Below are 68,462 nucleotides of genomic sequence, written 5' to 3'. Positions count from 1 at the left end.
GCCTCCGCGAGCCTTCCCGGCACGGATCCTCCAGGCTGGCCGCGGCCCCCGGGGCTTGGACGCGCACCTGGGCCATGATGTGCTGCGGCAGGCCTGCGCCCCTCTCCATGCTCCGGCCTGGGGCTCCCAGCGCGCACTGGCCGGGAGGGGGACAGCGACACCAGGGGAGGAGCCTAGGGAGAGGCAGCTAGGGAGGGACGCAGGGAGAAAGCCAGCGATCCAGTTTGCACCTTTCCGAGGAGGAGGAGCGAGCTGGGGAGAGGGGGATCCCTGATTGGGCTCTGCCAGAGGCAAAGAGCAAATCACAAGCAGCAACACCAGGACGGGGGGAGGAGGCGAGACAGGAGAGGGTGTGAATGTGATTGAGACAGGGAGGATGAGGGGGAATAGGGTGAGGAAAGAAAAGGTAGGAAAAAGAGACAGAAGAGGGGCAGGAGGGATGGAATGAGAAGAGGGGGAGAGAAAGGGTCATGGAAGTGAAGGCAAGATTCATGGATCTTAAGGCAGAAGGAATCTGATCATCTTCTCCAGGGGTGGCCAACCTGTGGCTCCGGAGCCTCATGCGGCTCTTCAGAAGTTAATATGCAGCTCCTTAGATACATGGGGGCGCCGGCGGAGCAAAAAAAAAAAAAAGGAAGCTGCGAAATATCGGGACGCGGGACAGACGCCTAAATATTGGGACAGTCCCAATTTTATCGGGACCGACTCTGGGGCTGGAGCTACAGGCGACAACTTTCCAGTGTGCCGGGGGCGCTCACTGCTCAACCCCTGGCTCTGCCACAGGCCCTGTCCCCCTCCCCTGAGCCTGCCATGCGCTCGCTCCTCCCCTTTCCCCTCAGAGCCTCCTGCACGCCACAAAACAGCTGATTGAGAGGTGTGGGGAAGGAGGGGGAGGCGCTGATTGGCCGGTGTGATGGTGGGTGGGAGGCACTGGGAGAGGGGTGGGGGGGAAGCTAATGGGGGGCTGCTGACGTATTATTGTGGCTCTTTGACAATGTCCATTGGTAAATTCTGGCTCCTTCTCAGGCTCAGGTTGGCCACCCCTGATCTACTTTGACATCCTGCATAGCATGGGCCAGAGAATCTCACCCAGGTACCTCTGTATTGATCCCAATCACTTGTGTTTGCCTACAGCCAGGGCCGGCTCCAGGGTTTTTGCCGCCCCAAGCAGCCAAACAAAAACAACAACCAAAAAAGCCGCGATTGCGATCTGCGACGGCAATTCGTGCCGTCTGCTGAATTGCTCCCGAACAGCTGGACGTGCCGCCCCCTCTCCGAAGTGGCCGCCCCAAGCACCTGCTTGGAAAGCTGGTGCCTGGAGCCGGCCCTGCCTACAGTAGTGGTTCTCAGCCCGGGCTATGCAGAGGTCTTCCAGGGGGTGCATCAACTCATCTAGATATTTGCCCAGTTTTACAACAGGCTACAAAAAAAGCACTAGTGAAGTCAGTACAAACTAAAAGGTCATACAGACAATGACGTGTTTATTCTGCTCTATATACTAGACAATGAAATGTAAGTACAATAGTTATATTCCATTTGATTTATTTTAGAATTATATGGTAAAAATGAGGAAGTCAGCAATTGTTCAGTAATAGTGTATTTTTATGTCTGATTTTGTAAGCAAGCTAGTGAGGTGTAACTTGGGGGAACACAAGCCAAATCAGACTCCTGAAAGGTGTCCAGGCGTCTGGAAAGGTTGAGAGCCACTGGCCTAAAGCATCTCTTCCAGAAAGGCCTCCGTTCTGGATTGGAAGCCGTCCAGTAGACCAGGCCCAGTGTAGTGTGCAGGAACAGGCTCCTATCCCTGTACATAGTGTGGGAGCGCTCGCTCACTGTGCTGTGTTTCAGAAGCAGTCAGAGCAGCAGGATGTATTTCCCTGGCAGGAGCCGGACAGAGCCTCTGGCCTGGTGGGGAGAATGGAATCCTGCTATGGGGGAAGAGGAAATGTGTGGGACAGAGCCCTGGCACGGTGGGGAGAATAGAGGATCCTGGTATGGGGAAATGGAGGGCAGACAGAACCCCTCACAGGGGGCACCCTAGTATATGCAGAATGGGGGATGCACAACTCCTTGTGAGGAGAGGGAAATTGGGGGGATATAGGGGAAGGGGTCATACAGAGGCCCTGGCATTGGGGGGGGTTGGGGGGTTGCAGGAAGACCTTGAAATAGAGAGGATGGGAGGAGGGCATTCAGGGAGCTTATGGGGGGATGGAGGGATACCAGGAGTCCCAGAGCTCAGCCTACACAAGCTGTTAAATGCATGCCCCTCTACCGTATATTTAGAAAACACAATTATTTGGAACCCAGCTGTGATTCCTTCAGATTATTGTTGTGTAAAGAGCAAAAGACACAACACAGAAGAGAGAAGACATATTTGAGATCAGGAAGGATTTTTCCCCTGGGTCAGATAGGCAGAGACCCTGGGGGCATTTTTTGCCTTCCTCTGCAGCTTGGGGCCCTGGTCGCTTGCAGGCTTAAACTTGTATAAATGGTGAATTCTCTGTAACTTGTAAGTCTTTAACTCATGATTCGAGGACTTCAGTAGCTCAGCCAGAAGTTAGGGGTCTATTATGGGAGGGGGTGGGGGAGGGTCTGTGGCCTGTGATGTGCAGGTCAGGCTAGATGATCCCTTCTGGCCTTAAAGTCTATGAGGTGTATTATGGTAGTTCCTAGGGGCCCCATTCATGGCCCAGGGTCCCACTGTTCTAGGCACTGTACAAACACAAAACAAAAAGACATCCCCTGCCCCAAAGGGCGTACAATATGAGTTTAAAGCAAAAGACAGCAGAGGCAGACAGGGCAGTACAAGGAACCAATGAGATAATACTGGTCAGCAGGATCAGTAGTGGTTTCAGCACACCAGCAGCCTAACTGTTGTCAAGTTTTTTATAGGCATCGCAGCAATGGAGTGTTTGGAGGAGGCATTTGAAGGAGAAGGAGGAAGACGACTCCAGACTGCTACTGGTCAGTCGCAAATGAGTTTGGAGTCAGGAAGTTGACCATTCTGGCAGCAGCTAATCCTGCTATGAAGGACTGTGACTCTTGGCAATGTGCATGAAATAGTGGAGGGCTTTGTGGCAATGGGATTCCCTAACTGCGGTAGGGCAATAGATGGCAAGCATATTCCAATTTTGGCCCCAGACCATCTTGTGACAGAGTACATCAACTGAAAGGGGTACTTGTCTATAGTATTGCAGGCACTTGTGGATCACCGTGGGTGTTTCACTACCATCAACGTGGGTGGTTCAGGAAGATGCACGACACATGCATCTTCAGGAACACTGGCCTGTACAGAAAGCTGGGAGCAGGGACTTTCTTTCCAGACCAGAAAAGTCCAGCGGGGGATGTTGAAATGCCCATAGTGATCCTGGGAGACCCAGTATACTCCTTGCTCCCATGGCTCATGAAGCCTTACATGGGAAACCTGGACAGTAGCAGGGAGCGTTTTAACAATAGGTTGAACAAGTGCAGACTGACTGTAGAATGTGCCTTTGGCAGATTAAAAGCACGCTGGCGCTGCCTTTATAATAGGTTAGACCTAAATGAAGAAAATATTCCCGTGGTCATAGCAGCCTGCTGCGCACTCCATAATATTTGTAAGGCTAAGGGTGAAAAGTTTCCCCCAGGTTGGAGCACGGAGGCAGGATTGCCTGTATGCTGAATTTGAGCGGCCAGATACCAGGTTTATTAGAGGGGCACAACGGGAGGCTATTCGAATCAGGGAGGCTTTGAGGCAACATTTTGTCAATGAGCAGCAATGATGTGTTTTTCTATACAGCACTCTGCCATGCTTTGTTAACTTGCCACCTTGCGTGAAAATTGTAATGATTCCTGACTGGGATTTGCAGTCAGCAAATGATCAAACTAACACTATGTATTACTACCAGCAGCAAACACCATGTGTAGAGACAAATAAAGAGTTTGTTTTTATTAAATACCAATTAACAACACACAAAAAGCTTGGTGAGAAGGAAGATAAGAGTGCAGGGCAGTGTAGGGTCTTATAACTGTGTGTAAGTCCAGCTACCATTTTGGAAGCTGTCTGAAGGGGTGGAGTGAATGGGGTATGGAGACGTTCCGGGAGGTTGCAAGGAATATGTGGGAGGGGTTTGGGGAGGGAATGGAAAGCAGTTCTGTATTGGCTGCAGGGCTGTGATGGACACTGGGAGTTGCCTAATAACTCAGTTCTTTCCTTTACCACAGAAGCCTTGCTCCAGCTCTCTAACCCAGCTGAGCTCTTCCTGGCCTTCATAAAGACTAGCCGCTCTTCAGCTAAACAAAAAACTTTGATAAGGCAGAATTTAGGTAGCCCACTGGGTGTCTTAGGCCTTTCCAGAATGTTGAGAGTGGCTAAACTTAACCCACTGAAAACCTGGAAATAGAGTTAAGGAATATATACATCACACACACCCCCAATGCAACCTTAACTCTGTCCCCCTCAACTCTAGCTATAGCCACTGGGAATGAGTGATGCAAAGGTTAATAAACTCCCAATAGGACTGGCACATTCTCCATCTCTTCAAATCCAGATGGGACGCCTTTCTGGAAGATGCTTCAATCAAACACATTGGGCTTGTTACAGGGACAACTGGGTGGCATTAATGGCCTGTGCTATACAGGTCAGACTAGAATCTATACATTTTAAGCTGTTAGGCAACTAGTAGAAAAAGTGTCCTCCCTCCTTCACGCCCCAGCGCAAAATATCTACTTCATTATATGGTATTGACATATAGCTCTAGTGACAGCTCCAGATAGCATATAAGTAATTATTAAAGAGCATGCTCAGATTTATCACAGAGAGCTATACTTTTATTTTTTCCTGCTCAGTGAGGCTCAGAGGAACCTAGGAGAGGAAAGAACCTCCTGGGTCATTAAGTCCAGTCCTCTGCTAGCACAGACAACCCTGTCAAGTAATTCCATTCATAAATTTATCAAGCTGCATCTTCAAGATAGGTTGTTTGCCCCCACCACTCCTACTGGGAGGCTCTCCCAGAACCTGGACAAATTTCAAGGTAGTTGGATACAAAATCAAGAGAATCTGGAACAATTTGAGGACAAAAATACAAGCTAAACAACCCAGGAAGCTGATTTTTCTTTTTAAATTGACATCTTGTTTATTGAATTTCCTAGAATAAAAGTTATGCACAAATCAAAAAAACTTGCTGATGTGCTCTGTACACACAGGATTCCTCTTAAATTAGTGGTGAGACTAAAATTAGAATGCACAAAACCGTACCAACTGGAGTGTCAAGAAATTACACCTAACCAGTTAGGAGGGTCTTAGACAGTATGTATGGGGATGGGTCTAATATAAATTGGTTGGATAGATGGGTGGGAACGGATGGATGGATGGATCAGATGGATAACTTTATGAGAAGGGGGCATCCATGGGAAATATGAAACCACCGGAACCAAAGCAAACTAAGAAAAGACAGAATGGATCTTGGTCTGATTTCTAGTGGAGATCTCCAAATTTATTACTGAGTGTATTGCAGTAAAGCTTACTGGTCCTAACTGAAATTAGGGCCCCATTGTGCCAGATGCTTCACAGACCCCAACTGAGATCTGAGCCCCCATTGTTCCAGGCACTGCACAGACTCCCAATCGAGCTTGGGGTCCCCACTGTGCTGTGGGATATTTTGCAGATATCTCATGGGATATCTTGCAGAGAGTAGATGACATCATGGAACTCAGAAGTGTGCTGAAGAACGAGAATGCCTAGGTCAGTGGTTTTCAACCTTTTTTTCATTTGCAGACCCCTAAAAAAATCTCAAATGGAGATGGGGGCCCCTTTGAAAATTCAACCTGTAGTCCACGGACCCCTTTCATAGAAGTCTTAGACTGAAAATGAACTGAATGGAATTCAATTATAAATGTTGCACGGGCTCAACACGGCAATTGACATGGCATAAGAAAGGGGGCTAAACTGTGCGCTTCTATGGTAACAACAACAATTCCGGGTTTCGATCTGTAGTATTCACATACTTTTGATTGATCATAAAAATGGAATGCCTTTTCTGGGATCTGAAACTTTTTTTTTTTTTTCATAGTCACCTTTCGCAGACCCCTTAGCCATAGTCTACCAACCCCAATGGGTCCACGGACCATAGATTGAAAATCACTGTCCTAAGTGATCTTCTCTGAGATCCTTCCTGTCCCTAGAGCAAAGGAAGACAAAAGATTCTGGAAGTGACCCCCTGGCTAGGTAGGTGGTGTAGGATGTAGGGTTTTGGATTCGTAGAACATTGGCCCATCTTCTGTGGGGCAAGGGGAGCTGTATAGTTTGGATGGCCTCCACCTCAGGATACTTACTGGATGGGGGACTCTCTCCTAGGAAGCAATGACTGAAAAAGATTTGGGGGCTGTCGTGCATAATCAGCTGAGCATGAGCTCCCAGTGTGATGTTGTGACCAAAAGGGCTAATGCGATCCTGGGATGCATAAACGGGAATCTCAAAAAGGAGTAGAGAGATTATTTTACCTCTGTATTTGGCACTGGTGCAGCCGTTGCTGAAATCCTATGTCCAGTTCTGCTGTCCACAATTCAAGAAGGGTATGGATAAATTGGAAAGGAGTCAGAGAAGAGCCACAAGAATGATTAAAGGATTAGAAAACCTGCCTTACAGTGACAAATGCAAGGAGCTCAATCTATTTAGTTTAACAAAGAGGAGGTTAAGGGAAGGCATGATTACACTCCATAAGAACCTACCTGGGAAACAGAAATTTGGGGCTCTTCAGTCTAGCAGACAAAGGTATAACAAGATCCAATGGCTGGAAGTTGAAGCTAGACAAATTCAGACTGGAAATAAGGCATACATTTTTAAGAGTGAGAGGAATTAACCACTGGAACAATTTATCAAGGGTTGCAGTGGATTCTCCATTACTGGCCACTTTAAAATCAAGATTGGATGTTTTTTCTAAAAGCTCTGCTCCAAGAATGATTTCAAAGAAGTTCTCTGGCCTGTGTTATATGGGAGGTCAGACTAGATGATCACAGTGGTCCTTTCTGGCACTGGAATCAATGAATCTATAAATAAATGAATTGCGCCAGGCGCTGCACAGACACACAGGGAGAGACAGTCACGGCCCCAAAGAGCTCATAATCTGAATTTTGATTATCCTCATTTTACACTTTGAGAACAGAGACTCAGAGAAATTAATGAGCTGACCTAAAGCCCATGGGAGTCTTCCCACTGACTTCAACGGGCTTTGGATCAGTCTGCGAACCCTCGACCTTGGCCCCGGGAGAGGGGAAGGAGCAGAGAAGGATGACTAGATCTGGGGAGATCCAGGAGAGTGAAGGGACGGGGCCCCCATGGGATGGGCACAGACCTTAGGGGACAGGCTGAGCCTGTGGGGGTTAATAATCCTTGCTGGGAAAGGGGTATGGGAAGGGGACATGCCCCAGCAAGGATGGGATTCCCGGTAGAAATGACTTAAAACGCCACCTCCTTTTCCCCATGATGCCCAAATCCAGCCTCCAGCCCTTCACCCTGCCCACCTGCGTCAATAAAATTCAATAAAGATGAGAGCTAACCAATAAAGATAACCAAAAATGGTTAGTATCATTCTGGGGTGGATTAGCGGGAGTGACTTACATAAGACACAGGAGATAACTGTCCTGTTCCATTCGGCACTAGTGAGGCCTTAGCTGGAGAACTGTGTCAAATCCTGGGCACCACAGAAAGATGTGAATAAATGATAGAGAGTCCAGAGAACAGCAACAAAAATGATATAAGGTTTAGGAAACCTGACCTAGAAGAACAGGCTTGAGAAACTGGGCATGTTTAGTCTAGAGAAAAGAAGACTGAGAGGGGACCTGATAACAACCTTTAAATATGTTAAGGGTTGTTATAAAGAGGATGAAGATCAATTGTTCTCCCTGTCCACTGAAGGAAGGACAAAAAGGCATGGGCTCGATCTGCAGCAAGGGAGATTTAGGTTGGATATTAGGAAAAACTTTCTAATTTTCAGGGTAGTTAAGTTCTGCTATAGGCTCCCGAGAGAGGTTGTGGAATCCCCGTCACTGGAGGTTTTTAAGAACAGGCGGGACAAACACCTGCCAGGGAGAGGGTTACTTGGCCCTGTCTCAGCGCAGGAGCCTGGAATTGATGACCTCTTGAGGTCTCTTCGAGTCCTACATTTCTATGATTCTATCACTGCAGCTTCTCTTTCAGCCTGGCTGAGTGCACCGTGTCCCCAGGGGCAGCCCTGCTGCCCCTCCTCCACATCCCGTGGCCGGATGAAGGGATCCCTGTACAGGCGGCTGGCAGTGGGCACGTCCGACAGGCTCTTCTCCTTGGCATGAGTCCTCTGGTGCTGGGCCAGAGCCGAGCCCTGAGAGAATCCCCTCCCGCAGTGGGGGCAGACGTAGGGCCGCTCCCCGGTATGGATGCGAACATGTTGTGTCAGCGCCGAGCTCTGCTTGAAGCTCTTGCTGCACTGGGTGCAGCGGTAGGGCCGCTCGCCCGTGTGGGTGCGCCGGTGCCGCTTGAGGGCCGAGCGGTCCCCGAAGCCCTTCCCACAGTCCCCACAGCGGTGCGGGGTCTCACCGGTGTGGGTCCGCTGATGCTGGATCAGCGCCGAGCTCTGGCTGAAGCTCTTCCCGCACTGGGCGCAGTGGAAGGGCCGCTCCCCGGTGTGCAGCCGCCGGTGGGTGGTCAGCGCTGAGCGCTGGCTGAAGCTCTTCCCACATTGGGGACATGGGTAGGGTCTTTCACCCCGGTGGGTGCGCTGGTGTTGCAGCAGGGATGACCGCTGGGTAAACCCTTTGCCGCACTCCCCGCAGGCGTTGGGCCGCTCGCCGGTGTGGGTGCGCCGGTGCCCATTGAGGATGGAGCGTCGCATGAACCCCTTCCCACACTGGGGGCAGACGTGGGGCTTCTCCCCGGTGTGCACCCGCCGGTGCTCCGTCAGCGACGAGCCGCGCCGGAAGCTCTTCCCGCACTCGGGGCACTTGTGGGCCCGCTCCCCGGAGTGCGCCACCAGATGTGCCACCAGGGCGGTGATCTCCCCGAAGCGCCGGCCGCACTCCGTGCACTTGTAGGGCAGCTCCCCCGTGTGGCTGCTCTGGTGCCGCAGCAGGTTGGTGCGGGTGCTGTAGGCCGCCCCGCAGTGAGCGCAGACGTAGGGTTTTAACCCAGCGTGGACGTGGCTGTGGCGGGTCAGGTGCTCCTTGTGGCGGAAGCTCTTCCCGCACTCGGCACATGGGTAAGGCCTGGCGCCGGTGTGGATGCGCTGGTGGCGGAGGAGGTTGGAGCGGATGGCAAAGCTCCTCCCACAGTCAGGGCACTGGTAGGGCCTCTCGCCCGTGTGGGTGCGCTGGTGTTTGACGAACTCCGAGCTCTTCCCGAAGCTTTTCCCACAATCCCCGCAGATGATGGGCCCCTCTCTTGCCCGCGGGTGACCACCGGTCTTGGGTCTTTCCTGCTGAGATGGCTTCCCCTGCTGCCATCCCACGCCACCGGATGCCACTCCCAGCTCTGGGCTCTGGGACGTCCTGTGCAGCTCCACTCCTGCAGGCCCTTCCTGCTGGGGGTTTTCCCTCCTGGCACCTGCTGGGAGAGAGAAAGAATCCAGCTAGGGTCTGACCATGTGCTTCGATATCTCCGCTGGGATCAGAAACAGGTTTATCTCACAGGAACCCCTCATTCAAGAAGCTGGACATTACCACAGCTCGGCAGAACCATGACAGTGACTTGGATCTAATGGCTCACATGGCACGTAGAGAGAGAGAGCACCCAATAGTTCACCTCAGCATTGATCAGTAGGGGGCGCTGTGCTGCAGGGAGTGGGGGAGGGAAAGGGGCTCAGTAAGGGGCCATCTCTTCATGCAGTGGGTGCTGACCCCAATGCAGGGAAGAGAATGGGTCAAATCCCCAGCCAGTATATATTGGCCATAATTCCACTGGAGTCAACAGGTCCAGACTCTCAGCTGGTACGAATTAGCATCACTCCAAACACGCCAATGGAGTAAAACCCATTTACACCAGCTGGGGATCTGGCCCTGCACTGTTAGGGCCTAACATGTCTAGAGATATCAACCAGAGCCCGTTCACCCATCCCCTTGGCCCGTCCTTTGTCGCTCAAGAGGGTAATCTCCTTGGGGCAGGCACCTGTCTGTCTTTGTGTTTGTCTGTCTTTGTGCTCAGTGGGACCCAGATCCTGAACAGGGCCTGTGGGCGTTGCCATAGTAACTGAGACAGAACTGGGTGAGCGTTCCCAGCTTTTCCCTTCTCTCCCGGACGGTCTCCGAGCCGGTGTCGCTCATTCTTCACCTGCGCCGGCGCCTCTCGTGATCTCCCTTTCTTCGGAGCCCTGGAGATCCGGGACCCTCAGCTCTTCCCCTCGCTCCATCCAGGAGATCGCGGCCGGGTCAGGGACGGGGACTCCTGCTGGCGGGGAAGGAAACAGGCGAGACGGTGCTTGGTGAAATCTCAACCAAGGGCTCACAAAGAACGTGCCTGATTTTAACCTCAGCCCTGCTCTCTGTTGGGTGGAGTGCAGGATCCAAGCATGGGGGATATGTTCACAGGGACCCTTTGGGACAATGAGACGTCTGGGGGCAGATGGGCTGCACCCTGTAGGGGAGTCAGGGATTCCCATGCACAAGTGAGCTGGATGCAGGCAGACGACAAAAATAAAACCTAGGTCTAACCCCGCATAGATAACTTATCTGATGGGCCAAAACCACCTTGGGCACTTCTGAACCGCCCACCCACCCACCAGCTCCTGATCCCCGAGGGGCAGCAGCGCCTCACCCAGCGAGATCAGAGTCTGGTAATTCTCCTGCATGACGTCCCTGTAGAGCTGCCTCTGCCCTTCGTCCAGGAGCCCCCACTCCTCCCGGGAGAAATACACGGCCACCTCCTCGAACGCCACCGGCGCCTGGAACCAGAAGAGACCCCACAGTCCCATCTGACAGCAGGGGGAAGCAGGGATGAGGAAGGCGTGTCAGGGAGGGAGAGAGGAAGAGGGGGAGTGGGGCAGAGAAAGGGGATAGAGGGATGGGAGCAAGGACTGGAGGGAAGGAGTTTAAAGAGTGAGGGTGATGGGATGATATTCACAAGGGAACAAATTCTCCCTGCTCCCAAATTAGGACTGAATCCCTCCCTCGCTGTAGCCAATGGGCTTGTGCAACAGATTTCAGTGCCTCAGGATCCGGCACCCTACTGCTGTTCAAACTAAAGTCACGGACAGAGCAGGATCAGTGCCCAGGGGGCTTTTGAATGATCCCTCCAAGCCTCAGAGAGGAACCAGTTAACGTCCCCGCCCCCTCCCCTCGGAGAGACGCTGGGCTCCATCCTTCTACAGCGAGGATGGAGTGACCACGCAGCTCACCTGGAAGCCGACCATGGGTGTCGATGACACGGACTCCTGCTCGTCATCGCTCTCCTCCTCGGATATCTGGGGTGGAAGCTGATCTGGGAAGGGGGCGGGAGGGAATGTGAAGAATGTATTATGTGGGGGGTCCCAATGCGGGTATCTGCCTCCTTCTAGACAAACCCTTCTGCTTCCACGTGCTGGGGTCATGCTTAGCCCCTGGCACCCACTCGCCCCTTGTAGGGCTGCCCCCTTGGCACTGGTCTTAGCCCTACGGTGCCCCCTCAGCTGCTCTCCCACCCCATCCCGACCACCCTGCTCAGTACCCCTTTCCCGTCGCTCTCGGGGCTCCTGGGACGGCGCGCTCCAGGATCCTGGAAGTTCCTCCTGAGACACACACTTCAGTCGCACCAGCTGGAGGCTAAGGGAATCCATCTTGTCTGAGACCACTTCCTGCCCAGCTTGACCGAACTGCAAGCAGGACTCGAGCAGAGCCTGGGAGAACGAACGAGAGAACAGGGGAACATTATGTGGAGGGGCGCATGCATCCTAGCCACAAAGGGCAAGCACAGCTGAGCGCTCAGGCCCCACCGTGGTGCAACCCTCGAGACTTCTGGGGTTTCCAGGCTAAGAGCTCTGGCTTGGAGCTGCCATGGGCCCCGCAAACTCCCCCACCTCTGCTCCTTAATCCTGGCTGCTTCTTTCCAGCCTCCAGACAGCGATTTCCTGCCTCTGCTGCTGTTTCTCTCCCTCCCCTGGAGCCGCCTCTGGTTGCCGCTCTCTGTGTCTCCCCAGCACCTGGTGCCCCCCCCCCCCTCCCCACCCGGCCAGCTGGGGTGATTCCCCTGGGCCCTGGCCTGGGGATGCTGCAGGGATGCAGAAGAGTGACTCTGAGTCCTGGATGCAGGGGGCTGGACAGGAAGGTCCCAGCGCTATTACAGTCCCCACTTCTGGCACAGGCAGGTTTGGGAGATTGGTGGTTTTAACCCATTAACTTCCCAGATCGGGAAACACTGTGAAACGTTTCTGAGGAGTGAGCCCATCCCTGCTGGCTCTGTGCACCACAGCCCAGGCCTTCCAAGGTATTTAGGCTCCTAACTTCCAGTGATTTGGGGCCCTGGGGTCAGCACTGGTTGTAAGGGGGAGATTTCAACGGCCGTTAGGAGGCTAAATATCTTTGAGGATCTGGGCCCGAGTCAGAATAACTGGGGCTCTGGGATATAGACTCCACCAGGGGAGCCAGCAACTCCACTGGGAATTGCCCCTCACCAGCCTAGGGTGACCAGACAGCAAGTGTGAAAAATCAGGATGGAGGTGGGGGGTAATAGGAGCCTATTTAAGAAAAAGACCCAATCGGGACTGTCCCTATAAAATCGGGGCATCTGGTCACCCTACACCAGCCCTCCCTGCACAGTGGTGCTGGAACAGTTTTTGGAGTGGGGGTGCTGAGCTGCACCCCTCTAACCCCTGTCCGGGCCCCTCACCGCCCCCTAGATCTGGGGCTGGGAGCAGGGCCTTGGCTCTGGGAGGGGGGACGTGGACAGGAGTAAGACAGCGGCGGCTGGGGCCACAGCTAGGGGCAAGTGGGGAGCCCCAGCCATGGGGCTGGCCGCCGGGACCCAGCATGTGGGGCCAGCAGTGGAACTGTCGTGCACAGGACCGCCACCCCACATGCAGGGCTGGCAGCGAAGGGCCGGCGGCCTTGTAGGACCTGGGGCCAGCAGCCGAGCGGGACCCGGGGCTGGCAGTGGAGCCGGCAGCTAGAACCCCGGCCAGCAGAGGGGCGCAGGGCCAGCGGCCAGGACCCTGGGCGGCAGGGATGCAAAACCTAGGGGTGCTGCAGCACCCCTCACTCCTATGTCCCTCCATGGTTCACACCGATGGATGCATGGGCTTCTTTGGGGGAATGCGGTTCTGCTTCCCATTGTTGGCCCACAAATGACCCGTCAGGTTACACCCACAGTAGGGCGCGCTCTCCCCTCTCAGCCAGTGCTGACCCCAATGTTGTACTGTGAGTTCTGGGCTGAGATGGTGCCCAGTTGCACATATGCCTTAAAAGAAAGGTCCTGGGCAGTCATGTTCAGTACCAATCACACATCTCTTCCCACGGGCTGGGGCTTGAACCCTGGCGTCCTGGCTCAATACACTCCCGGATATTCCTAGTCACTTCCTCACCCCCTCCCCATCCCACACAGCGTCAAGGGGTACAGGAGTCTCTTCCCTTTCCCGCCTCACGCTTTGGGCAATATTTTGAGGTGAATGATCAGCTATGGAGCCCACCCATTGCGAAGCCCACCCCCACTCCCCTCAGCAGACTCTGGGGAGGGCCACAGGCCTGATGGGTCTGTGGCAGTTGCAAATGGCGGGAGGTTCAAACGCTGGGGCCCGTGTTGTGGGAAATGGCGGGAAATTGGCCTGGTGAGTGGGGAGGTGTCTGTGGCTGTTGGAAATGGCGGGAAATGGGCCTGGTGGGGCCACGACGGCTCCATGGTGGTTGAAGGAAGCTCTATGCCAAGATCAGTAACCGGAAAGCTGCAGTGACATATTCACAAGCGCGTCCTGTGGAGAAAGAGTCTCAGGCATCACGGTGAGGAGAGTCTATTTACTTTATACGCTGGCGTACTGTGCCAGCCACAGATTTATTACAAAGACAATCCTTGTAGTCTCCCCAAGGCCTTTTATGACTCGCGGTACCGTGGAGAACGGCACTTTTATTTTCTTCCCCCTCAACACCCTGTCTCCCCTGCCAGCACGTTGGCTAGGGTTACCATATTTCAACACTGAAAAAGGAGAACACTCCACGGGGGCCCCTTCCCCACCCCCATTCCAACCCCTTCCCCAAAGTCCCCGCCCCAACTCCGCCACCTCCCCTGAGCACCCCGCATTCCCCCTCCTCCCTCCTGCCCCCCAGCTGCTGCTGCACTGGGGAAGTTGCTTCGGCCCCCGCCGCGGTGGAGAGCGGTGGGAGCTGGAAAGTTGGAGCCCAGGGAGGAGGCGGCTGCGTGCTCGGATGCCGCCCGCCGCCTCTGTGCCCCGGCAGATCACGGGAGTTGTAAGTTTTGCTGCAGCCACTCACACTCGGGGTCCCCTTACCATGCCTCCCTATTTTCCCGGACATGTTCGGCTTTTTGGAAATTCCTCCCGGACGGGGATTTGAGGACCGAAAAGCCGGACATGTCCGGGAAAATCCAGACGTCTGGTAACCCTAACGCTGGCAATCGCCCCCCTCCATCTCCACAGTAAAATCTGTGCTCCGGGAACTGCTTTTTTGGTGTGTGTTTGTACAGCGCCAGGCACAGTGAGGTCCTGGTCCATGAGTGGGGTTCCTAGGGGCTACCACACTACAGAGAAGAGTTCATCTTCACCAAGATCCTGTTTATTGACCGGGAAGAAATAAGAAAGAGAAAACCAACAGCGAAAACCCCTGATGAAAAGCATTTTCACTCTCATCTCATGGGCAGCACAGAGCCAGGGGTCTCCGTTACCAAGGCTAAAAATGCTACAGCTCTACATTAGAAGCCAAGCTGGGCCTAGGAGGGGTTAATGATCCCTGCCAAGTGGGGAAGGGAGAAAACTACCCCAACCTGGGGCACTTTGTTAGCCAACTCCAGTGAGGAGGGGATGCCCGGGACCCCTGAGAAGCAGAATGTAACTGCCCTTTACGTTTTCCCTTCATAAAGTTTGTGTTTCATTTTTTATTCCGACATCCCGGGCTCTGACCCCTCCATCTTGTCCCCGGCTGTCTGGGTAGGCAGGTGGCTCAGTGTCCCTGGAAAAAACCCCTCCATGTTGAATTCCTAGTCCACCACCCGCTGCCCAAACCCTCGATCTAGCCCCTCCCAAAAATCTTCCCTTCACTCAGGCTCCTCTTTAATCTGCAGTGGGGGCGCTGGTTCCTCTTTAATTTCCTGTGGCCGCTCCGGCTGCTCCTGTTTAACCCGATAGGGCCCATCTTGAACATGCTGAGGCAGCTCCGGTTCCTCCTTCACCTGCAGGGGTGTCCCCGGCTCCTCCTTCACGCGGGGGGGCATCTCACAATCCCACGTCCCCGGCGGGAGCACCACCACCACCTCCTCGGGCTCAGTGCCGCCCTCCCCCGGCTGAACGAAGGGGTCCTTGTAGAACCGCGTCCCCACGGCCTCGTGAGAGCCGCCGCTCTCCTTGGCATGAGTCCGCTGGTGCTTGGCGAGAGCCGACCGCTGGCTGAAGCTCTTGCCGCAATGGGTGCAGGAGAAGGGCCTCTCCTGCGTGTGGATCCTGGTGTGCTGGACCAGTGTGGAGCTCTGCTTGAAGCCCTTCCCACACTGGCCGCAGCGGAAGGGCCGTTCGCCGGTGTGGGTTCGGTGGTGCCGCTTGAGGGCCGACATGCCGCTGAAGTTCCGCCCGCATTGGGCGCAGCCATAGGGCGACTCCCCCGTGTGGGTGCGGCGGTGTTGGGTCAGCGCCGAGCTCTGGCTGAAGCCCTTCCCGCACTGGCCGCACTTGTAGGGCCGCTCACCGGTGTGCAGCCGCCGGTGGGTGGTCAGCACCGAGCGCTGGCTGAAGCTGCGCCCGCACTCCTCGCAGCGGTAGGGTGTCTCGCCGGTGTGGATCCGGCGGTGCTGCACCAGAGCGGAGCTGGCGATGAAGCTCTTGGGACAGTCGGGGCACTGGTGAGGCTTCTCTCCGGTGTGGGACCGCTGGTGCTGCAGCAGGGAATGCCGCTTGGTGAAGCTCTTCCCGCAGACGTCGCAGACATTGGGCCGCTCCCCGGAGTGGCCGCGCACGTGGTCGTTGAAGGTGGCGCGGCGCATGAAGCTCTCCCCGCACTGGGGGCAGACGTGGGGCTTCTCCCCGGTGTGCACCCGCCGGTGCTCCGTCAGCGACGAGCCGCGCCGGAAGCTCTTCCCGCACTCAGGGCACTTGTGGGCCCGCTCCCCGGAATGTGCCACCAGATGTGCCACCAGGGCTGCGATCTCCCCGAAACGCCGGCCGCATTCCGTGCACTTGTAGGGCAGCTCCCCGGTGTGGCCGCTCTGGTGCCGCAGCAGGTTGGTGCGGGTGCTGTAGGCCGCCCCGCAGTGAGCACAGACGTAGGGCTTTAACCCGGCGTGGACGCGGCTGTGGCGGGTCAGGTGACCTTTCTGCCGGAAGCTCTTCCCGCACTCGGCGCACTGGAAGGGCCTGGCGCCGGTGTGGATGTGCTGGTGTTTGCTGAGGGTGGAGTGGAAGGCGAAGCTCCTCCCGCAGTCAGGGCAGCTGTAAGGTTTCTCTCCTGTGTGGACCCGCTGGTGCTTGAAGAGGTCATAGTTCTTCACAAAGCTCTTCCCGCAGTCGCCACAGATGACACGGCCCACCCGCCTGTGCCGTGCCTGGGGTGCGGATTTAGTCTGGGCCTTCCCCTGTCCCAGCCCTGCCCCACCCTGGCTCTCGACGGTCTCTCCCTGCTCGAGGCTCTGGGACGTCCCATGTGGCTTCGCTCCCACAGGCCCTTCCCGCTGGTGATTTTCCTCTTCATTCTCACTCACCGTCCCGGCACCTGCTGGGAGAGGGAGAGAGAGAGAGAGAGAGAGAGAATCCAGCTGGGGCTTGTTCCCTGCACCAGGTAGAGAGGGGGCAGCAAAGGGGTTTGTTACTGAGCAGAAAACCTGATGGGCAGGAAGTGAATCCCCCAAACCCTTCCCTGAGGGCAGAGGAGAGGAGGTTCTGCCTCAACAGCCCAGCTGAGTCCTCACAGAAAGGCTGGGGGAGGTGAGGGCTCCTGCCAGAGTCAGGCAGAGCAGATGGGATCCAGACGTGACACCTGCTATGAGGACAGGGCACCTGCTGGGACGATACTGAGTGAGAGGAGACAGAACTGGAGGGCTTCCTGGGGCTTTGCTGGGATCCCAGCTTTTTCCTTCACTCCTGGATGATCTCTGAGCCAGTGTCGCTCATTCCTCACCTGTGCGGGCACCTCTTAGGATCTCCTTTTCCTCGGCGCCCTGGAGATCCGGGACCCTCGGCTCTTCCCCTCGTTCCATCCGGGAGGTCATGGCCAGGTCAGGGACGGGGAATCCTGCTGACAGGGAAGGAAACAGGCAAGACGGCGCTTGGTGAAATCTCCCATGGAGACTTGATACAGGGAACGCTCCCAGAGTTTAACCTTGACCATGTTCTCTGCTGGGAGAAACAGTATCCAAGAGGGGGAAAGTTCATGGGGACCCATTGGAGCAGTGAGATGCCAGTGGGGAAGAGATGGGCCGCTCCCCTATAGGGGAGTCAAGGATGCACACACAAAGAGGCTGGGAGGACTCAAGCAAATGGAAACTATTAAGCCATCTTAAAACTTGCTAACTGACTCGAGTGATGACCCCAGAGGAGTTGCCCTGGGCAGTTCAGTGCGCACATGCACCCCCAGCTCCTAATCCTCGAGGAGAAGTAACTCCTCACCCAGCAAAGTCAGAGTCTCATAATGCTCGTGGAAGTTGCCCCATAGAGCTGCCTCTGCCCTTCGTCCAGGTCACCCCACTCTTTCTTGCGGAAGCACACGGCCACCTCCTTGAACGTCACCGGCACCTGGAACCACAAGGGACCCCCATCAGAACCTACTGCACCAATTCCCTTCCCTCCAGAAAATCAGTGCATGAGCCACAAAGGGCAACACAGAAAGTTTGTGGCAAAACCCCAAGGGGGCAAGGAAGCAGCGAGAGGTTTCCTTGGTGTGGGTTTTGGAAGAGAGATTACAAAGGCGTGGGCTGGGGCAGGAAAGGAAGAGAAGGGATATGCTTCTACAACAGAGTCAAAAAGAGCCGTATATTGAAGCCAGAAGGGACTGTTCTGATCATATCATCCAACCTCCTGTATAACTCAGGTGAGAGGATTTCACTCAGCAATTCCCGTATCCTGCCCAATAAAACTTGTGGTTGAACTAGACTAGAGCATACATTTTAGGAGGTGGCCCATCTGGATTTCAAGACTCCGTCCTTTGAGAAGCAGGTTAATCACGCTCCCTGTTTAAAATGGCCGCCTTACTTCCAGGCTGAAGTAATCTAACTTCCACTTCAAGCCTTTGAATCTTGCTCCTACTTTGTCTACTAGGTTAACAGAGTCCTCTGCCCTCAAGAATCTCCTCCTCACAAAGGTGGTTATAGACTGTGATCGAGTTACCTTTTCCCCTTCTCTTCAGTGAGCTAAATCAGTCTTCTTAGAGAGCCAGGGCTGCTCTGTGGGAACATGGTGGACTACCGAGACCTTTCCGAGATGTGGAAGTGGGAGTGAAACCTGAGAGGAAGTGGTGAGAGACTCCGGTGCGCCCTGTATCTCTCTAAATCCTATGGCCCTTGCTAACCGGCTCCTGGTACCAAACCTGCCCTCTAAGCGAGGTGGATAAAGAAATACACAACTCCAGCTACACCTTCTGGACCCTTCCCAGTCATGGAGATCCTGCTGGCCTGGCAAATGGAGAGATTTTGAAGAGCTGACCCCAACCAAAGTACCTCCCCTCTACAGCCTTCTGGGCTTCGCACTCAGATTGGCTACAGCTTCCAAACAGTCTCCTGTCTGTGAGTGGCCAAGACAGGGGTTGCACCTCTGTAGACCCGGCCGGGACGATATATGCTGTAGCCATCTCCAGAGGCTGAGATTGCTGCAACTCGACACTTGTAGCCTCGAGCTGTGATCTCACAAGCGCTTCGGCTGGCCCAGAACAGAGAAGCTGATAGCCACCTGACTACAGCTCTGCTCCTCAATGCCTCGCTGCTTCTCAGCTTCCATTTTGGTCCGCATGCCGTAAAATGGCTAAACTCTCCCCCCGCCCCGCGATCCTCTGAGGGCACAAAGGATTGTGGGATTGGACAAAACAGGTGTGTGTACTTCGGTCTGTCTGCCCATCCCTGAACTCGGTCTCCTCCAGGGTACCCCTCTCTCCAAGAGATGGTCTCTCTCACCCTTTCACTGTGCTACCTTTGCTCCCCTGAACCAACTGCACCACCCCACATCCTCCCCACAACTTCATACCCAGGCCGGTGGAGAAGCCAGCACATTCCCCGGCAGGTGGAGGGAGCTGGGATTCCTGCCTTCGGCTCGTGCTGTGCTGCTGAGCAGAGAGGCCTCATCTCCAAGCAACATGCTGTGATGGCCGCCATCTCAGCCAACACACCAGGGACCTGCGGAACTAAGAGCGCACGCTGCTACAGCCTGAGCTGAAGAACCAAGGCTCCGCAAAACGGGCTGGAACCGACTCCTGTCCTCTGTGAGATCTGTGGCGTACAATCACCAATGGGCAACAACTGCTTCTCAGTGGGGTGGGAGGGGGAAATCAGTGGCCCCACAGGGGAGAGTGCCCTTGCATGACCTCCTGCTACCCCTGCGCTCATGAGAAGGGTCTGCCAAGTCGCCACCATCCCCTGGGGGTTGGAAACCCTGCGGAAAGGGCATAAAGGGGATAGATGGGGTAGAAATGGAGGAGAAGAGAGAGGAGGGCTTGGCAGACCAGCAAACCCAGGAGGATGGCTCGGCAGCAGCTCACCTGGAAGCCGGGCATAAGGAGCCAGGGCAGGAGATCCTGCCCTCCATCACTCCCCTCTTCATGCGGACCGGACAGCCGGTGCAAATCTGGAAGGGAAACAGGGTCAGTGACCAGACCCAGTCAGGCCAGGGTACCTTAGGGATCAAACCCCTCAGCTACAGCCCACGGCCGCTCCCACGAGGAGTGGGCCCTGCTGGAGCACAATCAGCCCCATTAGCAGCCCCCAGGCTCCAGCCACTTGGGGAGCAGTTCCCTCTCCTCCTTCTGGAGCTCCTCTGTCGAGGAGGCGCCCCCTACCCTGGGACCACCTGAACTGGGTCTGGGAAATACTCTAGTCACTGTACAGCTGGCAGCTACCGGCAGCTCCCCCACAGCTCTGCTGGTGCCCCTCGATCCTGACCCACAGCCCCCTGCCATCCCAGTCCTGGGCTCCGTGCTGCCCCACAACCCTGCCAGTGCCCCTCAATCCCGACCCACAGCCCCCTGCCATCCCAGTCCTGGGCTCCGTGCTGCCCCACAACCCTGCCAGTGCCCCTCAATCCCGACCCACAGCCCCCTGCCATCCCAGTCCTGGGCTCCGTGCTGCCCCACAACCCTGCCAGTGCCCCTCAATCCCGACCCACAGTCCCCTGCCATCCCAGTCCTGGGCTCCGTGCTGCCCCACAACCCTGCCAGTGCCCCTCAATCCCGACCCACAGTCCCCTGCCATCCCAGTCCTGGGCTCCATGCTGCCCCACAACCCTGCCAGTGCCCCTCAATCCCGACCCACAGCCCCCTGCCATCCCAGTCCTGGGCTCCGTGCTGCCCCACAACCCTGCCAGTGCCCCTCAATCCCGACCCACAGCCCCCTGCCATCCCAGTCCTGGGCTCCGTGCTGCCCCACAACCCTGCCAGTGCCCCTCAATCCCGACCCACAGTCCCCTGCCATCCCAGTCCTGGGCTCCGTGCTGCCCCACAACCCTGCCAGTGCCCCTCAATCCCGACCCACAGTCCCCTGCCATCCCAGTCCTGGGCTCCATGCTGCCCCACAACCCTGCCAGTGCCCCTCAATCCCGACCCACAGCCCCCTGCCATCCCAGTCCTGGGCTCCGTGCTGCCCCACGACCCTGCCAGTGCCCCTCAATCCCGACCCACAGTCCCCTGCCATCCCAGTCCTGGGCTCCGTGCTGCCCCACGACCCTGCCAGTGCCCCTCAATCCCGACCCACAGCCCCCTGCCATCCCAGTCCTGGGCTCCGTGCTGCCCCACAACCCTGCCAGTGCCCCTCAATCCCGACCCACAGCCCTTTTCTCATTTGTTCTTCTTGCCTGCCCCTCTGGCTGGGACTCCCCGCCCCACTCACCGCTCCGGCCAGGGCGATTCCCTCCGGGGCCCTGGGGCTGCAGACGGGGATTCAGCCCCTTGCCACACAGGCTGCAGGGAGTGACTCCGAGGCGAGCCCAGGGGGGGCTGGCACAGGAAGGTCCCTAGGTTATTGCGTCCCCATTTCAGATCACTTCCTGCTTCTCTCTCCCCGGCTTGGGAACTCAGTGGCATTAACCCTGAATTTCCCCCCCGCGTTGTCACCCGCGAAAATGAATCGCCCCCAACATTCACACTCACGAGAGGAGCTTAAAAAACATGGGACCCGGGTGAAAAATCAGGAGTGGCTTAGAAATCATGTGATGAGTGATGAGCATTTCTGGGGGAGCCCCCGCCCCTCACCCCCCCGTCTGGGAAGAAACCTTCAGGATCACAAATCCGACGTTCAATGCACACGCTACAATGTGGGGTTTCCTGCTGGCTGCTTGCAGAGGAATCCACTCAGCCAGTGCTAACCCCAGGGGGGCTCAGTAGGGGGCACTCTCCCCTCCCACTCAGTGCTGGCCCCAATGCCGCACTTTCTACTCCCACAAAACACAACACCCTTGCCCCGCCCCTTCTCTGAGGCCCCGCCCCCACTCAGTCCATCCCCTCTGTGGGTGCTCTCCCCACCCTCACTAGCTCATTTTCACCCGGCTGGCTCAGGGGGCTGGGGTGGGGGTTTGGGGTGCAGGAGGGGGCTCCAGGCTGGGGCAGGGGTGCAGGAGGGGGTGCGGGCCCTGGTTGGGGGTGCAGACTTGGGGGGGGGCTGGGGATGAGGGATTTGGGGTGTAGGAGGGTGGTCCAGGCTCGGACCGAGGGGTTCAGAGGGCAGGAGGGGGATCAGGGCTGGGGCAGGGGGTGCAGGCTCCGGGTGGCGCTTACCTCAAGCAGCTTCCGGAAGCAGCAGCCTGTCCCCCCTCTGGCTCCTATGCGGAGGCATGGACAGGCGGCTCTGGGCGCTGACCCATCTGCAGGCACCGCCCCTGCAGCTCCCTATGGCTGCAGTTCTGGGCAATGGGAGCTGCAGAACTGGCATTTGGGGCGGGGGCAGTGCATGGAGCCCCCTGACTGCCAGAGTAGGAGCCGGAGGGGGGACATGCCGCTGCTTCCAGGAGCCGCATGGAGCCACAGCAGGCAAGGAGCCTACCTTAGCCCCACTGCGCTGCCGACCGGTCTTTTAACGGCCCGGTCAGCGGTGCTGACCAGAGCCGCCAGGGTCCGTTTTTGACTGGGCAATCCGGTCAAAAACTGGACACATGGCATCCCTACTTAGGGGTGCTGTGCTACAGGGATTTGGGGAGTTCAGTAGGGGGCACTCTCCCCTCACAGTTAGTGTGGGCCCCAAAGCAGTGGTAGGGGGCGCTGAGGTGCAAGGACCTGAGGCCAGTGCTACTTTGTCATGTTGATGAAGGTTCCAGCTTTCATGCTGGGCTTAAACCATAGGTCTAAAAACTGGTTGTTATTGATGTCACGTCATTGCCCCCCAAGGCCAGCACAATGATAACAGTGTCCTGGCCCATTCATCGCATGGACCACTCCATTCTGCATCCCTAAACCCTCTGCAGTGCCTGTAGGATACAGGAATTTCTTCCCATCTCCAAAACACTGGGATCTTGGGGTTAGGCCATAAGAATGGCCGTACTGGATCAGACCAAAGGTCCATCTAGCCCAGTATCCTGTCTTCCGACAGTGGCCAATGCCAGGTGCTTCAGAGGGAATGAACAGAACAGGGAATCATCAAGTGATCCATCCCATCACCCATTCCCAGCTTCTGGCAAACAGAGTCTAGGGACACTTCAGAGCATGGTTTTACATCCATGCCCATCCTGGCTAATAGCCATTGATGGACCTATCCTCCATGAACTTATCTAGTTCTTTTTTGAACCCAGTTATACTTTTAGACTTCACAGCATCCCCTGGCACTAAGTTCCATAGGTTGACTGTGCATTGTGTGAAGAAATACTTCCTTTTATTTTAAACCTGCTGCCTATTAATTTCATTGGGTGACCCCTAGTTCTTTTGTTATGTGAAAGCGTGAATAATATTTTTTTATTCACTTTCTCCACACCACTCCTGGTTTTATAGACCTGTATCATATCCCCTTTAGTCATCTTTTTTCCCAGCTGAAAAGTCCCAATTTTTTTAATCTCTCCTCATCTAGAAGTTGTTCAATACCCTTCATCATTTTTATTGCCCTTTTCTGTACCTTTCCTAATTCCAATATATGTTTTTGAGTTGGGGCAACCAGATCTGCACGCAGTATTCAAGATGTGCGTGTACCATGGATTAATCTAGAGGCAGTATGTCTTGTTCTCTATCCCTTTGCTAACAGTTCCTAACATTCTGTTCACTTTTTTGACTGCAGCTGCACATGGAGTGGATGTTTTCACAGAACTATCCACAATGACTCCAAGATCTCTTTCTTGAGTAGTAACAGCTAATTTAAACCCCATCCTTTTATATGTATAATTAGGATTATGTTTTCCAATATCCACTACTTTGCATTTGTCAACATTGCATTTCATCTGCTGCTTTGTTGCCCAATCAATCACCCAGTTTTATGAGATCCCTTTGTAACTCTTCGCAGTCTGCTTTGACTTAAATATCTAAACTTTGGTCTTAACAAAAAGACCAAAGTTAAAGCTAAAAAACATTCCTACAGCAGCTGACAGACCTTGTCCAAGAGGAGGGGACAATACAGGATACCCATATGGAGTGGCCTTCCATGGCAGTTGGAAATGGCGGGAGGACAGAATGTTGGGGCCTGAAGGTTCCATGGCAGTTGAAGGAGACATTTGCTGTGCCAGTGTAACCCCCTTTCCTTGATGGGCTGTTGTGGAAGAGATCCTTAGTTACTGCTAAATTAGAACCAGTTAGACTTGTTATAGGAACCCAGTGTTACTAGACAGGTACCAGATCAGCCCACAGTAGGGCAAGCAGGCTCCAGATTAGGCCAGATGCCACAACTGTCTTGGGAAGGTCAGATGAGCTTCTCCTGGGCATGCTCAGAGTCAGCAGGGAAAGAGCCATACCAGGCATCCATGTTGACAGTACTTCACGTGCCTCCTTTATGGTGGTAGCAGCTGCCCCTAGAAATACAAGTGGGGGGTGACAGAAAGGCCAGACACACTAGAGAGAGCAGCTCTAGCTATGGGGCCACCTCGCCTTGCACTTTGTAGACCCTGAGCAAGGACTTGAACTGAGATGCTCAGGAACTGACAGGGGGAATATGTTCACTGGCAAAGCATGCGCCATCTGTCCCTCCAGTGCCTGAGCTGCATGGAGAATAACCTACTACTGCTACCTGCTAAATGAATCCATCTTTTAGCTCATAGGGATATAGGCCTGTGCCGTATTTAGTGGCCAAAGATCCCAGCTTCGGCCTGCCTACCCATGCTATGGGGTGGGCACACAAGAGTAGTGATCAGAAAGGAGGAGGAGAAATCCAAAAGGACCCCCATACATAGAGCTGGACAGAAAATTGTTTTCCATCCCATGAAAATTTTCAAATTTTTTGAATTTTTTCCCATCCTGAATTGGGATGCAAAGTCAAAATTTTGAAATCTTTAGTGAACTGAAAATCTGGAGGGGGGAAAAAAAACAAAACAAAACAGGTTCAGGTTTCATTTTGATAATTTCATGATGTTTCATTTTAATTTTGACCATTTTTTGTAATATTCCCCACTATAATTAGCTTAAATTTCCAAATGAAAAGTTGCTTTGAAATGGAAAAATTAAAAATTTAATTAAAAAAAATCAGGAAAAAAAAAAGTAGTTTGAACAATTTGAAAACGGTTGGGTTGGTTTTGTTTTTTCAGTCAAGAAATTTGTCAAAAATTTCCCACAAATAGTTTTGGTTTCAGCAAATAGGCATTTTTGATGGAAACATTTTATCAACATATTTCCAACCATCTCTAGTCCTCTGCAGATAACAGAAAGCTAGATCTGACAAACAGGGGGAGCAGATTTAATTTACATAATGTTAATAGTTCTATTGCATTCATCACCAACACGTGTGTTAGACACACACACACACACACACACACACACACTGAAGAGCCATGGTGTTTCAAACCTAGGACCACGTAACACATACAGAGCATTTATTTTACACAGACATAGAACATTTCAGCCACAGCTCTCAAACTGCTGCATGGAAGAAGGCTGGTTTTATCACTCTCAGTTTATAGATGAGGAAAGTGAGGTACTGATAGAAGTGACTTTTAAAGTTTAACACAGCACATCACAACCAGAATGCCTACAAGTCCTCACTCCCTGTCCTCTTGCTCTAACCAACTAGACCACGCTCCCTTGCAAGAGCTGGAGATAGAACCCAGGAGTCCTGATCTCTCCAGTGCCTTCAAGACGTAACATATTCCACTCTTTTTGTCTCTGTAACAAGGTAGGAAACTCACATCTCTCAAGCCAGAGTCAGTAACCACTCATCTCCAGATGCATCAAATCCTGAGCCAAGCTCCAATTTACCCAGATACTCTTAAATGAAAGAGAAGAATAGACAAACAGGAATACTAAAATAAATAAAGCTTCCCCTCTAGGTATAGACAATGCAAAGCCAGGCTGGGGATGTGAATCATGAAGGCTCTAACCTTAGGGATCAGGATGGATTTGTAATTTATTATTTATATTACCTAGTGCAAAGGGTCATCACTGAGATCAGGCCCGCATCATGCCAGGCACTGCATAGGCCTGACCGAGATCAGGACCCCCATCATGCCAGGTGTTGCACAGACACAGTGAGAGACAGTCCCTGCCCCAAGAAGCTCACTGTTTAAATAAGACAAGGAATAGGAGGGGAGACAGTGGCAAAATGATTTGCTGAAGGTCACATAGCAAGTTGGTGGCAGAGCCAGGAATCCGTGTGTGAGATGGTTAATGATTCCTGCTGAGCAAGGGGCAGAACAGGGGGAAATGAACCCCATTCTGGGGCACTTTGCACCTTGAGGGCTGCAGTAATTCCTGGAGGTGTTTGTTGTGAAGCAAAACAATCAGCCTCACTTTTTCCTCCATCAACTGCTTTGTGGCTTATTCACGTCACACAGCTGCTAATGTCAGTCAGCCTATCCAGGATTGCACCAGTGACCTCAAACTAGAAAAATTTGCTGTTATAGCAAAGACCAAACCCCCTTTAACCAGGGCTGTAACAGACTCTTATCCTTTGTGGATCAGGGACGGGGGGGAGCTATGACACACATCACCAGTGGGTTACTCTACTGCCTCCCAGCTAACAGGCCTGGTCCATTAGCGCAGGCCAAAGGTGACTGTGGGAAGAGCTCAATGGAAAATGTTTTGGGTTTTTTTCTCCCCCTCTGAAGTTTTTGATGAGAAAAGGAGGAAAAATCACTTGCCTATATTTTTCAAGGAAAATTTTGTTTTTTTCAGCAAAAATTGGAAAATTTCAGCCAAAACAAAAAAATTAAATTTGGAAATGCTTCACGGGAGTTGTAGTTTTGGTGCCTCGTGCTCCCATTCTCTTCCATAGGCTGGCAGTGGCCTACCTGGTTGGACTACATCTCCCATGATGCACTATGGTCACCCCTAGGAGCTGGGAAGTAGTGCATCATGGGATATGTAATCTGTAGAGTACAACCAAACCACAACTCTCAGAAAGCACTAGGGCACGTACACAAATTGAAACATTTCAGTTTCCAGCTTAAATTTTTCTGTTTTCAGGGATCTGTTTCTTTAACAAACAAAATTCAACATTTTCCATGGAATGCAAACACTTTTCATGGAAAAACTTCATTTAATCAAAAATCAAACATTTCATCCAAATAAAGTTTAAATGAAAATTTTTCAGCCATTATAATTATGCCCAGCTCTTATCTAGTGATTTCCATTAGAAGATCTCAAAGAACTTTACAGTATCATTGTCTCCATTTTGCAGATGGGGAAACTGAGGCACAGGGGTGGCTGTTACTTGCCTGAGATCACCCAGCAAGCCAGAGACTGAGCCAGAAGTATTAACGTAGTGCTCTGTCCACTAGACCAGTGCTTCTCAACCTTCCCAGACGACTGGACCCCTTTTAGGAGTCTTGTTTGTCTTGCGTGAAACCCCCAAGTTTCACCTCCACTTAAAAACTACTTGCTTACAAAATCAGACATAAAAATACAAATATGTCACAGCACATGAGTACTGAAAAACTGATGACTTTCTCATTCTGACTGTATGAAATTTTAGTTTGTACTGACTTTGCGAGTGCTTTTCATGTAGCCTGCTGTAAAACTAGGCAAATATCTAGATGAGCTGATATACCCCCGGAAGACCTCTGCCTACCCCCAGGGATACGTTTACCCCTGGTTGAGAACCACTGCACTAGACCACACTGCCTCACAGCCCAGCTCCAGATGTTAGATCCACAGATCACAGGTTCAGTCCCTGCATTCCTTATAGCTGCTCTCTTCTCACTGCAGTGTCTCCTGCCCAGACCCACAACCCAAGTGCAGATCCCATCACCCACTCTCCTCTTTCACAGGCTCAGCATACCATATCCCACCAACCTCCCCCTCAAGGTCCCGTGCCTGGACAAAGGGGTCCTTGTAGACCCGTGTCCCCACAGGTCCGTTGGTGGGGTCTCCATGGTTCAGGTGCTCAGCCTGGTGTTGGGTTAGTGCAGCACTGTGCCTGAAACCCCTGCCGCATTCAGCGCAGAAACAGGGCCCCTCCTGAGCATGGACGCGCCGGTGCCGGCTCAGGGCCGAGCTAAGCTTGAAGCTCTTCCCGCAGCGGGTGCAGGGGAAGGGCCGCTCGCCGGTGTGGACCCGCTGGTGGCGATCCAAGCTGGAGCGGATGGCGAAGCACCTCCCACAGTCAGGGCACTGGTAGGGCCTCTCACCCGTGTGCGTGCGCTGGTGTTTGATTAACTCTGAGTTCTTCATGAAGCTTTTCCCACAATCCCCGCAGTTGACGGGCCGTGCCCTCCTGCGCCTGCACCCTGGCTCCTTGTCTGCCCGCTGCCGTCCTGTTCTGCCGCCATCTCCCCGTTCAGGGCTCCGGGACGTCCCATTCAGCTCCACTCCTGCAGGCCCTTCCTGCTGGGAATTCTCCTTCTCTCTCCAGGCACCTGCTGGGAGAGAGAGAGAGAGAATCCAGGCGGGAATCATAATTTTACCAAGGTCCAAAATTCATAGCTTCATACATTCTAAGGCTAGAAGAGATCATCTAATCCAACCTTCTAGAGAGCGCAGGCCAGAGAACGTCCCCGAATTACTTCCTGTTTGAAGTAGCACAGATCTTTTAGAAAAACGTCCAAACTTGATTTAAAAATTGCCCAGGATGGGGGGGGGACTGGCTGGCTCAGGGGCTCTTGGCCTTTTCCCATGCAAGCCTCTCAAGCACTGCTAGCTAGCTTTGGGGTCATGTCCCCCAACTCTAGGAACGAATCTCTCCTGTAACATCAGCCACCTGAAGTGGGCTGTAGTCCACGAAAGCTTATGCTCTAATAAATTTGTTAGTCTCTAAGGTGCCACAAGTACTCCTATTCTTTTTACTGCTCTACTGAGGGAACGACCAGCTGAATCAGCGCTGACCCCAGTGCGACACTAGGGGGCGCTGTGCTGCAGGGAGCAGGACTGGGGGCTCACTAGGGTGTGCCCTCACCTTGCAGTCAGTGCTGGCCCAATGCAGCGACAGGGGGCACTGTGTTGCCAGGAGCGAAGGGGGGGGGGGGCTCAGTCAGGGGCTCTTTCCTTTCACAATCTGTGCTGACCCCAATGTGTCCCACCTGGCTGCATAGAGATTCCAGTTATCTCTATGATGTACAGGAATTGCACAGTATTCCTTTAAATAGCATGCAAGCCCTCTAGAGGCGTACACTGTGTGTTTTAGAAGCCACCAGAGGTGTAATATGCCCCTAGCCGGGCTTCGCCATCTGTGTGTAATTAGTCCGGGTGGTTACACTGGGCCCAGCTGGGCCTGAGTTGATTCTTCAGATTATTGCTGTTGTGCAAAGAGCAAAAGACATGGACAGACTCTCCTAAATCCTGGGGGCTGGGAACTGCTGTTCAGAACTCAGGGGCAGCTCCCGGTGGCTTTGCTGGGGTCCAGGAGTGACGCCTGCCATGAGGACAGGTGCCTGCTGGGGACAATACTAAGGGAGATCAAACAGAACTGGGGGGGCTCCCGGCAGCTTTGCTGGGATCCCAGCTTTTCCCTTTACTCCCGGATGGTCTCCGAGCCAGTGTCGCTCATTCCTCACCTATGTGGGCACCTCTCAGGATCTCCCTTTCCTTGGAGTCCTGGAGATCCGGGACCCTCGGCTCTTCCCCTCGCTCCATGCAGGAGATCACGGCCCGGTCGGGGACAGGGAATCCTGCTCGGGGGAAGGAAACAGGAGAGGTGGCGCTTGGTGAAGTCTCCCTGGAGGGCTCGGGGCAGAGAACACACCCTCGTTTTAAGCCCGACCCTGTTCTCTGCTGGGGGGATATGTTCACAGGGACCCTTGGGGTAGGGTGATGCCTGGGGGGGGCGATGGGCTGTGCCCCCTGTAAAGGAGTCAGGGATCTCAACACACAGTGAGGGCCCGAATGGCTCGTTCCTAGCCCTGCAGAGAGAGCAGAAGCCCTGCTGGGCACGGAGCTGCCTTGGGAGGGGGATAGAGGGATTCGGTGCGTGTGTGAACCGGAGCAAGGAAATGCAGCCACCTGTGCCCTGGAGATCCCTGGGGGAGGGGATCAAACTATCCCCTGTGAATCTCCTTCCAGTGAGGGGCTGTGGGGGTGACAGTCTCTCCTGTGGGGTTTGGGGCAGGGGCCAATCCCCCAGAAATCTACGGGGCCAGGGAAGAGCCCTGAGCCGAAGCTGTCCAGGGCTCCCCGCTACATCAGCTCCTGATCCCCGAGGGGCAGCGGCGCCTCACCCAGCGAGATCAGAGTCTGGTAATTCTCCTGCATGACGTCCCTGTAGAGCTGCCTCTGCCCTTCGTCCAGGAGCCCCCACTCCTCCCGGGAGAAATACACGGCCACCTCCTCGAACCCCACCGGCGCCTGGAACCAGAAGGGACCCCGCTCAGCACCTGCCGCTCCAGCCACGGCCCCCAGCGCTGGCTCAGAGGGCGGGCAGCGAGGGGCACCGCTGGGAGAGCCCAAGGGGGGAGTGCGTGCAGGAGGACCCAGGGGGAAGGTGCAGTGATCACTGTCCGATCGCACATCCCGCTGCGCATCTCACCTGGGAGCCAGCCACTGCGACCACCAGCTCCAGTGCCGGGCCGCTCCCCTCCTCGCCCAGGGCAGGCCGATCTGTGGGGAGGACAGGGGTCAGAGGCCAGGGCACAGCCCCACGGGGGGGGGGAGGTGTATGGCCCCCTATGGAGCTAACCGCTCTGCTGGAGACCCGTGGCTGGCACAACGTCCAGAGGGCCCTGCTGGGGTCATGCTCATCCTAGGGCACCTGGGCAGCTGCTGGGATCGCCAGCCCCCTTGGCACGGCTCCCAGCCCCACGGAGCCACCTCTCTGCTGCTCCCCCGGGATCTGGGGCGTGTGAACCCCGCTGGCAGCCTCTGGGGCTCGCGTGGGGCACGAGACACAAACACTCGCTGAGTCTGTTGCAGCCACACACCCGGAGCCCAGCTCTAGAGCTCCAGCAACTCCGGATTTCAGTCCTGCTGCCCCTGGCCCCAGCCCCGCCATACCCACGTCCTGCCGCTCGCGGGGCTCCGGCAGCGGCTTGTCCAGGGAGCCCCGGGGGAGCCGCCTGCCTCCGCCCCCCGGCTGGGAACCGGGCTCCAGCAGGGAGCTCCGGGGCTCCATCTTGCCTGAGATCATTTCCCCTCTGCAGGCGTCACGTGTAATCCGGAGCCAATCCTGTTAGAGCAGGGAATGAATGAGCCCTGCCCGTGCCCCTCACTCCCAACCCGCAGCCCCTGGGCTTGCCCCATCTCTCCCCAATAGCCCAGCACTGTGCTAAGGGTTGCTGTGCTGCAGGGAGCAGCGCTGGGGAGACAGTAGGGGGCGCTCTCCCCTGTAAATCAGTGCTGACCCCAACATGCTGGTAGGGAAGGTAGTGCTAAAGGGACTGTGTGGGGGGCTCAATAGGGGGCACTCTCTCCACAGTCAGTGCTGACCCCCACCCCATGTAGCGCTGGGGGGTGCTGTGCTGCAGGGGGCAGGATGGGGGCTCAGTAAGGGGCCCTCTCCCCTGTGGGTCAGTATTTTAAGTGGATGCCCCAGCATGCCAGTGGCACGCGCTACGATAATGGGGTTGCAATCTAAATAATCAATAGTGGGCTACTGGAATTCAGCTGGTATCTAAACCACAGGCCAGGCCACTTGCATCCATTACAGATGTCGTGTGAATTATCCCAAGAGTCTGGACGTGAACCTGGGCACTCGGGCCGAACCCCACCTCTGGTGAACACACAGTGCCGGCCTCTCGCCGCTTCCTGAGGAGTTCCTTGTTTATGGATGCCCCTCCCCTTCCTGTTCCAAATTCCCTCCCCAGTTCGAGGAGAAAAGGCCCAATAGATAGTGAAATGGCTGCTGCCAGGGACCCCTCCCCATTGTTGGTCTTGGGTGGCAACAGGCAGAGCACAGGCATAGGAGACAGGGCTTTGCAGTGAGCTCGGTAGCACCAACCCGGCTGCAGCAGCAGGATGGGGGTGGCAGGGATGAAAGGTTCCATGGTGGTTGAAAATGGCACTCAGAGTGGAATGTTGGGGGTCCGAGGGTTCCGTGGCAGCTAGGGGCAGAATGCTGGGGGCCTGAGGGTTCTGTGGTGGCTGGGGGTGGAATGTTGAGACCCAAAGGTTCCAGGGTAATCCATAGGGGAAAACCGCACAACGGGGATGGACTCAAGTCTCAGCCCTGGCACTGAATCTGTGTGAGATGTGTGGGCAGCAGCCAGCACCCCGGGGTCCTGCTCCCTGACTGAGGCCTGGAGGTGCTACTAAGAGTAACAGCTCCTGGCTCTTACAGAGCATCATTCAGCCCTAGATCCCTCTGCTATACAACAGAGCTAATTAGCATCATCCAGGCCATATAGATGGGGAAACCAAGGCATGGGAGTGGGGGGGGGTGTGACTTTCCTCTGATCCCACAGCAAGTGAGCACCAGAGCTTAGAACCCAGGAGTCCTAACTGCCTGCTTTGGCCCCTCCCCCAACTCAAACTCCCTCCCCTCCCAGAGCCAGGGATAGAGCCCAGGAGTCCTGACTCCTGATCCAGTACCCAGCTCACTAAATACACACCAAGCCCCACCACCTCACTGATCTAACCACTCTCATCTGCAGCCCTTTTGCATGTCAACAGCATAACCCAGCTGCTGCCCCTGCAGAGCCGCCACGGACCGTGAGTGAGGGAGGTATTGTGGGTTTATTATTTTCAGACAGAAGTAGAAACAGACAATGGATAAAAAACGTCCTTGTGCCCATCACGACAGACAGGGCTGGGAGTCTTGGGAACATACACATCAGCCCTTGGGAACTAGCTCAGGGGGGGCTAATGGCACCGGGAAGGAGAGGGGCTGCCCTTCACCTGGGAGCATCCATCTCTCTGGCCTTGTGGGGAGCAGCCCCTAAAGCTCCCAGCCACCCCCACTCCTCGCCAGCCCCAGGAGAGGGGAAGGAGCAGAGATCAAGGCACAGAGAGGGCGAGATCCATGTAGTGACGGGACAGGTCCTCCTGGAACGGGTTGGGCCTACGGGGGTTAATAATCCCTGCTGAGTGGAGGATGGTGAAGGGGGAGACGCCCCCACCCCGGGCACTTTGCCCCCAGCTCCAATGCAGAGACAACTACTTCCCGTGACACCCAAATCCAGCCACGTTGAATCAGTTGATGGCGGGCGGCAACACCCTGCTCCCACCGGCCTCCATCACTCCAGCTCCTCTTTGATCTGCACGTCCAGCTCCGCGTCCCACGTCCCTGGAGGCAGCACCAGAACCTCCCCCACCCCATCCTCCTCGTCATCCTCATCCCGCAGCTGGACGAAAGGGTCCCGGTAGATCCGGGCCCCACCGGGTCCCATCAGCGGGTCGCTCTCCTTGGTGTGGGTGCGCTGGTGCTGGGTGAGGGCAGAGCCCTGGGAGAAGCTTCGCCCGCACTGGGGGCAAGGGTAGGGGCGCTCGCCGGTGTGCACCCGCTGGTGCTGGATGAGGGTGGAGCCCTGAGAGAAGGCTTTGCCGCACTGGGAGCAGACGTAGGGTTTCTCTCCGGTGTGGGTACGGCCGTGCTGGGCCAGGGCCGAGCTGTGCTTGAATGCTTTCCCGCACTGGCCGCAGCGGTAGGGCCGCTCCCCGGTGTGGATGCGCTCATGCCGCTTGAGGGCCGAGAGGTCTCCGAAGCGCTTGCCACAGGCCCCGCAGCCGTACGGGGTCTCCCCGGTGTGGATGCGCTGGTGAGTGGCCAGCGCCGAGCTCTGGCTGAAGCCTTTGCCGCAGTCGGTGCAGCGGTAGGGCCGCTCCCCAGTGTGGACCCGCTGGTGCCGCTTGAGGGCCTTGCGGTCGCTGAAGCGCTTCTGGCACTCCGGGCACGGGAAAGGGCGCTCCCCGGTGTGCAGCCGCTGGTGGGTGATGAGGGCAGAGCTCACGCTGAAGCTGCGCCCGCAGTCGCCGCAGACGTAGGGGCGCTCGCCGGTGTGGGTGCGCCGGTGCAGCACCAGGGAGGAGCGCTGGCTGAAGCCCTTCCCGCACTGCGGGCAGCCGTAGGGCCGCTCCCCGGTGTGGACCCGCTGGTGCTCCCGCAGCGACGAGCCGCGCCGGAAGCCCTTCCCGCACTCGGGGCAGATGTGGGGCTTCCCGCTGTGGATCACCGTGTGGCCCGCCAGCGCCGCCGCCTCCCCGAAGCGCCGGCCGCACTCGGGGCACTTGTAGGGCAGCTCTCCCGTGTGGCTGCTCTGGTGCCGCAGCAGGTTGGTGCGGGTGCTGTAGGCCTCCCCGCAGTGGGTGCAGACGTGGGGCTTTTCCGTGGCGTGGACGCGGCCGTGGCGGGTCAGGTGCTCCTTGTGGCGGAAGCTCTTCCCGCACTCGGCGCAGGGGTACGGCTTGGCGCCGCTGTGGATGCGCTGGTGGCGCAGGAGGTTGGAGCTGTTGGTGAAGCCCTTCCCACAGTCGGGGCACTGGTAGGGTCGCTCCCCCGTGTGGGTGCGTTCGTGCTTGACGAACTCTGAGTCCTTGGCGAAGCTCTTCCCGCAGTCCCCACAGATGATGGGCCCCTCGCGGGAAGCACGGCCTGGCGGGGCCACTTCACCATCCCGCTTCGCCCGCCTCTGCCGTCCCAATTCACCAGCTTCCCCCCCCTTGGGGCTCCGGGATGGCCCGTGCGGCTCTGCTCCTGCAGGCCCTTCCCACAGAGGAATTTCCTCCTCCGTCCCGGTACCTGCTGGGAGAGAGAGAGAATCCAGCTGGGGCTCATTCCCTGCGCTGGAGAGAGAACAGGCAGCAAAGGGAGCGAAAAACCAGCTGGGCAGGCAGCGAAATCCCTCCAAACCCTTCCCCAGAGGGGAGAGGAGGAGCCAGGTCTGCCCCAATGGCCCAGCGTAACCCTGAGCAGCTCACTGCGCCCCTCCACCCCAGAAAGGAACCGGCTGCCACCCGCCAGCCAGCGAAGCTTAGCTCAGGCTCTACGGGTGAGAGCGTCAGCCCAGAGACCTGCCGTCCGAGCTCTGGCGTCCCGGTCCTGCCATCTGGTGCATGCACTGCCCAGCCCCCACTGGTTACCCGTTTCCTGCTGTGCTTCGGGATCCTCTGGGTGCTCAGCAGGCGACTGGTTCTCTGCTGCCCGGGGGGGATTTGGCTCCATCTCACCCTGGGATGGGCTGCCCGGCTGCGCCATCAGATCTCGGGCCCTGGAAACACCCAAAGACACCAGTCACCACGGAGCCAGGACCAAGAACTGGGGAGAAGGGTCTTTGTCGAGAGGCACAAATAGCCAAGCGCCATGAAGAAATATTCAGCCCCCTGCCCATCCCAGAGGCCCGGCTGGCTGGAGAGACCGGGCTCTCAGAAGCCGGCAGACTGGGGTTAGCCATGAATACAGCAGGCTGGTTGCACACTGCCCCCATTACAGCCCTGCCAATGACCCTTAATCCCAACGCACAGCTCCTGCTCTGCCAACCCTGGGCTCCTCCACCCCCCAGCCCTGCCGGTGCCCCATAATCCCAACCCACAGCCCCTGCCAGCCCAGCCCTGGGTTCACCCCCCCAGCCCTGCCGGTGCCCCATAATCCCGACCCACAGCCCCTGATATCCCAGCCCTGGGCTCCCCCACACACAGCCCCTGCTAGCCCAGCCTCCTTGCCGTGGTTGCTTGCTCCAGACAGCGATTTGCTGCCTCTGTTGCTGTTTCTCTCAATCCCCGGGGCCGCCTCTGGCTGGGACTCTGGGTCTCCCCTGCGCCTGGAGGGGGGCCAGGCCGGCGGGGGGCGCTTCACAAACCCGGATCCGGTGCCTGGGGACCCACGTGCCTGCCCGGGGCGCTCAGCCCCGCAGCTGCCGAGCAGCTCCGCAGCCAGTGGCTTTTGCAGCAGGAAGTCGCTCCCTTCGCTGCCTCCACCCCTTCCCCCCGGCTCGCAGCTCTATGGTTTTAACCCGCTAGATCCGAGCGCCCCTGCACCGCGCCCCAGAGGTGGCTGCATTTTTCAGCGCCGGCTGGTCAATGTCGCTCCCTTCCACAGCCAGAGGGGCCGCCCGTCCCCCGTTGCCTACCGCCAGCCTCCATAACGCAGCGGGGAGAGAAAGGTCCCTTTCGGGTGACGGGTCTTTGGGGGCGCTCCAGGGGTTACCCGGATTTGTGCCCCATGTTACTCCAGCGTGGCTCTGTGGCGCCCCCCAGTGGCTGACGAGGTCACTGTTGCAGCCCATCACTTAGCTTGGGCCCGGGACTGGCCCAGGTTGCCAGTTTTGGTTGCATGTATTCCTGGATATTTCCTCACATGACATAATCTTTCATTAAAGATTAATCTTTACATCCTGGAGACTCCAGGTCAATCCTGAAGGGTTGGCAACCCTACGCTGGATACTCAGGCTGTTGGATCCTGAGGTCACAGGTTCGACTCCGGCACTGACCCAGTTTGGGACTTAGTTCCAGCGAGCGCTTCGGGCTAGGTGGGCTGGTGGAGGAGTTTCAGCTGCCCATTCCCATTGTGGGCTGTTCGTTACCTCCTGCATGCTATATTAGTAATCTGGTGCTTGGGGGTGGGACTAGATACCTCCTGAGGTCCCTTCCAACCCTGATCTTCTATGATACAGGAGCAGCTCTCAGCCTTTCCAGATGACTGGACCCCTTTCAGGAGTCTGGTTTGTCTGGCGTACCCCCAAGTTTCACCTCCCTTAAAAACGACTTGCTTACAACATCAGACATAAAAATACAAAAGTCTCCCAGCCACACTAGGTTGTTTGTTTTTTTTTAATGGAGATCTACCCATCTCATAGAACTGGCAGGGACCTTGAAAAATCATTGAGTCTGCTCCCCTGCCTTCCCAGCAGGACCAAGTACTGTCCCTGACAGATTATTTTTGCCCCAGATCCTTAAATGGCCCCCTCAAAGACTGACCTCACCCTGGGTTTAGCAGGCCAATGCTCAAACCTATCCCCCCCCCCCCCCCCAAAAAAAAACCTCCTGGAGAATGCAGGCATCGATCCCGCTACCTCTCGCATGCTAAGCGAGCGCTCTACCATTTGAGCTAATTCCCCTTACTGAACAATTGTGGACTTCCTCATTTTTCCCATATAATTCTAAAATAAATCAATTGGGATATAAATATTGTACTTACATTTCAGCATATAGAGCAATATAAACAAGCCGTTGCCTGTATGAAATTTTAGTTTGTACTGACTTCCCTAGTGCTTTTTTATGTTGTAAAACTAGGAAAATATCTAGATGAGTTGCTGTACCCCCTGGAAGCCCTCTGCGTATCCCTGGTTGAGAATCACTGTCCTACAGCCCCCAGGGCAGCGGAGTGGCTAGCCTGGGGGGTGGAGTACTGGATCTTTCCCCTTCATATCGGAGGGGGATGCTGGAGACCTCTCCCTTGGCCTGTCCAGTCCTTGTCCTCCCTGTCAGAGCGCAGGCTGGTCAGGGCACATGAGCAAATTTGTACAGGGAAACCATTGCCTACCCCTCCCATCCAGCGCCTTCCCAGGCCAGGATGGGGCAGGGTGTGTTAAAAACTCAAGGGAGACAAAGGTTTGCCTGGAAAGAGACAGAAAGAGCAAAAGGCTCTGGATGAATCTCATGTGAGGATCGGACTGGGGGTGGGTCTGACGACACTGGCCTCTAGCACAGTGATTCTCAACTGATTTATCATATGCAGCTCTCTAGGTGTCACGTGGGCCACATCCACACAATCTATATAAGACCCATATGGCCCTGAGAATGTCACATGGGCCGCAGCTGTGTGCTGATTGGGCTGCCGGTTGGGAACCATTGTTCTAGTGCAGTGATTTTCAAACTTTTTTTCTGGCAACCCCATTGAAGAAAATTGTTGATTCCCATGCCCCAATGGAGCTGGGGATCAGGGGTGAGAGGTGCGGTGTAGGAGGGGCTCAGGGCTGGGACAGGAGGTTGGGGTAAAGGAGGGGGTCAAGGCTCTGGGCTGGGGGTGCAGGCTCTGGGGTGGAGCCAGGGATGAGGGGGTTGGGTGCAGGAGGGGGCTCCAGGTTTGGGGCAGGGGGTTGGGGCATGGGCTTACCTCTGGCAGCTCCCGGTCAGCAGCGGTGCTAAGGCAGGCTTCCTGCCTGTCCTGGCACCGCAGACCGCACTGCGCCCTGGAAGCGGCCAGCAGCAGGTCCAGCTCTCAGGTGGAGGTGTACAAGCGGCTCCATGCAGCTCCTGCCTGCAGACACCGCCACCCCCCCCCAGCTCCCGTTGGCTCAGAACCAGCCAATGGGAGTAGAGCCAGTACTTGGGGGTGGGGGCAGCATGCAGAGCCCTGTGGGGCCCCCCGACTTAGGAGACGGATTTGCTGCTGGCCCCTTCTGGGGCACAGCACGGTGTCAGAACAGATAGGGACTAGCCTGCCTTAGCCGGGCAACACCACTGACGGGGCTTTTAATGGCCCAGTCGGCGGTGCTGACCAGAGCCGCCGCGACCCACTGCCTGACATTCTGTGACCCACCGTGTGAAAACCATTGCTCTAATGCCTGAGCTAAAGGGGGGCAATTAGGTCGGGGACAGCAGCAGACTCCTGTATGGCCCAGCCCCTACAGGGGTCTAGTCTTGGGTACAGGGAGATCCAGTGTTTACATGGGGAAATGGGGAGCAGCATTTGGGCCAGTGGAGGATCTAGTGCAACCAGCTGGGAAACCCAGACTCACCCCCAGCTGCAGGAAGACAGGTGGATTCTGCACCCCCAGTTCCCAATGAGGGAACCTCCCTCCCTCTCCCAGTGCCCCCCTTGGAAATCCTGCACCCCCATGCTAGGATGTTCTCAAGGAATGAGGTCGGGCGAGCACAGAACAGTGGGGAGGTGAGGGGGGCAAACCCCGGAGGCAACACAAAGGACACAGAGTTGGGGCAGTTTCTTTATTGCATCCAGACAATAGACCCTGATCACTCACTGAGAAAGCAGAGAGCCAAGATGGAGGCGAGACCCTAGGGAGCTTCTCCAGCTGCTTGGGAGCCAGGATGGGACGTCCCGGGCTACCAGCGAGCTCCATGCGTTGCAAAGAGAGGAGCCGGGTGCTAGAGGCGCCACTGGGGAGAAGGAAATAGACTCTCCCCTCCTGCATGGAAGTGTCCGTCTGTCCAGCCATAAAGGCGATTAAGGAACTGGTCTCTGGGGGGCTAGGTGGGCATGGAAGGTCTCTAACATTTGTGAAGAAAACCAAGGACATTTGAAGTGACCAGGGGGACAGGCCCCATGTCCCATTCTCCAACCTCTGAGCCAGCCAGTCCCTCCATCCTGTGGCTAGCTCAAAGCTGGTGCCCCCTAGAGGGGAAAGGCCCCATGTCCCATTCCCTGCCCCCTGAGGCAGCCCGTCCTCCAGCCTTGAGTCTCTAAGTGCCACCATAGTACAAATAATACCAATAAAAGAGAAACGGAGCCTGCAGCCTCTCCCCGGTATCTCTCAGGCGAGCGTCTCCCTGGCAAAGATCACTGTCGCTCTCCCACACACAGCCTCCCCCAGAGGCCTTGACATTTCTCTCAGGGACGGTGGCTCCCCTGAAGTCCTGTAATGCTCTCTCCTGGCAGGCTAAGGGGTCTCTCCATAGGAACCTATGTTCCCGCCCCATGCCAACATCCCCCTCCTTTCTCAGCCCATAGGCACGTCCCCAGTCCTCCACTGTGGCCCCGGGGCAGGCGAGCGGGCGCCCAGCTGCAGCCGCAGCATTGCCCACATCTGGCCAGGTGAAGGGCCCTGCTCCGGGAGGAACCGCCGGTGCTGCACCAGCCTGGGCCCTGCAGCGTCACCAGCCCCCTCGCCGCGCCGGTGGGTGCGCTGATGCTTGACCAGGGTGGCTTTCTGGGTGAAGCGCTTCCCACACTGGGCGCAGGGGAAGGGGCGCTCGCCGGTGTGGGTGCGCCGGTGCTGCGCCAGGTTGGCGTTGACGCTGAAGCTCTTGCCGCAGTCGGGGCATGTGAAGGGCTTCTCTCCAGTGTGGACACGCTGGTGCAGCAGCAGGGTGGAGCTCTGGCGGAAGCTCTTGCCACACTCCCCACAGGCGTAGGCCCGTGCCGTGTGCCGGGCCTGGTGCCGCAGACACCGGGCCACATCGCCGAAGGCCTTGCCGCACTCGGCGCAGCGGAAGGGGCGCTCGCGGCCGTGGGTGTTCTGGTGGCGGAGCAGCTTGGAGCTCTCGCGGAAGCTCTTGCCGCACTCTGGGCAGCGGAAGGGGCGCTCGCCGGTGTGGGTGCGCTCGTGCTTTCGCAGGTTGGAGCTGTGGCTGAAGCGCTTGCCACACTGGGGGCATCCGTGGGGCTTCTCCCCGGTGTGGGTGGTCTGGTGCTTCTTCAGATTGGAGCTGTTGCTGAAGGTTTTGCCGCACACGGCGCAGGCGTTGGGGCGCCTGGCCTTGGGAGTCTTAGCTGGGGGGTCCCCCTGTGGCCGGCACGCCCCGCCCTGGTTCTCGCCCCTGCAGTCGGACCGATCGAGTCTCCTCTCGAGGCCAGAGAAACTCATTTCGTGCTCAGTGGATGAGTTCAGTCCATTACCCAGGGGGTCTCCCTGCTGCTGTCCCGCCCCACCAGCATCTCCCTGCTTGGCACTCCGGGACATCCCATGTGTCTTTGCTTCCACAGACCCCTCCTGCTGGGGATTCCCCTCCTCTGTGCTGGCACCTGCTGGGAGAGAGAGGAGAGAGAGAATCCAGTTGGGGCTTGTTCCCTGTGTGGGGAAGAGAGGGGGCAGCAAAGGGGTTTGTTGCTGAGCAGAAAAACTGATGGGTAGGAAATGAATCCCCTCACACCCTTTCCCAGAGGGGAGAGGAGGGGACAGGGCTGCCCCAACGGCCCAGCTGAGCCCTCAGAGAAAGGCTGGGGGAGGGGAGGGCTCCTGCCAGGGTGGGAGCCAGGAGTGATACCTGCCGTGAGGACAGGGCACCTGCTGGGGATGACACTGAGTGAGACGAGACAGACCTGGGGGGCTCCCGGCAGCTTTGCTGGGATCCCAGCTGTTCCCTTCACTCCTGGACGGTCTCTGAGCCAGTGTGACACACTGACCCCTTGGCAAAGAATCCCCTGTTCTTTGCAAACAAATCTCACCTCAGACCCGTCAAACTCACTATACCAAAGGCATTGCCTGGCATGGTAATCGTCCATAAAGGGTAACGTGTAAGGTATCTACAGAAAGCTTGTAACGTATCATAATCATTGTGAGATGTACATGCAGGTAATATTTACGAAATAATATATTTCTATTGACATGACACTATAGGACTTTGAATAGAAATTAGTCACCAGGGGACAAGTCTCCGGGATGACCCGTTCAGGCAAGAGGGTGTTGCCACCCTGCCCTGTCTAGCCAATTCAAGGCTCAATTGTTTAGCCTTGTGCAACACGGAGGTCTTGTCTACATTTCAAATGCTGCAGCGGTATAGCTGCGCTTCAGTGTAGACACTCCCTGCACCATGGGAGAGGTTCTCCAGATGGTAGCTGGATCAATGGAAGAATTCTTTTGTCAACTTATTGCTGGCTACACAGGGATTTAGGTCAGCTGAACTGCTGTTCAGGGGTGTGGATTTTTCACATCCCTCTCTGACATTGTTAAGCTGACCTAATTTTCTAGTGTAGACCAGGCCTAAGACCATCCATGGAAAACCCACCAGAAGCAACTGCAAACAATCAAAAGCACCCGAAGGTAAACAAAGGAACATTACAACATGACAGGGGTTCACCCTGTCTATGAACAGAAACGGAAGACTGTTTCAGCATAACACAGAGGAGGGAGAGGTCCCCTGAATCCATTCACTGAGGAAACCTCTTGTGGAGCAGGCGTGTTTTCATGAACATTTGGATCCTGATTCTTGTGAAATAAGTCAGCTCTGCAACAGACTTAACAGGGGGAGAGGGGCACCCACAAGTGCACACCCAGGGTCACGTTTTCTGATTTTGTTTTGTGTTGTATCCAGCTGTTTCTATCCCACTCTCTCATTTCTAGTTCAATCTTTACCCTTTCTTAAATAATCCTAGTTTTGTTTTATTAGAAGCACTCACAAGTACTGGGTGACTTTAGAGGAGCAGCAAGATAAGGTAAAACTAGTAACGTGGGGTACCCTGCTCCTTTGGGGCAGAGGGTCTGGGATTTCTGTGAGTAGCCAGTGTCAGGGATTGGATATCGCAGGAGAACAACCCAAAGGGACTGGGGTGCACCTCTTGTTAACCTGCAAGGCAGTGACAGGGCTGGCATAGCCTGGAGGGGAGTACTTGAGTGGCTGACAGGAGTTAATCCCCAGTCACCACGGGCAAGAATCCCTCAAACTGGAGGCAGGGGGCAGCAAAGCGACTCCCAGTCCTCAGTGCCCCAAGAACCGGGCACCGTCACAGCCAATGTCATGGTTTCCCATCAGGGGTGTCAGGTCCAGCTGGGAAATGGAAATTCTGCTCTGGAGAAAGCAAAGGGGTAGGAATCGTGTGGCTGGCGCAAGATCGGCAACACTCACGCTTCCCAGCAGGAGCTGTATTGTAGGGGCGACAATCTCTGTGCTGCAGGGTCTGTGGGCTCCAGGGGCTGATCCCCCAGAAAGAGCCCAGAGCCAAAGCCCCAGGTGCATTAGAGTCCCCCAACTCCTAATCCCAGAGGGGAAGCAGCTCCTCACCTGGCGAGATCAGAGTCTCTTCCTCCTCCTCCTTAATCTGCCTGCAGATCTTGCCATGTTCTGGGGCCAGCACTGTCTGCTCTGCCACGGAGGAACACGCAGCCTCCTTCTCCCACGTCCCCGGCTCCTGGAACAACAAAGGCGCCCCCATTAGTGCTGGCAGCCACATACCCCTCACTCCCCATCAGCGAACAGAGCTAGCCAGACAAGGGAAATCCTTGCCTGCCGAAAAGGTTGCGGTTTTTTGACTTTTTACCCCCAATTGGGGTTAATTTTTTTTTTTTAAAGCAGCTTTTTTCTGGGGAGGGGTTTTTAACAGAAAAGTCTATTCAGGGAGAACTGACAGGAAGTTTTTCAGCTTCCCAGCCGCCAGACAGACCACTTCACAGCCTCTGCCCACAGCTCCAGGGCTGGAGAAGACGACAGCTATGACTCTCTGCCTCCCCCTTCGCTCCAGGATTCTCTTCCTCTCTGGTCCCAGAGCGAGGTGTGTGGGGAGAGGGCGCTTTCACCCATGCAGCCCTCCCAGAAAGTTGTCAATTTCATTGGCAGAAAGTGACTGAGAGAGACTTGTGGGCAGGGGGGTGAGGAGCCTACACTGAGATTTTTCCCATCAGAAAAGAATTTTCCCACAAAACTGAAATTTTTCCCCAGGGACAACTTTGGTTGGGCAAAATGGGCATTTTCCATCAGAAAAATCATCTCCACAAAATATTTTTCCCAGTAGCTCTACTAACAGAGGAAAGGTCCCGTGTCCCATTCCCAGACCCCCTTCAGCCAACCAGTCCCCCCCGCCTCATGGGTGGATTGGAGCTGGCGCCCCCTAGAGGGGAAAGGCCCCGTGTCCCACTCCCTAATGATTTCACATCCGTAAATTACCTCCTGCTGTGGCCATATTCCGGGCTCTTCCTTGGCTAACTGGAAACCCTCCGCCAGAGCCACGGCCTGCTCCCCGGTCTGGGGGTGACACCCCCCTACCCAGCTCTGGATCTCCTGGGGCAGGATGCTCAGGAACTGCTCCAGCACCAGCAGCTCCAGCATCTGCTCCTTGGAGCGCTGCTCCGGCCTCAGCCACGCCCGGGAGAGGAGGCAGAGGTGGTCGTACGCCTGCCGGGGCCCCTCAGCCTCCTGGTAGCGGAACCCCCTGAAGCGCAGACGATGCATCTCCATGTCGACGGGTCCGTGGGCATCCGGCTCCTCCACTTCCTCTTTGGGAACCAGGCCACATCCCGGTGGGGGCTGGAACTGGAGCCTGAGAGCGGCTGGGGGAGCCACCTGGGTAGCCATAGCCCGTCTCTGAGCCAGAGCACAGCCGTGTCTCCCTGGGGATCGCCTGGCATCAGCAATGGACCCCCTGCAGCACCATCTGTATGGGGGGGGGCACGTCCAAGGGGGGATGAGATCAGCCCAGGGGATGATCACCTCTGTGGAGAGGGGAGAGAAATTAGAGCCACAGAAGGAATGTGACACACAGGAACAGCCTCTCCCAGCCCCCCCCCAGCTCCAGTGTTGTGGGGAGAGAGACAGACCGAGCGCAAGTGACCCCAAGGTTGGTGGCTATTTCTTGATCTCCTAGGAATTTCTACCCACTTAATGAATCCAGGACTCTTGACTCCCAGATCCAACCCCCACCGCCTCCCTCCCCACTTTAGCCCCCCAGCCCCTACTCCCCTCCCAGAACTGGGAATAGAACCCAGGAGTCCTGGCTCCCAGCTCTAACCCCCCAGCCCCCGCTCCCCTCCCAGAGCCGGGGAGAGAACCCAGGAGTCCTGGCTCCTGGCCCCCCAGCCCCCGCTCCCCTCGCCGGGGAGAGAACCCAGGAGTCCTGGCTCCCAGCCCCCCCTGCTCTAACCCACCAGCCCCCCCTCCCTTTCCCAGAGCCGGGGAGAGAACCCAGGAGTCCTGGCTCCCAGCTCTAACCCCCCAACCCCCGCTCGCCTCCCAGAGCCGGGGAGAGAACCCAGGAGTCCTGGCGCCCAGCTCTAACTCCCCAAGCCCCGCTCGCCTCCCAGGGCCGGGGAGAGAACCCAGGAGTCCTGGCTCCCAGCTCTAACCCCCCCAACCCCCGCTCGCCTCCCAGGGCCGGGGAGAGAACCCAGGAGTCCTGGCTCCCCTCAGCTCTAACCCCCCAGCCCCCGCTCCCCTCCCAGAGCCGGGGAGAGAACCCAGGAGTCCTGGCTCCTGGCCCCCCAGCCCCCGCTCCCCTCGCCGGGGAGAGAACCCAGGAGTCCTGGCTCCCAGCCCCCCCTGCTCTAACCCACCAGCCCCCCCTCCCTTTCCCAGAGCCGGGGAGAGAACCCAGGAGTCCTGGCTCCCAGCTCTAACCCCCCAACCCCCGCTCGCCTCCCAGAGCCGGGGAGAGAACCCAGGAGTCCTGGCGCCCAGCTCTAACTCCCCAAGCCCCACTCGCCTCCCAGGGCCGGGGAGAGAACCCAGGAGTCCTGGCGCCCAGCTCTAACCCCCCAACCCCCGCTCGCCTCCCAGGGCCGGGGAGAGAACCCAGGAGTCCTGGCGCCCAGCTCTAACCCCCCAACCCCCGCTCGCCTCCCAGGGCCGGGGAGAGAACCCAGGAGTCGGGCTCTTTGGACAATGGGTGCCCCACCCTGAGGGTGGCATCGCTCAGCCGGGGCCCGGGCGGCCCCTGTCCGGGAGCGGGGCTCACTCACCTCCCCGGGAGGGGGCCGAGCACAGGAAGTGCCTGGCTCCGGGCGCAGCAGGGCTATGGGGTCTGGGAGTGGCCTTGCCACCTGCCACTCAAGGCGGGACAGGACTGCTGCCACTGGAGCAGCTGCATGTCCATCAAATGCACAGTCCCCGCCACCCCGCCCACGCTCATTGGCTCTGGCCCCGGAGCCAGCTCACCTTTCCTGAGCTCCAAATTGGGGTGGGCGGGGCAATGCCAGCCTCACCTTAGCCCACTGGAGCCCCTCCCACCCCTGAGAGCCCAGGAGCCCCCACCAAACCCATAGCCCCACTCCCTCCAGAGCCAGGGAGAGAACCCAGGAGTCCTGCGGCCGAGCCCCCCCCTTCCCCCACCCACTAGATTCCCCTCCCCAAGCTGGGGATAGAGTCCTAACTCCAGTGGGTTAAAGGAGGGGTGGGGGGCTGGGAGTCCCTTCTATTGCATCCAGTTTTGGGCCCCCCACTACAGAAGGGATGTGGACAAATTGGAGCGAGTCCAGCAGAGGACAACAAAAATGATTAGGGGGCTGGAGCACATGACTTATGAAGAGAGGCTGAGGGAACTGGGATTGTTTAGTCTGCAGAAGAGAAGAGTGAGGGGGGATTTGACAGCTGCTTTCAACTACCTGAAAGGGGGGGTTCCAAAGAGGATGGTTCTAGACTGTTCTCAGTGGTGGCAGATGACAGAACAAGGAGCAATGGTCTCAAGTTGCAGTGGGGGAGGTATAGGTTGGGTATTAGGAAACACTATTCCACTGGGAGGTTGGTGAAGCACTGGAATGGGTTCCCTAGGGAGGTGGTGGAATCTCCTTCCTTAGAGGTTTTTAAGGCCCGGCTTGACAAAGCCCTGGCTGGGATGATTTAGTTGGGGATTGGTCCTGCTTTGAGCAGGGGGTTGGACTAGATACCTCCTGAGGTCTCTTCCAACCCTAATCTTCTATGATTCTACCCCTGACTCTGGGAGAGGAGTGGGGTCTAGCAGGCTATATCCAAGGCTGTATAATTTGCAGCACCACTGTAAGCCTGTGACCAGAAAGGAAGCGGAAACACAACCCCTCAACAGCCCAATGCTGATGTGAGTTTGCCAGGTTTCAGAGTGACTGCTCAGACCCTGGGCTGGGTCCGTGTTTCTCCAGCAGGGAGGTTGCACGTGAGAATCAACACTAGAGACAGATGCTGCACTGCATTTTCTCGTCTTCCCTCCTGGGTTTGTTCTGTTTTCTTAGGACACGGGCTTGGACTTCAGTGCCGGCTCCAGACCATCGCCACTAACTTCTCTTCCCCCCCCCCCCCCCCCGCGGACAGTTATTGCCAGGTTTGACACCAGCTCAGCCAAGGGCTTTTTTCTTTGGACTGACCTTTGCCAGTCGTGTTGTTAAAATGAAAGCCTGACTTCACACCTTCCATTTCAAACGCTTTCACTGCTCTTCCTTCTTTTGCTGTGTCTTTGGAGATGCATCTCGATGAAGGATTGGTTCTACCCAGTAACTCAAATCCTTTAGCCGGAATCAGGGCCCCTGTTGCGCCAGGTGCTGGACAGACCCCGAGTGAGATCGGGGCGCTCATTCATGCCACACACTGCACCGAGCCCATGTGCATGAAAGGAGAATAGCAGGCCATTTTCCTTTCAAACCCCAGCACCCAGAGTAGAGTACGAATAAGACTGCAACACAGCCTGTCCCAGACCCCAGGCACCGGACCCCCATGGAAGGTCATCGCAGCAGGAAATAAGACTTTAATTCCCTCACGTTCCTATCCCCCACCAACCAGTGCAGGGCAATTCTGACGGTAGCCAACAGGGGGCATAGCTATCACAATATGGGTGTGTCTGAAAATCCAGGAACAGGCAAGGAACATCTGCAACCAGTGATTGCCCATGGATTCATCCATTCCTTCTAACTTTCTGAATGTGTCATATTGTGTGTGTATATGTGCAGAACTGGGAGAAGTTTTTCCTCACCCACAACTTTTCTTCCAAGAGAAATATGCCAATGCAGCAACTCCGAAACATTTCACGTCAGTTTCGCTCAATGGGTTGGGTAGAAAAAAAGTAAACTTTTGGGGAAATTTTTAAAATGTTTCAAGTTGTTGGTTCAAAATGACTTTTTGTTTCAAAGTTTCCTTTAATTCTACTTTTAAAATAAAATCAAGAATGCTTTAAAATGCTTAAAATTAAAACAAATTGACCCAAAATGTTTTTTCCACCCCCCCTAACTTTTTGATTTGCTGAAAACATCAAAACATTTTGGGTTTGGTTCAACCCAAAACCAATTTTTCCCAAGAGTTTGGAACTGCCAGGAATAGGCAGGTTCCTTACTCCCGATGTGTGTGTGTGACACAGAGATTGTATGTGAGGCCAGTATGAATCTGTCATGATTCATATCCCAGCCATCTTGTTAATTACTATTGATTATCTGTATTGGGGCAGTGCCTGCTCGCCCAGATCAAGTACCAGGACCCAAGTGTGCCAGCTGTACAACCAACACAGGAAGACCCTGCCCTAGGAAGCCCTCTACTGGCAGAAACCCAGGCAATCTGAGTTTCACAAGATTGTATCAAGCTTAGTTCCCACTTCTCTGTTATCCCCTTTTACCGCACAAGGGCTTTCTCGCCCCAACTATCCTCAGTCTTCTACCACCCCAGAAAGAGCTGAGTTTGACCCAATGGGTTGTGGAGGCAGGGGAGCTGGGAGTCAGGACTCCTGGGTTCTATCCTCAGCTCTACCACTCATCTGCTGTGTGACCTTGGGTAAGTCACTTCCCTCTTTGTGCCTCAGTTTCCCCACCCTTTGTCTAGGCTGGGAGCTCTCTGGGCCCATGCAGCACCTGGCCTGCATACTGTACAGCTCCCAGCACAAAGAGGCAGACCTTCAGCTGCCACTGTAATATACCTAACAACAAGGTAAGTGGAAGCTCTATTAGATTCCTCCAGCCCCAGATTTTCCCTTCAGGTCTGTGGCTGGACTAAGGATTGATTCTCTCTGCTTACTACCTCAACTCCTTTAGACACAGGCCCGAGGGGGCTGCTACTGTTCCCTGCAGTGAACGCTCTGGGGATGGAGATGGGCAAGTGCAGGGTGGGGGGAGGAAGAGGGTTTATCCTCTAGGGGGCAACACTGATCACGCAGCCCAGAACTAGAGCGTGGCCAGGTACCTGCTGGGAACCGGGCAGGACTAGCTGGGCTCCAGGAATCCTCTTTGGCTGCACTGGGCCCAGGAGGGGACATTCCCTGGCTGGCACCGGGCTCATGAACCAGCAGCTGTGTGTGCGACAGAGAGAGGAGCCAGGCCGTGGAGCTGGGCTGCCCCTCCCTGTGTGAAAGCTTGTCTTTGCAGCCTGTTGGGAAGCAGCCCCTCCAGTTCACAGCAGCCTCACCCCCCCAACCCGGATCCCAGGAGAGGGGAAGGAGCAGAGAGCAAGGTCCAGAACCAGCAACCTCCAGCTGACACCTGGGATGGGGCCTGCAGGGGTTAATGATGCCTGGTGGGTGGAGGGGGAGAGGGCCGATCCTGGGGCACTCTGCCCCCGCTCCAGCGCAGAGGGCATTCCCCGGGCTCAGCGCTGCAGAGACGACTCAGACAAAGTGGGGTCTGGCTATGATTTTTTTGCCCACTCAAACAAGAGAAGTACAGCCTGTTCTCCGCACAGCACCATGATTCCACGAGGGGCCAGCCAGGGGGCAGCATCATACCCACGCTGCCCTATGGGCAACATCATCCCTCCATTCCCTCCTCTGCTCGCCAGCCATAGACCCGCCTTGGGGGAAATCATCCTGCAGAGAAATCCATCGGGCATCAATTTCTGGGCTCCCTTGTGACCCCCAGTGCAGGGGAATCAGATCCCAGGTGGGTCACCCCCTGGATATTGATTCCCCTAAAATATCAACCCCTCTGCGCTCAGCCCACAGCACGAGGGCAGGGAAACAGGGTTGAAGTCCCCAGCACCTGCTCGCCAGCAGATCTGAGGTCCCTGCCTCCTAGTCAACCCCTTCCACTGATTCTCAGCCACAGTGGCATAAGCCCCACCGGAGTGCAGGCTGGGCACAGAAGGGAGAGGGCTCTGTTCTCCCCCCCCACCCTGATTTGAGGCACCCTTATTTCCCTCCTCCACTAGCCCCAACCCACTCCTCACCCCCATCATTCAGCTCCCCACTCTCCAAGTCTGCTCCTTCCAGTACAGATGGGAAGATGGACAACGGGGGACCCCACCTTACAACTCAGCCGCTCACCCCCCACAATTCCCTCCATGGCTCTGTGGCCTCACCCTAGCAGGAGCAATGCTACAGAAACGAGGGAGCCTGGGAGGCAGGGGGCTCCCTGCCACAGGGGAGAGGGGCTGGGCTCCGCCCCCCATAGGTTCCATCTTCCTTCTACAAGGCAGGACCCTGCCTCCTTTCTGCATCGGTCACCACTGCCACATAAGGCTCTGAAGGTCCTTCTACTGCTGCTGGCAGAGCTCCACCCCCCTGTGGGAACCAGGCCCCCCCCATGGGAGCTGATCCTGCAGGTGGACCCTGGAACTGGGGGCATGGCAGCTAGCGGCATACGGGGTTCCTGGAGCAATGGGCAGGACCACAAGCTGTGTTCCAAGCCCCGCCCCCCCACAGGAACTGATCCCACAACCACAAAGTGCCTGGAGCGGAGGGGGGGCAGAGGAAGGGATGTGCCAAGCCCCGCCCCTGCAACAGGCTCCGCCCCTCTACGTCCAGCAGCTATTGCCACACTCAGTACAGCTATAGGGTCCCTCTTCCTGGTGGGATTGCTGCTGCAGGTGGCTGGGTCCGACCTGGAAGCCCTTGCCACACTGGCTGCAGATGTACAGGCGGTCAGCCCCATTGGCATTGGCAGTGCCGGCGTTGGCATGGGTGCGCCGGTGCCGGATGATGTGGGAGCTGAGCCGGAAGCTCTTGCCACACTCAGCGCAGATGTAGGGCTTCTCGCCGGTGTGGACACGCCAGTGGTCCACCAAGTTGGAATGGTGGGTGAAGGCCTTGCCACACTCCGCACAGCCATAGGGCTTTTCGCCGGTGTGGGTGCGCCGGTGGTTGACCAGGGTGGAGCTGCCAGAAAAGCGCTTGCCGCACTCGGAGCACTGGTAGGGCTTTTCGCCGGTGTGGGTGCGCCGGTGGCGAGCCAGGCAGGAGCTGCCCGTGAAGCGCTTGCCGCAGACGCCGCACTGGTAGGGGGTGACGCCAGTGTGCGTGCGCCGGTGCAGATTGTAATTGGAGCTCTGGCTGAAAGCCTTGCCGCACTCGCCGCAGACATAGGGGCGCTCCCCTGTGTGGAAACGCTGGTGCTGCAGCAGGTTGGAGCTGGCGGTGAAGGCCTTGCCGCACTCCCCGCAGACATAGGGGCGCTCCCCGGTGTGGGTGCGCTGGTGCTTGGTAAGGGCAGAGCTCTGGGTGAAGCTGCGTCCACACTCCCCACAGGAGAAGGGCTTCTCGCCGGTGTGGATGATCTGGTGCTTCACCAGATTGGAGCGACGGCTGAAGCTCTTGCCGCACTCCACGCAGGTGTTGGAGCGCTCCGGCATCGGTGCCCTCGCTCTGCCCCCACCCCCCGGGGACGCCATCAGTTGTAGGACGGGCTGTGGGGGAGAGGCACCAAGGCATTAATTCAATTCCATGGAGCTAAGAATAGAGCCCCTGTCTCCTACCCCCATCCCAGAGCTGGGGATAGAACCCAGGCATCCTGACTCCCAGCCCCCACCCCCACCGCCTTTCCAGAGCCAGGGATAGCACTCCTCAAGGAGAGAGTCAGAGACAATGAACCTTCTCCTGGCACTGCTGCCCCACCCCGGCCCTCCCCCATTCTCCTAATTCTCCTTTTCTCTCTCACTAACTGCAATCCAACATTCCGCCCCTGGAACCCTCGGTCCCCCCCCAACATTCCGCCCCTGGAACCCTCGGTCCCCCCCGCCCCCCAACATTCTGCCCCTCATTTACAGTGGCTGGTTGGGGGTAAGCTAGTGCCACTAAGAGGGATTATCTTGATAAGGGGATCCCCAGAATTCCCCCATCCCTGTAACCACAGGATTCCCCCTCCCCGTCCAGCCCCGCCCTGACCCAGGGAGCCCCAATTTAACCCCTCACTCCTCAACAGCTGAGCAAACAATCTCTAAGGCACCAGCCCCCACCCACATCCAATCCCTTCGCCATGGTCCCTCACAGGGGCTCAGGTGGTGAGGGAGGAGCTGTGGCCCGCCCCACCCTCCATGGTTACTCACTGAATTCCCCTCCACTGGGATCCTCAGCTTCTGCCCCTCGAGTTTGGTCTCCACCCGCACTTCCGAATCCACCACTGGCTCCTCTGTGGGCAGCGAGCCCTGGCGTGCCTCCGACTCCAGCTGGGGGGCAGAGTTAGAGCAAGGGAACTGCTGCCCCACATTGGCCCAGCCAGCCTTGCCCCCTGTCTCCCCTCACATTGGCCCCTTGGCCAACCATCCCTCTCCTAGATGGGCCCAGCCAGCCCAGCACCCCTCCCCTCTCACCCCCCGGGTTGGCCTCGTGACCCCTTGGCCGATAGACATCCTGCCCCCAAATTCAGTCCAGTGAACCTCCCCTCTGCATCGACCCAGCCCCCCAGTCAGCCCCACTCACTGAACTTCCATTCATGGAAACCCTCAGCTTCTGTACCTCAAACTCTCGGTCCTCTTCCTCCTCTGCCTTCACCCTTCTGATTACCAGCTCCTCTTCCTCCTCATCTCCCTCCTCCTCCTCCGACAGCTCCTCTGGGAAAGCGGCAGAGTCCAGCTAAGGGAAAGGCAAGTGGGGAGATTGTTAAATAGCGTGGGAGGGTCACCCCAGCCTGGTCCCTCAGCACAACCTGATCCAGCCACCAGGCACAGTTCAAACCCCCGCTTCCTGGTCCCAGACAGGGCGGGGCTGGGGGAGAGGCTGGGACTCCTCTCACTGACAGGCAGATAAGTGTTTAGCCCTAAGGGTGAAACTGAGGCACAAGATGAGGAGAATGAATTACTTAAGGTTCTAGTGCTGGGGACAGAACCCAGGAGTCCTGACTTCCAGTCCCCTCTGCTCTAACCCACTAGACCCCACTGCCCTCCCAGAACCAGGGATAGAACCCAGGAGTCTTGACTCCCAGACCCCTTACCCCATGGGGTAAGCCATCTGAGCTCTGCTAGTTCCCCTTTAATACACTGCAGTACTTTGCCTTGATCTTGGGGCGTTTTCCCCCCAGTACAGAAACCGCTTAGCTATTTCCAGGTTAACATTCACCCCAATCTTTTCACAGGCCCAAGAGCTTTACTTGCTCTGGGGCAGCATGGAGGGGCTGTTTATATAGGGGTCCCTTGCCTGGCACTGCGATGCAGCCACCTCTGGGGTGGGGCACAGGGTCTGTTTATACAGGGGTCCCTCACCTGGTGCTGTGATGCAGCCACCTCTGGATTACGACACAGAGGCTGGTTATCAGTCACTGAGCAGTTTAACACAGGAAGTGTATCTAGCTCAGTGGGTCTCAAACTTTTTTTATTAGCGACCCCTTTCACACAGCCCACCTCTGAGTGTGACCCCCCAGTAAATTAAACACACTTTTAAATATATTTAACACCATTATAAATGCTAGAGGCAAGCAGGGTTTGGGGTGGAGGTTGACAGCTCACGATCCCCATGTAATAATCTCACAACCCCCTGAGGGGTCCCGACCCCCAGTTTGAGAACCCCTGATCTAGCTGAAACCACAGGAGGATGTACAAAGCACAATGGGTGTGGATTGTTCCACGCATCTATATAAAACCTTGTCTCTGGGGAGAAGGTAAGAGTACCACCCACTGAGCTACCCCACCCTGCTCCATGCAGCACAGCACCCCCTAGCGGCATATGGGGACATTGGGGTCAGCACTGAATGTGAGGGGAGAGCACCCCCTACTGAGCCCCCCTGCCTGCTGCACAGCACCCTTTAGCAGTGCCCTGGGGTCAGCTCACCCCCTGCCCCACAGCACAGCGCCCCCTAGCATCACATGGGGGGAGGGGGCACTTATCAGCCTGTTAGTTACTCACTGAGTCCCCATCTGCTGGGATCCTCAACGTCTGCACCTGGAACTCCTGGTCATCCTCCTCGTCCTCTGGTTCCTCTTCCTCCGGCTGCAGCTCGGGCTGCCCGGCCAGAGGAACGGGAGAGTCCCACTTTGGTGGAGAAGGGGACTGTGACTAAAGGGGGAGCATCAGAGGAGAAGGGGGACTCAGCAAGACAAGCTCCCACTCTAGACCCACACCAAATCCCTTCTGGATGTGGCAGGGCCCAGGATCCATTGCATGTATTCAACCAGCCCTGCCAGTATATGTACAAAAGGTGGGAACAAGGTTAGGGTAGGTCTCGGCCCAACCAGCCAGGCCCCTTCCCTCTAGACCTGGCCACCCACCCCCCAACCCCATAACTCCGCCCTTGACCCACATCTTGGACCCAATCAGTCACCCCTGTTCTTCACCCTGGAGTAGTCCCTGGGGCCAGTCAGCCAGCTACCATTCCTCCCACAGCCCAGCCTTGCTGCCTCAGCTTCCCGCATGGGGCCTGCTGGAGGCAAGTCAGCACAGACACTTTCCCAGAGAGCAGAATGGGAATCCCAAGGACACAGTCCTGCCCACCAGTCACTCACTGAATCCCCATCCATGGAGATCACCAGTCTGAGTCCCTCAGACTGAGAGCTCCCCTCCTGCTCCTCCATCTCGTCTTCCTCCTCCTCCATCGGGTCTGGAGACGGGGCCAAGGGCGGCTTTGGGAGAGGAAAATACACGGTCAAAAACAGCTGCATGCACCAAGTACCAGACCCCACTCCAAGAGCCAGGGGTAGAACCCAGGAGTCCTGATCCCCACCCCTCCAAGAGAGCCAAGGTGTCTAACCCCCCCTCCCCACGCAGCAGCCCCTCTCCCCCCACGGCAGGGACCCGCCTTCCCACTGAGCCCCGGACGGTTCCCACCTCTGTCCCCCAACAGCCCTGGAGCCGCCCCATCCGGGCCCATCCCCACCCTCCGGAGCCCTGCCCCCAGCAATCAGCTGTTCCCCGCCCATCCCCCACACGTGCTGCTGCCAGCCCCCACCCCCACGCCACGTTACCCCGCTCGCTCTGGGGGGCTCCCCCTCCCAGGGACTCCGGAGGAAGTTGGGGCTGGTGCTGACTGCTTCCTGTACCCCCCTCCTCCCAGCACCGCCACCCACTCACCGCGGGGGCGGGGGCGGGCTCCCCAGCTGGGCTCCCCGCCCTAGGGTGCGCCCCCGGCTCCAGCTCGCCCCGCGCTGCGGTCCCCGCGGGGAGGGCACTAGGGGAGGGACTCAGGAACGGAGACAACGTTATGGGGGGAGAGGATGCGGGGAGAGGGGGAGAAACCCGGGAGAATCTCCATAGTGATTGGCTGGCACAGGCCACCCCCCCTTCAGCCCAGCTGCCATTGGCCGGGGGAGCAGCCGCAGACCGAGTGGATTGGGAGTGGAGAGAGACCCCTCCAGCAGCCAGCGCCTCACCGCACTGCCCGCCCCCACCTGGGAGGGGAACCCAGGAGTCCTGGCTCCCCACCCCCACATGCTGCTCTAACCCGCTAGACCTCACTCCCCACCGCAGCCAAGAATAGAACCCAGGAGTCCTGGTCACTAGCCACTACTGCCTTAGGGACCACTCCCTAGCCACATCTGAGAATGGAACCCAGGAGTCCTGACTCCCAGCGCCCCCTCGAACCCACTAAACTCCCCTCCTAGAGCAGGGGACAGAACCCAGGAGTCCTGGCTCCCAGCCACTGGTGCTCTAACCATTAGACCCTACTTCCCACTCAGACAGTGATTGAACCCAGGTGGCCTTGAGCCCTATGTGTGAGTTCAGCCCAAATAGGCCCTGCCTCCTAATTTACCCTCTGCTCACATAGTAACTGAGTTTGCTGAGCAAATTTATAACCCCAAGGTTGTTCTGGGACTTGAATGTCTGAGTGCCTGGGTTACAGCAGAGAGAAACTGAATAAAAAGGGCTGTGTGTTAACCTTCCACCCACAGGAGAGAAGTAGAGACACACTAGTGCCTTTGTGCCCCACGAGAGTCTGTTCACAATGCAGTGTGGATGCTCACACATGGGCTTGGAAACAGAGTCCACGGGCCTGTAGCCTCAGATTTAGTGGGCAGTATAGACAAACCCTCTCTCCTGGGATGGAAGAGACTCCAGCAGGAAGAGCCTGCAGGAGCAGAGCTGTGCAGGGCCTCCCAGAGCCCTGAGCAGGGAGGAGGAGAGCCCAGCCCACCACTGATGTCCACCATAGTGGATCGACCCTACAAATGCACTGCATGTGGGAAGAACTTCCTGCTCAGCTCCCAGCTCCTCAGGGAATTGATTAGATGAGATATGCCCAGATGATGCTGTCAGGTGACCCACGCCCTACACTGCAGAGGAAGGCAAAAAAACAACAACAAAACCCCAGACAATCTGACTGGGGGAAAATTCCTTCCTGACCCCAAATCTGGCAACCCTAAGCATGTGAACAAGACTCATTAGTCAGGCATCTAGAAAGTATTCTCTGGACCAGCTCAAAGCATTGGCTCACCCTATCCAGTGTCCTGTCTCCAGCTGCGACACTCTGTGCTTCAGAGGAAGGGAGGAAAGAAACCTCTCAGAATGCACCTGGCCAACTGTGCATCAGGGGGAAAAGTCCTTCCTGACAGCTGCAGGGATGAAGCTCTGAAGTATGAGATTAGATTAGATTGATTGTCATAATGCAGAGCTGCAAGCGTGATGAGCACGTGTGTGCTTTACTCAAGGCCACCCAGAGAGTCTGTGGTGGAATGGGGAATGAATGCAAGTCTCCCACATCCTAGGTTAGGACTGTAACCTCCGGGCCATCCAATCTCCATTGTCCTAGCTGGGAGAAGGGCACACCACTTGGCAAAAATCAGTGAGTCAGGGAAATTATTATTTTAAAGAATGGGGTTTTTGCAGCTGCCTTTGTGGTGGGGATCAAACATCCAAACCCAGCAGGGTGCTGGGAATTCAGTCTCGAATTTTTTCCATTTTTGTCATTGGAAGGAGCTGAGAGGACACGACACGAGTAAGGAAGTGACAGTTGTTTGGAGGAAGCTTTCCCAGCAGGCTGGCTGTTCTGGAACTGTCCACTAGGGGTCTCCTTACCGGCTCCTCTGAAGCCGCTGCTGGAGACGGGATACCAGGCTAGATGGGCCCATGATTCTGATCTGGGCAGACGGATGCAGGGGTCTGATCTGGAACCGCAGGAAGTGGGGATATCTGGCTAGATGGGCCCATTGATAGCATCTTTTGTTTAACTTGACAAATGTCCCTTTCCTTTTCCCCCATGTGTATTTTAGTAAAATGCTGAACATCCCTGCTCCTGCAGGGGGCGTGGTTGAAGGGTAGCATCACTTTGGCTTGGATGCTTAAGCGCCAGGATGGAGAGCCCTGAATTTGTGAATTGCAGAAAAACTAGTCTACAGCCAGCTAGTGATACAGTGGCTCCCCCTAGGGGCAAGGATGTTAATTTACCGTCTGTAAGCCACTAGAGCAGTGCTTCTCAAAGTTGGGCCGCCACTTGTTCAGGGAAAGCCCCTGGCGGTCCAGGATGGTTTGTTTACCTGCTGCGTCTGCAGGTTTGGCCGATCACGGCTCCCACTGGCCACAGTTCACCACTCCAGGCCAATGGGGGCTGCGGGAAGTGGCACGGGCTGAGGGATGTGCTGGGCATTTGGTAAGCTTCTTTAGAAAGGAATTCACAAAGTTAAGTGCCCAATCAAGAAGCACTTAAGGAATAATGCATCTTGGAATGCTCCAATCCACATAAGAAGTCTTCCTGGAGTCATACAAGATACCATGTGGACAATGGCTTCGGCCTATAAAGACTGTGAGCCATACATGGACATTTGACTTTCCCAGATGACTCCAGAACTCCATCTTGGAGCTGGACTTTGCATAGGAGAGAGGAGGGGGTCTCCACCCACAAGAGAAAGTCTATTTAAGCCCATGGGAGATCCCCTCCATGGTGGTCTTGAGCTGGCTAAAGAGACAGCCTCTCCACCCCAAGGATATCTGAAAGAAACTGGAACAAACGACAATAACCACAGGGGGGTGAGTGATTGCTGGACCCAGAGTAGAAGGAGGCTTGTCTGTAAAAGGAAGCTTTACTGGTGAGGTTTTTATCTCTACTCAGTTGTATTACTGTATTAGACTTAGAATTGTGTGTTTTATTTTATTTTACTTGGTAATTCACTTTGTTCTGTCTGTTACTACTTGGAACCACTTAAATCCCACTTTCTGTATGTAATAATATCACTTTTTACTTATTAATTTACCCAGCGTATGTATTAATACCGGGGGGCAAACAGCTGTGCATATCTCTCTATCAATGTTATAGAGGGCAAACAGTTTATGAGTTTACCCTGTATAAGCGTTATACAGGGTAAAACGGATTTATTTGGGTTTAGATCCCATTGGGAATTGGGCATCTGAGTGTTAAAGACAGGAACACTTCTGTAAGTTGCTTTCAGTTAAGCCTACGGCTATTAGGGGACGTGGTTCAGACCCTGGGTCTGGGTTTGCACCAGGCTAATGGGTCTGGCTCAAACCAGGCAGGGCACTGAAGTCCTAAGATGCCAGGGCAGGAAAGCAGGGGCAGGAGTAGTCTTGGCACATCAGGTGGCAGCTCCCAGGGAGTTTCTGTGATTCAACCCATCACAAACATATTAACAAATGATCTGGAAAAAGGGGGTAAACAGTGAGGCGGCACAGTGTGCAGATGATACAAAATTACTTAAGATAGTTAAGTCCAAAGCAGACTGTGAAGAGTTACCAAGTTTCTCACAAAACTGGGTGACTAGGCAACAAAATGGCAGATGAAATTCAGTGTTGATAAGTGCAAAGTAATGCACATTGGAAAATATAATCCCAACTATATATATACACACAAAATGATGGGGTCTAAATTAGCTGTTCCCTGAAAACACCCACTCCATGTGCAGCAGCAGTCACACACACAGACACACACACACAAAAAAAAGCTAACAGAACGTTAGGAACTATTAGGAAAGAGATAGATAATAAGGCAGACAAATATTGTGCCACTATATAAATCCATGGTACGCCCACCCCTTGAATACTGTGTGCAGTTCTGGTCTCCCCATCTCAAAAAAGATATATTAGAATTAGACAAAGTACAGAAAAGGGCAAAAATGATTGGGGATATGGAACAGCTGCCATATGAGGAGAGATTAAAAAGACTGGGACTGTTCATTTTATAAAAGAAATGACTAAAGGGGGATAGATAGAATTCTATAACATCATGACTGGTGTGGAGAAAGTGAATAGGGAACTGTTATTTACCCCTTCTCATCACACAAGAATCAGGGGACATCCAATAAAACAAACATAAGGAAATACTTCATATAGCACAGTTAACCTGTGGAACTCATTGCCAGGAGATGTTGTGAAGGCTAAATGTATAACTAGGTTAAAAAAGAATTAGATCAGCTCATGGAGGATAGGTCCATCAATGGCTATTAGCCAAGATGGTCAGAGATGCAACCCCATGTTCTGGGCATCCCTAAACCTCCAACTGCCAGAAGTTGGGACTCGGTGATACTCAATAATACTCACTCAATAATAACCCTGTTCTGTTCATTCCCTCTGAAGCATCTGGCATTGGCCACTGTCAGAAGACAGGATACTGGGCTAGATGGACCATTGTTCTGACCCAATATGGCCGTTCTTATGTTCTAAGGGGACACTTATGCTTTTTTCCAGGCAAACGTCAATTCAATTACAAAACAAAGTTTATAGGCAATTCCCCAGTAAAAAGCTTAGTTAAAGTTGTCAATGTTGCCATGAACTGACTTTTGCTTGTGGGTGTTGTAACTACAGGGTGGGGTGTCCCCCCGGTGGGTGCCCTCTCCCCCAAGTGTTATAGGGTTCCAGCTTTGTGTGTGCATGTACCTTGTGTCAGAATTGTGTGTGTGGCCCCCAAGTGTTACAGAGTTCTGTGTGTGTGTGTGTGTGTGTTTTAGAAAGACAGCAAGCAAACTGGAAGTTTCTTCGTTCAGCTTTTGTGAAGGTCACAAACACACCCACATGTAAACCACCAGGTTTTCCAAAGTGACTCATCTTTCTCCTGTTCTAAGCCTCACCTCTCAGAAATGACTTGCCCGATGCACCTCAAAAATGGGTGGGGGGAAAATTCATCTCCAGACGCAGAGCAGGTTGGGTGAGATTTAAGTCAGATAGGACCTTTCTTGAGTAGACCAGTAAGCAGGTGACCAATAGAAAATTAACCACAAGAATTTTGTTATTACTTACTAGGTGTATTACAGTAGCACCTAGACGCCGCAGTCATGGACTCGGACCCAATCTGCTGGATGCTGTACATTATTAGGTGAATTATGGTAGCACTAGAAGCCCCAGACATGGACCGGGGGACCCCACTACATTAGGCATTGTACATACTTTATTAGGAGTATTATGGTAGGGTCCAAGAGCCACATTCCTGGACCAGGACCCCATGGGGCTCAAGGCAGGACAAACACAGAAGAATCCCTCATGTATTGTCACAAACCATTTAGGCTCCTACCTCCCATTTACAGATCTGGGCCTCAATTTCTCTTTCAGTCAAATGGAGATAATAGAACTTCCCCGCAGAGTGCAGTGGAGATACATACGTTAAAGACTGGGAAGAGGAGCAGGGGAGGGGGGAGCAGGGCAGGAGGAGATGCCCACAACCCAGGTACTTTGCCCCCAGCACGGAGGGGCTTGCCAGTTGAGCTGCATTAAAAGGACACTTGGCAACTATCACCTCCCTGTTTAATGTTCCTGACCATCTGGAATTGTGGATGCCCACCACTACTCCACAAAGGGGCTCCCACAGACACCCCCCTTCCAATAAAGCCCAGCTCTCGGGGCACATGTGCAGGAGGGCCATGGGGTGAGAGGCAGGGAAACCTAGTTGCATTCCTTTATTCAAACCAGGGGCTGCAGTGTCTCGGGGGCAGGGAAGATCCTGCTCAGTATCACCTTGTTCCTGACTTCGCTGGTGGAGAACATGGGTAGCATGGTACAGCTCCACTTGGGTAAGGCCACATGTAGGGATGGAAAGGGCAGCATGTTGGTATGGATAAATGGACATGTTTGGATCAAAGAATGGGTGGATGGGCACGCTAGGAGCTAGGGATGAAGGGATGAAAGACTGCTAGGGATCAAGGAATATGCTAGGAATTAGGGATGGACAAATGTGCTAGGAGCTAGGGATGGAGAGAGAGATGAATGTGCTACGAGCTAGGGATGGATAGCTGGGCATGCTAGGAGCTAGGGATGGAGGGATGGAAGAATATGCTAGGAGTTAGGGATGGACGAATGTGCTAGGAGTTAGGGATGGAGGGATGGATGAATGTGCTAGGGATGGGGGTGGGTAGGTGAGAAAAAAAGATTCCTTTGTCTCCCTCCCCTTTCCGATGAGCCGTAAAGCTGAGCTCCTGACTATGCAAGGTCAGTACAGCACCCCTGACCCTTTCTCCCAGAGGCTGAGCATTCACCTTGCTGTGCCGTGCCAGACACAAGAGATTTTTCAGCTGCGCCGTTCTGTGTAAGACATACAGCACCAAAAGCACTGGGCTGCCACCACTAGCTGAAGCAGGGAGAGATCCAAATTAAACTTGTTTAAAATAATAAAAACAGAGTGGTGACAGTGAATTGTAGTGTTAGGGTGTGCTTCGATATGGATAGTTGTTTATAATTATAGAGGTTTGATAATTAATAAAGATAATTTTAGGTGGTTACAACTAGGGATAATAAGACAGTGGTCACAAGCCGTCACAATCAGCGAAATCCAAAATGGAGGATAGGGAGATATTTGGTTAATAGCCAGCCGGCAGGCTGAGTTGAAATAAGGTCACTCCAAAAACATGAAGGAAGGGGTCAGTTATCACAGGACTTCAATCAGGTCCAGCATCTAAGGCACAGGTCCTCAATCACGTCTAGCTTTGATTGACACATAGAGGGCTTAAACCTGATTGGTTATTTTTTACAATCCCACACATTCCTACCGATCAGAAAGAACTAGAATGTGTATATAAGGCAGAGAGTTAATAGGCTTTAACTAGTGTGAGTGGAAGGCACTGGAATGAGTGAACATCAGGAGACTGGTCAGAAGGTGAAAAATAAGAGCTGAAATCACTGAAGAATGAAAAAGGAAGGCAAAGCAGTTTGAACGGTGGCAGACCAAGCAGAAGTACCTAAGCGAGCGGGACAGAAGACTGTGAAGATAACTCTCACATAAGGAATAATTAGAATGTGTAGGCCTGGGATAATAAAGTTGCATGTCTGTGTATGTGTGTTTTTTACTATGTATACAGTTTTAATGTTTTAGCAAGAACTTGCGGTTGGAGCTCTGGCTGAAGCCTTTCCCACAGACGGGGCATTTGTAGGAGCGCTCGCCTGTGTGAGATCTCCGGTGCCGGACAAGGTCTGTGCTCCAGCCATGGCTCTTCCCACACGCAGGGCAGCAGTGAGGTCTCTCCCCTTTGCTGGGTCTCTGTTGCCCAGAGGCATACGTCAAATCTACCTCGTCTCCAGTGGGCCTTTCCCCTGAGGGGTCTCCACACTGCCCTGCTTCAGGATGTTCCATGTGGCTCTGCTCCCACCAACTCTTCCCACTGGAGATTCTTTCTCCATCCTGGCATCTGCTGGGAGAGGTTGAGAACTCAGCCAGGTCCCTTTCCCTGTGCCACGGAGAGAGGTAGGGGCAAAGGGAGCAGAAAACCTGCTGGTCAGGAAGCGCATCCCCCCCAAATCCTTCCCCAGAGAGGAGGGGTTGGGTCTGCCCTATTGGAGCCCGCAGAGAGAGCCTGGGGGAGGGGATGGCTCCTGCTCTAACCCAATAGACCCCATTCCTCTCCCAGAGCTGGGGCGAGAACCCAGGAGTCCTCACTCCCAGGCCTATGCTTTAACCAGCAGGGTAAGGTCACTGCAGCGGCTCCTCCCTAGCAGAGAAAACTAGGTTTGGGAGCAGTAGATTTTTATCAGTAAACGTGTCACTGTCGATTGCAGGGCACACTCGCAAACTGACAAACATGTTTCCACCAATAATAACGAGAATTGACAGGCAACAGAAGAAAAATGCAGCGTGAGAACGTCTTAAGAGTTTGATTGAAGGCTATTGACTTTGCATGTTTTGACATGCGATGTTGACAGTTTGTGTTTCAACAGGTACAAAGCTGTAACTGGGTGAATCTCGGTGTTTGCTGCCATTAAATAATTAGCCTGACCCTCCCCCCACTGTCTGCAACTGTGAACATTTAAATTGATGCAAATAAAAAAAAGGGTTTAAAAATAAGCGTTGATGTTATCTGTCAATATCATAAAAAACAAAACTCAAATTCTGTCAAGCCTACTCACAACCCACAACTCCCATGGGGGGAGGGATAGCTCAGTGGTTTGAGCATTGGCCTGCTAAACCCAGAGTTGTGAGTTCAATCCTTGAGGGGGCCATTTAGGGATTTGGGGCAAAAATCTGTCTGGGGATTGGTCCTGCTTTGAGCAGGGGGTTGGACTAGATGACCTCCTGAAGTCCCTTCCAACCCTGATATTCTATGACCTGGATCAAAGTCACTCAGGGTAGACGTACCCTGTGCTTTAAAACCCAAAGCTCAGAGTCCAAGAGCTGGCGTCTACAGACTGAGGCTTGTGTTCCGGCGCTACAAAGCTGCTGTGTAGACATTGGGTGGGTCTGTAGATGTGAAAATGCAATGTAGATGTACCCCCAGCGGCCCAAACTCCCTGAGCTGCTGGTCAGAGCATATCTCTGCCTGCAGAAGTCCATGCTCCCTGCCCTCAATGAGAGCTGAAGTCCAGCTCGCCCCTCTCCCACAGCCACCGCAGCTGGGAAAGGTTCTCCTTGGGGGATCCTCCAGCCTGCTCCCGACATGGATCTCAGCCAGGAGGTGATCCCTGCTGCCCCCTGACAGATCTGTTATTGGCTTCCCTGTGTCACAGCCAGCCCCCGTCTCAAACCACCCCCACCCCCGTAAAGAATAATTCATTCCAGGGCTTTGGCCACATGGGGATCCCCCCATCAGCCCCTGCCCATCCAGGGGGACACCATCTTCAAACCAGTACGGACCATTTAGCCCTCAGAGGCTTGCGACTAAAATCAACGAACGGAAAAGCCCAGCAGAGGCACCTTTGGGTGAGTCTGGCTCTGGAGAAGATTTTAGTCTAGTCATGTCTAGACTCCTTTCCGACAATAAAATAGAGGCTGGATTCCTTCCCATGGGCTTTGACACTCCCCAGCATTATGTCTGTTTGAACACTTAGCTTTTGGAGGTTTTGGCCCTTACAGTTATACTGGGAGGGTGCAGCATTGTCTAGTGAGTAGAGCCCTGACCTAGGATACAGGACTCCTGGGTTCTGTTCCCAGCTTTGCTGGACTAGTCACTTCACCTGTCTGTGCCTCCGTTTCCCCACCTGAAAAAATGGGGATAATGATACTGACCTCCTTTGCAAAGCTCTTTGAGATCTACAGATGGTCAGAGCTAGGAATTATTATCATGCTGCAAAGTTGTGTTTAACATCATGTTAATTATTATAGAATCATGGACCTGTAGGGACCTTGAGTGGTCATAGTCCACCCCCTCTGCACTGAGGCAGGATCAAGGAAACCTAGACCCTCCCTCACAAGTGTTTGTCCAACCTGTTCTTAAAAACCTCTAGTACTGGGGGATTCCACAACCTCCCTAGGTAACCTGAGCTTAACCAACCTTCGAGTTAGAAAGTTTTCCCTACTATCTAACCTAAAGCTCCCTTGCTGCAGATTAGCCCATTGCTTCTTGTCCTACCTTCTGTGAACATGAAGAACAATTGATCTTCATCTTCGTTATAACAACCCCTAGCATTTTGGAAGATTGTTATCAGACCGCCCCTCAGTCGTCTTCTCTCAAGACTAAACATGCCCCATTTCTTTAACATTCCTTCATAGGTCAGCTTTTCTAAACCTTATATCATTTTTGTTGCTCTTCTCTGGACTCTCTTCAGTTTATTCACATCTTTCTGTGGTGCCCAGAAGTGGACACCGTTCTTCAGCTTAGGCCTTGCCAGTGCTGAGTACAGCAGGACTAATTACTTCCCGTGTCTTGCATACGACACTCCTGTTAATGCTCCCCGGAATGATATTAGCCTTTTTCGCGGCTGCATCACACTGTTGGCTCATATTCAATTTCCAATCCATTATAACCCTCCGATTCCTGTCAGCAGTCCTACCGCCTAGCCAGTTATTCCCCCTCGTGTAGCTGTGTATTTGGGGTTTTTCCTTCCCAAGTATCATCCTTTGCACTTGTCTTTACTGAATTTCATCTTGTTGATTTCAGACCAATTCTCCAATTTGTCAAGTCATTTTGAATATCTGCTCTCTAGACAAGAGACACGCCTCCTGGTTAGCACAGCCACTAGACTAGAGGCCACAGACAACACACCACAATGCTAACCTCCAGCAGCCCCTGCTTCAGACAGGAGCGAGAGGGTTTTTTGCTGTTGACTCCCTCATTGGCCTGCCTGCCCTGTCAATCCGGCTGATTTGGGGGCTGGCTGCTCCCCATTGACCCTGGGGACTGTCAGTCTCAGGATCCTGACTCCTCTGCGGCCCTTCCCCTTTCTCCTGGTGTTGGAAGGGGGCCAATCAAAGCCCCACTGAGTTTCACAAAGGGACCATCAGCCCCTTACATAAGAGTCTGGGCTCCTGGGTTCTATTCCCAGCTCTGCCCTCTCTCTGTGCGAGGTTTCAGAGGGGCAGCCGTGTTAGTCTGTATCAGCAAAAACAACGAGGCGTCCTCGTGGCACCTTAGAGACTAATACATTTATTAGGGCATAAGCTTTCGTGGGCTAGAACCCACTTCAGCAGATGCATGGAGTGAAAAATACAGTAAACAATATAAATATTACAGCACATGAAAAGATGGTCTTTATTCAGGCCTAATTCGATGGTGTCCAGTTTGCAAATTAATTCCAGTTCTGCAGGTTCTCGTTGGAATCTGTTTTTGAAGTTTTTTTGTTGAAGAATTGCCACTTATTATTAGTGGAATGCAGTGTTCAACTCCCCCCCCCCCCCGCCATCTCATCTACCTGCCCATGGCGATCAATGGCACAGCCGCCGTGTAACGCCTCCGACAAACGTCTGTCCCACCAGAGATCGTTTCCTCTTTCATTGGCCTGGTTCTTTGCCAGATGGTCCCGACATCGCCTGAATCCCCTCCCCGAGTCCCATGATGGAAGCAGCAATTCTGTCCCCATGGAGCTAGCCCAGGCGGCCAGCGCTTTGGGAGGGAGCTGAGGAAGGGTAGCCTAGGGGGGTGGCAGACCTCTTTGGACTAGAGATGGTGACTTGCCATCACCTCCCTGAGGGAAGTTAAGCCTGTCCCTATTCTCGGGACTAAGAGGGAAACAGAGGCTGAACCACCACAAGGGGGCTGGGAGGGGGGTCTGCCACACCCCCACCTTTCGTGCACTTTAATCCCCAAACTGGCACTAGAAAACCAAATCTTCCCACCTCATGAAAAACCAAGATGGAATGATGAGAAGACTCCCTGTATCTCTTTCTATTCCCCGCTCAGCAGCTTCCCCCAGCAAGAAGAGGAGAGCTGTGGGGAGAGCTGTGGGGAGAGCTCCCAGCTACTCCAGCCCCGGGCTTTCCCAGCAGGGGGCGCTGCAAGGAGCAGGATTGTGCGTTAGCTGCCCTGACTGCACTTTCCAATGGCTGGAGCAGGGGTGTACATTTCTAGGACAGCCACTACCCCGCCTGGAGAATGTTCAGTGACATTAATGGGCCTGGCCAGCGCAGTTTAATTCTGAGTTCAATCCTGTGGATTGTGTCAGCTTGCTAGGAAAAAAATGTGCGTGGGAACTCAGGGCAGTTTAACCCCCAAAACTCCGGTTAATCTGAAATAACTTTTACGTGTAGAAATGCCCTGAGCCCCATTTTCAGAAGGGATTTAGGCCCTTAGGGGCCTGGATCACTTTGTCACTTTGGGAGCTTTTCCCCCCAATATGTGCATTTCAGTTCATTTCCCCACCGCCCCCAAGAGATCTGAGGAGCGAGTGCATGGGGACATGGCAAAAGGAACCATTCACCATTGAGTTAATTGAACAACCGCTCATAATATTTTGCATTAATGTGGCAGCTTCATAGGCAGATTTAAGAGTATTACCCCTGTTTTACTGATGGGGAAACTGAGGCACAGAGCGAGGCAGTGACCTGTCCAATTCAGAACAAGTTCTTCTGTGATAAGCACGGTGCAGGCACAGCCCTGTTTTGACTTAACTATTCCGCCTCTACCAGTCCTCCCATTGCTGTCCTATGGGGCAAGGCTGAAAGAACTGGGTATGTTTTGTCTAGGGAAGAGACGGCTGAGGGGGGACCTGACAGCGGTCTTCAGATATGTCAAGGCCCGGTACGAAGAGGAGGGTGATCAGTTGTTCTCTGTGCCCACTGAGAAGGAGGAATTGGCTTGGTTTTCAGCATGGGAGATTTAGGTTAGTTATTAGGAAAATCTTTCTAACTCTACGAGTAGTTCAGTCCTGGAACAGGTCACCTGCGGAGCTTGTGGAGTCCCTGTTGCTGGAGGTTTTTTAGAACAGGTTGGACAAACCGCTGGCAGGGACAGTCTAGGTTTCCATCAGTGCAGGGGGCTGGACTAGATGATCTCTCAGGGTCCCTTCCAGTCCAGCATCTCTCTGATTCTATCCCGGATTGCCTCGCTTCAGCCTGGGGCAGCCTGTGTGTTCGCCTCGCTGCCCTCTGCTGCTCCGGGCCCGGGGTGGTCTTGCTCGGATGTCACTTCCCAGGGATGCACAGCCACGCACGCCACTTTGCGACTCGAGGCTGTGGCGAGTTCACACGCCCGTTACGGCAGCCATGCCCTGTGCTTCCGCGGGGCCCCGAGTCTGGGACTTGCTGGCCCTCTAGGGAGAAGAGCAGATTCAGGCCCCCGTGAACAGCAAGCGTTGAAATGCCAAGATCTGGAGTGGCTACCAAACCAGAGGAAAGAGGGGGCACCCCCGGGATCCAGTCTAGCAAAGGAGAAGAGCTGCTCGGGCAGGGTTCTACAATAACTAGGGATAACAAGAGCTGGGGGAGAACTCGCAGGACCTGCATCTAGGGTGAGGGGCTGGACTGGATTTTGGCAAGTCAGGATACCACTAAACCTTGGCACATCCTGGACAGCACCCAGCAGGAGGAGACTGGCCTGGAGAGCCAGGATCCCTTTGACTTGCTAAACTCTGAGGCAGAAGTGGCGCTGGAGACTCCTGAATCCAGCCGGACCATTTTCCACTGTGTCAGGTGCTGTATTTCCATCCAGTGCTGGGGGATTGAAACAGCTTTGCCCTGGGTACCATCAGGGCACTGCCATGCTGGGCAGATGGGAGATTGGAGCCTCTCTGCACTGCCCCTCCCTACTCTGCACTGGAGAATTTGCCCTCCAAAGCATTTGTATCTGTAACACTTTGGCCAGGTCGAGGCACCAGCAACATGGGCCGGGTTTAATGTCTAGGGCTTCCTCTTAACAATACAAAACAGAACCGGCTCAAGCCCCCACGCAGCAATCTGGGAAAATTTAACACCACTCCTGGGTGCCTGTAAGAGACAATACTTCCCCTCTGGCAAGCGCTGGGTCTGTCTAATGAAAGAGAACTTTTATTAAAAGGCAAAGGGAGCCAAGCGTTAGTGTGAGAAAACATCACAACCGCTTTCAAAAGCAAGTGACCATAAGCAAAAACCCACCCCCACGGCACGTTGGGCAGTGTCCTTTGCCTCAGTTTCCCACCTTGCGGTGTGAAAGTCCAATGAACAATTGCTCCCCTCTCCCTCTGCTGCACCGCACTCACCGAGGACTGTCCTTGCTTAGCGAAGACCCAGAGTTCGGAGATGTGGTCACAGGAGCCCGCCCCAGGGGGGCATCATGCAATGCCTGAGCGGCTGCTGCCTCTCCCACGACCTCCCATTCTGAGGTTCCACCACGTGCCCCAGCGTAGTCATTTCAGCAGGTCGTGGGGGACCTGGCGGCCAGGGCAGCCTCGGTGTTGTCTTTCACTGTCCCCACACAGGGTCTAAGGCTCAAGTCCCTCAACGTGCTCAACCATGAGAACAGCTCGAGTGTAGGAGCTGGACTTTATAATGTACTATGAGAATTAATGTATGATTTGATTTCATCCTGTCAGCCACCCTTTTTTGAATAACAGAAAGGAATGACAGACCAGAACAATCCTTATGACTAATTATGGTCATCCTTTTGTTTTAGAATAAGTTATAATGTCTACTATGGTTTCCTATATGTATTACAAATTAGGAAGTAAGAGACAGGATTCTCTATTGTGTCTATGTTAAGTAGATTAGAGGAACATTGAAGGCCTGGGTCTCAATGTAAATTGTCTTGGTTATTGATTGTAAAACTTA

General features: G+C 55.0%; 4 protein-coding genes across 4 annotated transcripts in view; all 4 read right to left on the bottom strand.

Annotated features, from left to right (window-relative positions):
• BORCS6 (BLOC-1 related complex subunit 6) overlaps window positions 1-177 on the bottom strand; it is a 1,595-nt gene extending 1,418 nt beyond the window's left edge. The window contains exon 1 of the mRNA XM_054027641.1: window positions 1-177. This exon is cut by the window's left edge and continues 1,418 nt beyond it. Within this exon, the coding sequence (XP_053883616.1) occupies window positions 1-109 (109 nt within the window). The 5' untranslated portion in view covers window positions 110-177.
• Window positions 178-5,085: 4,908 nt separating this feature from the next.
• LOC128835582 (zinc finger protein 420-like) lies at window positions 5,086-21,509 on the bottom strand. Its single transcript, XM_054025127.1, has 11 exons — window positions 21,152-21,509; window positions 19,810-19,895; window positions 17,733-17,858; window positions 17,245-17,361; window positions 15,180-16,842; window positions 12,591-12,594; window positions 11,648-11,870; window positions 11,340-11,422; window positions 10,760-10,916; window positions 10,277-10,393; window positions 5,086-9,556 (listed from the first exon to the last, which is right to left on the bottom strand). The coding sequence occupies exons 4-11, from the start codon at window positions 17,333-17,335 to the stop codon at window positions 8,145-8,147; spliced, it is 3,750 nt and encodes a 1,249-aa protein (XP_053881102.1). The 5' UTR covers window positions 17,336-17,361; window positions 17,733-17,858; window positions 19,810-19,895; window positions 21,152-21,509; the 3' UTR covers window positions 5,086-8,144.
• Window positions 21,510-25,239: 3,730 nt separating this feature from the next.
• LOC128836896 (zinc finger protein 316-like) lies at window positions 25,240-30,937 on the bottom strand. Its single transcript, XM_054027601.1, has 5 exons — window positions 30,802-30,937; window positions 30,338-30,408; window positions 30,030-30,156; window positions 29,370-29,483; window positions 25,240-28,235 (listed from the first exon to the last, which is right to left on the bottom strand). The coding sequence occupies exons 1-5, from the start codon at window positions 30,932-30,934 to the stop codon at window positions 27,625-27,627; spliced, it is 1,056 nt and encodes a 351-aa protein (XP_053883576.1). The 5' UTR covers window positions 30,935-30,937; the 3' UTR covers window positions 25,240-27,624.
• A 1,456-nt stretch (window positions 30,938-32,393) lies between these two features.
• LOC128835580 (zinc finger protein 850-like) lies at window positions 32,394-54,023 on the bottom strand. Its single transcript, XM_054025126.1, has 13 exons — window positions 53,975-54,023; window positions 53,653-53,769; window positions 53,057-53,206; window positions 51,674-51,790; window positions 51,265-51,384; window positions 49,742-50,625; window positions 45,024-45,076; window positions 43,237-43,781; window positions 42,358-42,484; window positions 39,372-40,384; window positions 35,808-35,860; window positions 34,822-34,949; window positions 32,394-34,483 (listed from the first exon to the last, which is right to left on the bottom strand). Exons 1-13 carry the CDS (start codon window positions 54,005-54,007, stop codon window positions 32,979-32,981), a joined length of 4,845 nt encoding a protein of 1,614 aa, XP_053881101.1. The 5' UTR covers window positions 54,008-54,023; the 3' UTR covers window positions 32,394-32,978.
• Window positions 54,024-68,462: the final 14,439 nt, after the last annotated feature.

Source organism: Malaclemys terrapin, chromosome 4, assembly GCF_027887155.1.
Source record: "Malaclemys terrapin pileata isolate rMalTer1 chromosome 4, rMalTer1.hap1, whole genome shotgun sequence".
Taxonomy (NCBI): domain Eukaryota; kingdom Metazoa; phylum Chordata; order Testudines; family Emydidae; genus Malaclemys; species Malaclemys terrapin.
The sequence above is the reverse complement of the archived record's forward strand: the minus strand, read 5'-3'. Positions and strand labels throughout refer to the sequence as shown.

Bases quoted from the DNA above. Each gene is read 5' to 3' on its own strand.
- LOC128835582 (XM_054025127.1), bottom strand. From the start codon at position 17,335: ATGACCTCCCGGATGGAACGAGGGGAAGAGCCGAGGGTCCCGGATCTC. The intron at 16,843-17,244 runs GTGAGGAATGAG...TCCCTCTCCCAG, and splicing joins CCTAAGAGGTGCCCGCACAG to CAGGTGCCGGGACGGTGAGT. The intron at 11,423-11,647 runs GTACTGAGCAGG...CCCCCTTCCCAG, and splicing joins CCGAGAGCGACGGGAAAGGG to ATCAGCTTCCACCCCAGATA.
- LOC128836896 (XM_054027601.1), bottom strand. From the start codon at position 30,934: ATGATCTCAGGCAAGATGGAGCCCCGGAGCTCCCTGCTGGAGCCCGGT. The intron at 30,157-30,337 runs GTGAGATGCGCA...TTCTGGTTCCAG, and splicing joins TCGCAGTGGCTGGCTCCCAG to GCGCCGGTGGGGTTCGAGGA. The intron at 28,236-29,369 runs GTGAGGAATGAG...CTCTCCCAGCAG, and splicing joins CCTGAGAGGTGCCCACATAG to GTGCCTGGAGAGAGAAGGAG.
- LOC128835580 (XM_054025126.1), bottom strand. From the start codon at position 54,007: ATGGGGCGGCTCCAGGGCTGTTGGGGGACAGAG. The intron at 40,385-42,357 runs GTGAGGAGCTGC...TCTCTCTCCCAG, and splicing joins AGAGACTCTGATCTCGCCAG to CAGGTGCCAGCACAGAGGAG. The intron at 34,950-35,807 runs GTAGGCAACGGG...GGGTGTTTCCAG, and splicing joins CTGCGTTATGGAGGCTGGCG to GGCCCGAGATCTGATGGCGC.